The 60,953-nt window shown below is 45.1% G+C and overlaps 2 protein-coding genes across 2 annotated transcripts; both read right to left on the bottom strand.

Moving 5' to 3' along the window:
* Positions 1-6,139: 6,139 nt before the first annotated feature.
* Mrps6 (mitochondrial ribosomal protein S6) lies at positions 6,140-56,967 on the bottom strand. The gene is made up of 4 exons (XM_055614844.1): positions 56,958-56,967; positions 55,740-56,092; positions 14,187-14,326; positions 6,140-6,606 (listed from the first exon to the last, which is right to left on the bottom strand). The coding sequence occupies exons 1-4, from the start codon at positions 56,965-56,967 to the stop codon at positions 6,414-6,416; spliced, it is 696 nt and encodes a 231-aa protein (XP_055470819.1). The 3' UTR covers positions 6,140-6,413.
* On the bottom strand, positions 27,431-55,818 carry Slc5a3 (solute carrier family 5 member 3). Its single transcript, XM_055614825.1, has 2 exons — positions 55,740-55,818; positions 27,431-38,022 (listed from the first exon to the last, which is right to left on the bottom strand). The coding sequence occupies exon 2, from the start codon at positions 37,685-37,687 to the stop codon at positions 35,537-35,539; it is 2,151 nt and encodes a 716-aa protein (XP_055470800.1). The 5' UTR covers positions 37,688-38,022; positions 55,740-55,818; the 3' UTR covers positions 27,431-35,536.
* Positions 56,968-60,953: the final 3,986 nt, after the last annotated feature.

Here is a 60,953-nt window from a genome sequence, read left to right as displayed (position 1 = left end):
TAGATAGATAGATAGATAGATAGATAGATAGATAGATAGATAGATAGATAGAGATGGAGAGATGGAGAGATAGATATAGACTCATAGATGATAGATACATGGATAGATACACAAAGGCAGAGAATTACATATTATATATGTGATATATACTAAACAATATATTATATTGCATATTTTAATATATGTGTGCATATAATATACAATATATTGCATATATAATACATGAAATTATTTTATATATAATATTGTGTATATATAATAAATATAATATTGTATATATAATACATGAAATTATATATTGTTATATGTAATATAACATACCATATACAATATATATTATGGCTTCAATGTTTCTTAGAAGTAGAGTTTTAGGTGAAGACACTGATCAGTTGGGGGTGGGAGGACCATAAGAGTATCACTTACACCCCATTGGGCTCAAGATGACCCCAAAAATGATTGTCAGTTGGCAGGCTTTCACACAGCATGACACAGCAGGAGGAGTGCTGTTCTGGCCGTGCTCCCACACAGATGGCCATCAGCTCCCAGGCCAGTCCTGACTGAGAACACAGTCTGAGTGCCAGGACAGGTGGCTCAGAATGGATGCAGTGAATTTACACCTTCATCAAGAGATCATGGAATCAGATCATCAAGGAACTGTCTGGCCGACGGGCCTGGGAGCCCTCCCTACATCATAAGGGATGGATGGCATGTCCCATGAGCAGCCTTCCGTGGAATGACAGCCTCTATCCACCCTGCCTCCTGGCTCCTCATCCACTTAGGGTCATTCCTTCCCACTCTGCACATTGTGAGAATGGCTAACTGATCAGTGTCTTCATCTAAAATGTTTTATTTACAAAGAGATGTTTCTTAAGCCATAATTTCTGTTAGAAATAATCTAAATTGCCATCCCCTTAATTTAATTATCTCTTCTGCTGTGCTGAGAACCTCTTGGGATTCCACTAAGCCCAGAAAGAACATAACAAGGGCCCAGGGATGGTGACCTCACAAATCCAACCTACTATCTTTTTAATCACATTAGCACTCTCTAAGTCAAAGCTGGCGCTCCCACCACGTGTTTGTAATGCAGCGTAACTTGCTGGGATGACCCCTCAGATTGTTTCTTCATTGTTATCAAACATTTTCCTAATGTGATTTTTAGCATGTAGGCATTACTTTTTTTAAAGTCAGACACTGTTAGCAAAAGAAGAAAAATTTAAAAAACTATCCATCACCATCTTCTCCAGAAACATGAACTAGCACTCAGCATTTTAGACTTATGTCTTCAAGATCTTTAAGTACTGAAGATTTATTTCTGTAAGACCCTCCCCCCATACACAGGAAACCACATCCCGAGCTCCTGCCACTTAGAGAAGCCCTTCCCTTCACACACAGCATTTGTCAGTCACCCACTGCTAGGAACAAATTCACCACAGAAACAGCTCTCAGAACCAGCCCTTTAAGCAGTTGGGGCAGGTTTGAGAGGGGAAATTCAGCGGCTCCTCCAATGAGCACTCAAGAAAAGCAGCTTAGTCTGAGAACCCAACAACCAAGCCCTCCAGCGTGTGCTAACGTCCTACAGGACGTGGATTGCTATGAGGTTCTGCTGTGGTTGGAAAAGAAGATGCAGTTGGGCCTGCTGGTGGCAGTGGGGATGGCCGGTGGCGGTCAGTGGCAGCCATGGTGGGATGCTGCCTGTTTTGAAGGTGCGGCCACAGGCTTTAGTCAGAGGAGTAAATTGTAGATGCGAAGGAAAGCAAGGAGTCCGGGATGACTCTAAGACTGGGATCCTGGGAGGCATGGTGTCGCCTGGAACAGAGGGCAGGAGCTGAAACTGTGCAGAGGAACTCAGGATGCCTGCTAGGACTTAAAGGGACTATGCATGTAGGATGTAAAGAGGTTATGGGGAGCTCAGAGAATCCTAAGGAAAGACAAAAACAGGGTAAAGCTGGACAGTAGAAGATACTTAAATCCAGGGGCTGGGTAAAATCCTAAGAGTGAGAGAAACAGACTGAGAAAGAACACTCCAACACGAAGAGAAAGAAATAAGGAAGAATCAGCCAAGAAGCCCACAAAGGAGTCCATGGCCAGCAAGCAACCAAATCCTGTCAGCCCTACCTAACTCCTTTTCCCACCTGCCACACCAGGTTCCAATGCTAACCCCTCAGCAAAGCAGGCAGAGAGACAGACTCACAAGGGCTCCTGTTTTTCACGAGGACACCAAGCAGAGAGACCCTAAGAAACTGCCGCCGTCAAGAAGCAGGAGGAGGGTGGCAAAGCCAGGGCCCTGGAGCAGGTCTCCAACTGCAAGTTCTATGCTCATTTCATTACTGAATATTTTTTCAAAACGACCAAGAATCCTGCAAAATCACCATGGAAACACGAGACTGTCTCATCCCCTGGTGCAGAAGACGGGGCAGCGGGAGGCGGTTATGCGGCATCCACAGACGCAGTAAATCTCTCTGCTAGTCTCAGCACAAATGGCAGTGGTCCCAACCACACAAAGGAAGAATGCCTTGTACTTCTCAAAGGCTCCCACACATGCTCCGAGGGCACTCTGTTCGGCTGGGGGTCCGTGAGCAGGCACATCTAGTTCCTCATGGCCCCACTACCTCTGTGGACACCAGACAACCTCACCCCACCTCTGGTGGGTCCAGGGAATCATTTACTTCAAACAAACAAGCAGCCAGCACAGGGCTGCTCTGTCAGAAGGCACATCTTACACAGGCCAGTAAGCGCAGCCTCCCCTCCTGGCTATCCACCCCAGAGGGAGCCTGCACGCTAACTTCCCAGTCTCCAGGAGCAGTCCTTGGCTCCAGAGCTATCAGCTCCATCTCAGACCACACTCACCTACACTGTCCTGAGTGAAATGCCGGCTCTGTTCACACTTCCGGGGGCCGCTCCCAGAGAGCTTGGTGTGGATGCCAGTTACTGTCTTTATTACAGCCTGTGGTTTACAGAGCCAGGTTCTTCTGCTTCCTCTCTACCTGTGAGTGCCTGCAGGTCAGTAGCATGACCAATGCACCTCTGTATTCTGCATGGGTGTATAGAATTACACCCACGGAACAATGTGCAGAAAAGGAAGTTTGGTGGGAACTTAACAGAGTGCCAAGGAGCAAGCAAAAGGCCACCGGAAACTCATCTGCTCCCCTTGAAGGCCTGCGATGAAAGGAGGAAGGGCGCTGAAGGTGGAGAGCCCGGCTCCACAAGCACAGTGAGGGAGCCTGGGGCCTGAGTCTGGGTGTGGGACAGGAAGGGCCCAGGAGAGGAGGTCACCCACAGCGGGAGTCTGGGCTGCAGGCCACCTCCAAAAAGGTGTTAAAGTCAAAAATGGCCTTGGGAATCAAGACAGATGGGCTCTCAATCCCAACTCTTCCCATGTGGCTTTAGATGAGGTGATTGTCTCTGAACCTTGTCTTATACATGGTTGGGAGCCACCATATGACTGCTGGGAATTGAACTCAGAACCTCTGGAGGAGTAGCCAGTGCTCTTAACCTCTGTCCGGGCCATCTCTCCAGTCCAAACTTTGAGCCTTATACAAAGCACTGGAAGACTGGCTTCACCTTGATGAAGAGGGTAAAAGAACACTGAGCTCTGCTGGCCACAGACCTCAAATGGGCTGGGCCAGCGCCTGACTCTTAACACAGCTAGACCCAGAAGGAAAAGATGGCTTGGGCTTGAAGTATCCCCATGTCTATCAACATGGACCTCTGCTCATGCTCTTTGGAGGGCCTGCTGAAACAGATGTCCACCTGCACATGTGTTGTGGACATCTTCCCAAAGGCTTGCCTCAGAGAAGCTTCTCAGACCTCAGCTTCCACAGGTCACCCACCTTTCTAGGAGCACCTCGTGCCCTGGCTCTCCACAGGACTGAGCTACAGTCAGCAGTCATGGACCACTGACAAAACATTGTTATTACAAGGACTTGAGGTCTCCTCTCAGGATCTCTCCAAGTTGAGTCACAGGAGACGTGGGAGAAAGCAGAAGGGAAACTTTGGACACTTAAAAGTTGAGAAAGCAAGGAAGAAAAGCATCACTTACATAGGCCAGTCTAACCTTTAGATCTTACCTGTCAAGGACAAAGTCCTCTGCTAAGTCCAAGTCCAAGACCATGGGTTATGAAGGGCAATTTGGTTAAGCCAAGTCTATCAGTTAAGACAATCCTGTCCAAGGTAGACCAGGCAGCCAAGATTAGAAATCTATGAAGCTGCCCATTGGGAAGAAGTGAATCTTCAGGGAGCTATGGCTTTAAGTCTGTGCTCTCTGCCTTCCGCAGCTCAGGTCCCCAACATAACCCTCTTCAAGTTTTTCTCAAAATTCTCCAGACTTCCAGATCTAGGACCCTTTAGGTCTTATAATGCTCCCGTTCCTCCAATTCTGTTCTCCCAGGCAGGGCCTTGGGCATCTCGGCTGGCAGGCACATTTACCCTTCAGGCCTCACTCTCTCACACCTCTGTAGGTGCCATTAGGATTTTCCTATTTGGTACATTCTGTATACCTTGCCAGCTAATTATCAGCTCCAAGGAAGGCCCTTTGCTCACTGCTATGCTTTCAAGCCTTGGGGCATCACCATTCACTAAAGAAGTAGCGAACTTCCTCAGACTGCCATCAGCCAAGGAACGAAGACTGGACACTTAACTCTGGCATGTGCTCAAATACCAAGCATGCATGGGCAGAAGCTGCTGAGGGTGCACTGTGTCACCTCTCAGGACAGAGGGACAGTGACTTCACTTGTAAGGATCTAAAGGGGAAGTAACACACCGCACAGCTGTTCCACCTAACACTAAGTGTGTCACAGGGCTCTGACCTGGAGTGCCCAGTGATGTCAACTGTCATCTCAGGGCTGAGCAAGGGCAGAAAAGAAATCAGCAGTGCCACAGCTGGGCCATGAGAACAGATGCCAGCCCCTCAGCAGCAATTTACCCCAGACACTGGGTACCCCATTTAACAACGAGAGGCAAAGCCAACATCAATTCTGCAAGACAGTTAAGAGCCAAAGAATAGGAGTCCCCAGTTCAAGATCCCAGCTATCATGCAGAAAGTGGGTTCAAGGTCAAATCCATGCCAAGCTTATCCAAAAGCGTGGGTAAACAATGCTCTCTCGGAGGGCTGAGGAGGTTAGAGGTTAGCAGACAACAGCTCATGGCTTGCAACATGGGCTTCATAAATGGAGATGGTGAGGCCCAAGTAGAGGCACAGGGGATCTTGGGAACCCTGCCAACAGCCTGCAGTTCTAAGAAATTCATAACGAACAGGAAGTAGTACATTCCCCCAGATAATGTCTATTCTATCCCTTAAATTCTCAACCTCTTACTTAACCTATTGCTTTAACTTTTTTGGACTTCTTTTTATTTTGGGTGTACGGGTGTTTCGGCTGCATGTGCTGTGTGCCCACTAAGGACAGAAGGCATTGAACCCCCCGGGCCTAGAGTTACAGATGGTTGTGCGCTGCCACGTGGGTGCTGAGAACTGAATCTGGGTCCTCTGGAAGAGCATACTGCGCTCTTAAGCTCAGGGTCATCTCTCTGGCCCTGATCCTACTGCTCTTCAGAAGAACTTTCTGTAATTTTCGCTTGGAAGCTGAAGCAGGTGCGATCTGGGGCTGCAGGAGCGTTAAGTAACGGCTGGCCAGTGCAGCGACAGGCAGCTTTGCAGAGGGAGCGCTGCCCAGGGGCGCCGGCGGCTCTGTGGTAAGACAAGCAGACTGTCTACGGCAACACACAACGCAGTACCGCGCGCTCCCCACCTTCTCACCACAGCAGCTCCAACACCTGTGGTAATAACTAGCCCTCACCAGAGGCCGCCTGAAGTCTGGAGAGCTGCTCAGCTCACCAGCTCAGGGGAAAGCACATGTGTGCCTGGTGAACCCCATGGCACTGCCCTCTTCCAGGGCCTTCCAGGGCTGAGGGACAGTAGAGGAAAAGCCAACGGTGAGGAGGTGACAGGGCAACGTGGAAGCCCCCAAGCACTCACTTCCCTGTTCAAGGAGCATGCGGCGGGATGAAAGAAAAGCACGGACTCTGCAGCCCGTCCGGCAGGTAGTCCAGCCCCAAACTTCAGAGTGCTCGTACCACAGTGGGAGCTCCTGGCTTTGGGGGTGCAAGGTGCTGGGGCAGGGGTAGAGGCACACTCCAGTCAGGGTTGGTGAAGCCGTGTTTATTACTCCGCTCTCTGTTTTCCACATAGGTTTGCCAAACAACTGAGGGCAAATGACAAATATTTTGCTCTTAAAAATGCTGCAGTGGTGTGATCACCCCCACAGACACATCCTACAATGCTGATGAACTCACACCCACGATAAGAGGGCAGGTATGGTGAGCAGTTCCCACCTCTGGCAGCAAAAGGTCATAGGCCAGAGCATCCTACCCAGGGTGCACTTAGAATTAAATAAAAGGCCAAAATCTGGTGACTCTTCTCACTTATTTCTCCTCTTTGTTGAATACAGTTTTTCATCAAGTGGGACTGGGACTATGCCGTCACACTCTTTCACTTCCTGAGTCAGAGGGTGTTTCACAATATTTGGTCTAATCACTTCAGTGTCTCGCCCCAAGTGTTCCAGGATGTTTTCCACAGCACTTGTTGGGGCATAAAAATCCACCAAGAAATACCTGCAACAAGAGAGAAATGGATGAGTTCCTGCATCTGAATCCAAACATTCCTGCTTTGGTCAGTGGTGCAACTTTTACTCTTTGCCGGGAGATCACTATCCCACACTTCTGCTCAGCTTCAAGTGCAGCGGGCACAACCAGTCTCCTTCCAGACGGCATTTCTCATTGCATCCCTGTAAAAAGTAGCCTGAACCACCTGTATGGCATCTAAAGGCTGTGAACCAGGCACACGGAAATAACACAAAGTAGCTGTGAGATTGTATACTTAGAATGCTCTACCCCACCAACACGGATGGATCGGAAACCATCTGCTGGTTCTTCTTGTGGAAACACTGGTTAGGTGGTCTTCAGTAACATAAGCAAGTAAGTTAACAAAATCTCATGGCAGTTCCTGAGACAAACTTCCAGAAAAGTGGGCATGGAGAGGACTTTCTAAAAATCCTATAACTAACATTTCACCAAGTGACAGAAATCTGTATACCCCCCATCCCAAAACAAGGAGCCACGTGTACCAGATACCTCCTCATTCAGACCTTGAAGAGAAGGGTTGACTGTACCTTAGTTTCCAAAATGCCTTCATACCTCTTCAACATCTTGTGAAGATGGAGGGCAGTAGAAACCTGTGTGTATCCGTTGAGTAAATGGAAGAAGAGGACACGAAGCTGCATGTTGGTCTGGGCCTAGCATCATTTTCTAGAGCGTTGTTTCCTATACATCACTTCTTTCAATCCAATGTGAAGAATAACAGATTCAGGCTATCCTCAGCTCACCCTTCTACCATGCAGCCACTGTGAGGACCAGACACATCAGGTCTTTTGACTCCCAGATACATGAAGCCTCTGACAACTTTGGAACTAAAAAAATGTTACAGAATTATAGGCTGTGATAGACAGGAAATATGGGCCAACCCCTTCACTGTAGGAAAGGACAACCAGAAAGATCTACTGCAGGCCATAGTGTAAGCTGGAGGGCAGGCTCTAGACTGCAGCTCACGGATATGTCATCTCTCACCAGCATCACTGGCCCTCTGGAGGCTTCTTGATGATAAAGCAACGACTTGGAGGTCTTTAAAATGGGCTGTGGTTTGGCTTCCAGGAGGCCCCATCGATACCAAACCCTATGACCTTTACCCTTTAATTCACCTTCACCAGTCTTCCAATCCTTTGGCAACCAAACCCAAACAAGAGCTCTGGCCAAACTGCAAGTGGGTTTGTGGCCACATCCACAGCGTGTGACTGTCATTTCAAGCTTATCACTTTGCTGATCTGTGCCTCAGGCTGACTTGGGCAAAGAGTGTTTCTACTCCCCTGGCTCATTACACCATGGAAATTTCCACGAAAAGGAAAACACCCAACAGAGAAGGGGAAAGTAGCTCAGAGATGGGCAGATATACTGTATTCACTTCTCCTTGAAAGCCGAACCTCCTCCTCCTCTTCCTCCCTAGGAACCAAGCTAACCTTCTTCTACCATGAAGGAGCCAAGCAGAGGTCTAGGGCATACCCAACCTGTGTGCCTGAATGGCCAGCCTGTCCACATGACTCCCACACAGAAACGGAGCTGCATGGTTCCTGGTTGCTTCCACTCAGTGTTTTTTTTTTTTTCCTTAACAATTTATCTAAGCAACTATAAACAAATGTGTATTGCAGATAAACCTCAGAAGGCTGAAGCAATCAGGCACACAAGGCTTCTTCAGCCTTCTAGAACAGTCGTTTGGCAACTGATATAAAAAAGTCACCAAGGTTTGGCGTTAGAAGTTCAGGCTTCTACAACTTCCGTAAGACTCCCACTCCTGTCAGGCTACAGCAATCCACACCCAGCTGTGGGCCATAGACAACAGAGCACTGAGAAAGACACTCTCTGTCTCTCTCTCTCTCTCTCTCTTTCTCTCTCAGTCCCTCTCTCACACAGCTGTCACAGCTGTGTCGCCTACACAGAGCTGTGTGGACAGTTTCTGAGGCCAGCATGTTGTCTTTTTCCTGACAGCCTATGAAGACAGAGCGCTGACACGTGCGCTGAGAAGAGAGCTCTGGAGACTGTCATCAGCTCCCACACACTACTACAGGCTCCACAGCCAGAGCCACAGAAGGTGAGCAGAATGAGGCTAAAAGAGAAACGGAGCCTTCAAGAAAATCAGACTGTGCCTTCACCCTGCTCTGAAGGGAAAGATAAGGACTGCAGCGCCACAATGGCACAACCGTGTCGGTGTGCTGTACTCACCAACTTAGGCAGAAGCAAAGCACCAAATAGGTCTCTTATCTCCACCCATCTCACCATGAGTTTCTCACTCAAGTAGAATGATTCAGAACTATGACTCCTCTGTGCCGACAGGCCTAGAAGAAGACATTCTAATAAAATAATAAAATACTCCAGTTTGTTAGTTTCCATTCCCTATTTTTATCTTAATCAGTAATTGAACCAGTAAGTAGAGAGATCATTTTGGAGAAATCAGTGCAATAATCTAAAATCTAATTACACTACATTTTCAATCACGTGCTGCACACACAGGAGAAAACACCACACACCAGGTTGTAAGCAGCCCTATGGCAGCCTTGACCGCAGAACCCAGCAGTGTTTACATTGAAAGGTCTGCTTCCTGCGTGTGCTTCTAATTACGGAACCTTCTCATCTGCAGGGCTGACATCTGCTCTCCCCAAGTATCTCCCTTCTCTACAGAGATGCATATCAACACCACAGAAGTGGAAGTGAGGCGCTTGCTGCTGCCAAGCCAGGAGAGGTGGGGCCAAAGCAGGTTGAGGACACTAAAGCACACCTCATTACAGATGCAACATTCAGAAGCCAGACAGCAGTGAGCTGGCGGCTTACAGCACTTTACCACCACAGAACTCCACGGCATGGACCAGGGCCCCGGTCATCTGAAAGGAACAGAGAAATGGCTCCGCAGGACAGGCCATGCCCCAACTTGGAATACCGCTCCCACGCTGGCTCCCTGCATAGCAATGCTCTCCCAGGGAACCAGTTTCCAGCTCCGCCTCTCCTCGAAGGCTAGCCCTAGCCCTACAACAGCATGAGGTCAAAAGTCTGAGCAAGGCTACAGCACTGCCCACGGCTGAGGCCCCAGCCCCATGACTATAGGTGTTAGGCAGAAAGGCTTCCTGGTAGTGTTCTTGGAGATGAGGGCTGCATTCTTTTCCAGTTCCACTTGTCTGAACCCACAAGAAGAGCTTGCTTAAACTAGAGTGATATTGTTTGTCACTGTCCCTCAGACACCCTCCCCTTCCCAAAGGCAGACAGTGGAATTTTCCAGAGTGCTCAGTGGCTCCCAGTGGGTGGGGGAGTTTGGGAGGGGTGAGGCTCTGCAACCCCAGAGCATCTTGGAACCCTCTGCAGACAAGAAGCGATTTGTGTGATGTTTGGTCCTAGACTGCCTTGGTTAAACCTTTCTGATCTCAGTTTTCACAAGAGAGCGGACTATTCACCTTAATGCCAAAGGCTGTCCACACACAAACCCTGCTTCCTTTTCTATCTGGTGGCTCTCAAGCCTTTTAACAACAAGTAATTCTAGAAATTGTGGGGATGTGTCGCTTGAAAGAAACCTTCAAGAGAACAGTATCCCTTACCCCAAACAAGCTGTAAAGTACCTACACACAAAAATGGGGCCAGGGCACCGGCCTTGACTTGATGCCGGCAAGAAAAGAACACGGAAATGTTAACCAACAGGAAAGCTACAGAGGAGAATCAATCTCCTCTAGAGAGGGCTCCAGCGCTCTCCGAGTAAGCATGCTAGAGACACATTCAGAGAGCAAGTCAGTAAAATTCCACTGATTCCCCACACAGCTGGCTATTTTGATCACTCCTCTTAGCCGTAAATAGAAGGTGCCTTGCACATACCCAGGGGAGCTTTGCCATAAGTACCTACCCAAATTTAAAGACAGCACTCCATTCACAACTAATTAAAGGACATGGAAGCGAGTCCAGCCTCCTGGTCCTCACAGGCCACCCGAGGCTCACAAGCTCAGCCCTGAGAGCTCACCCATCTTCTACAGTTGCCCCTGCAGCTTAGAGGTCACTCTTCACCCAGCCCCATCTAGTGGAAAGAGCTTCACCGGGTGTGGAGCCTGCGAGTGAGACTGGCCACCTGTCTGCAGTGGAACACCGCTGGGCGTCAGGAAGACACTTGCCCTCTTTTAGCAAGGGTCCACTGCAGTGTGACAGCAAGGGATACCTACACAGGCCTCCAGGTGAGCATGTGAAGGCACAAGGAGAGGCCATTCCGTAGGCCTGAAAAGGACAAGAGCAAACCCAGAGCAAAGGGTGATTGTAGGCTTGGCTATGTCCAGCAGCTCCAAGCTGTACTGATGGCCTCTAGGCCCTGCCCAGTGGCAACAGGTGGTAACTGAAGCCCAGGCTTCCACTGGGAAAGCTGATCCAGGAGACCCGGAGTTCCCAACTCCTCCCACGGGGCCCAGGCAGTGGAGGGATCTGTTCCACCCTGCTGTTCCCAAGATCATGCCCTGGCAGCCAGCTGACTTGGGACATGGCTGCCTTAGAAAAATCATACAGACAAAAGCTACAGGTGTCTGAGACCTTGTCTTCATCCCTGATAAGAGTAGCCAGACCAGGCTCCAACTGCAGCCAGGTGGAACACACCAGAACATTTTTCACAAAGACGGTCCTCAGCTGAGCATGAACACCCCCCCCCGATGCCAGCCCCCCCAGACGGTGAGTGAGTAGCTGTGGACTGGTCTGGGAATTTCACCATCAAGCTGCTGCAGTGAGCAAACAAGTCCCCAGGAACGGATCAGCAGGCAATCTCTGTAATACACCTGCTTCTCAGGTAGGGTCTGACCAAGTTAGTATTTGGAATGATGACATTTTTGATTTTTGGCATAAACTGGTTATAAACTTGGCATTATGAATAAATAATAACATCAAAACATTTCTGAAGCATACCCCCACTCTGGGGAGACAGTCCAGCTAACCTGAGCAGTGAAAGCTTTCCCCACGTGAGCAGGCTACACCCACTGTCTTCTTTCAGCCTGCTTGGCCTCCATGCAGCCAGGGCCCAATATGGGGAAGTAGGCTAGAGCGTGGCTGTGGCAGGGACACCAGCACCCATGGCAAGCCAAGAGTCAGAATCACCTAAGACCTGCGGATGCCGACTCCTAGAACACATGCTCACAGCTCCGTATGAGACAGCTGCGTATGGGTTCTCAGGGGGCATCGAGCCAATCAACGAGCTAAACACACTGACTCATGCATATGGCATCAGCACCTTTCCCAATTACGAGTGCGTGTCACAACCTCCAGGGCTGCCGAAATGAACCAAAGCTTCAGATGCTAAACCAGCATCCAATAAGCCACCCTTGGCCATTTTCAAACAGTGCACTGTCTGTGGTGTGCCATGGGTGCAGCGCCTTCTTGATTACCCACATCACACATGAGCAGTCTGTCAAACGGAGAAAATGACGACTACAAAGAAGGCAGGCATCTAGAAGCCTTTACTCAGGCAATTCTACATGTACTAGCCCTCACACACTCGTTTACCAAAAGCCACTGTGGAACACATTCATGACTGCAGAGAAATAAAACATCATGGTTGGGCCAGGAAGATGGCTCAGGAGTGGAAGGCCTTGCACGCAACCTTCACTGCCAGAGTTCAATTCCTAGATCCACAAGTGGCAAGAGAGAGCCAACTCTCAAGAGCTAGCCTTTGACCTCTACACATGTGGCCTACAGGCCTGCACATTTACACACACACACACACACACACACACACGCACACACGCACACACGCACACACATCATGCTCACACAAAACGATGAGCACCCCTTACTGAAGGGCTTTTCAGCATTTATATGGCAATGTCTCTAGAGAGATGGGTCACATAAGACGCCCCACATGCAACTGATGTCACACACAGTTTGTTTGCTTCAGCATTCCTGTAAATTGGTATCCAGACATAGCATTTTGAAAACAGCCTCAAACAGATAAATGCTGGTGATGACTTTTCTCAGCAGCACAAGTCTAAAACCTGAATGCCGCCGCCTGACAACACAAGACACCCACTTCTATGCTCACACACAAACACATACCTAGTACGCTTCCAATATGGCGGCCTTCGAATACCAATGGCCGATGTTGGGGTTGGCTGGTGCTATGTATTTTAATTACTGGCCCCCAAGATCCTGTCCCTGCTCAGAAGAGCACATTCTCACACACACCTGTCTTTGTTGTGTAAACCTTGCTTCCCCTAATTTAAAGCTGATTGGTTGATTAAAAATTCTGAAGCTTGGGACCTGGCAGAAGAAAGGGGGAAGGAGATGGGGATTTGCAGGCTGGGGTTGAAGAACCACCCGGAGAAAAGGAAGACAGGACAGGAGAAGAAGGTAAGGGCCAGGCGCCGTGGGTTAGCGTGGGGAAGGAGCAGGGCTGGATCATCGTGGATGGAGGACGTGGAGAACATTAATTATTTTGGACCATGGGCGGGAGGTAGCTCCAGACTGGGGCTGGGAGGAAAAGTTAGTTTAGAGGGTTATTATCTGCAATGCTCCACGTAAAGGCTATTTTATAAAGTACAACAGCTATGTCTGTGTTTTTAATTGATTGATAGTGGGTTAGGAAATAGCACCGTAATAATTATAGCCTAATAATAAACATTTACTAGGCCACACCACTTAAATTTACACAAGGGGCACAAAGAACGGAAGTGAGACCCTTGGTGAGGACTGTGCACCTGGCCAGGACCCTGAGGGCAGGGCAGGCACTGACAGCGTGCTGGCAGGAGCATATGCTCCATCCGCAGAGAGCAGCAGTACGTGCCACTCGCTCCTGCTTCCCGTGGACGCCTGCAGCCAGGAGAGTTCAATCAGCCGCTCTCAAAGGGGAGGCTTGCTCAGGCGAGGAGGAGCAGCGGCCAGGCAGCTGGCTAGGGGAGACGTTCACGTTAAAGACATGCCAGCGAAAAACAACTCCTGTTGACAGGCAGGGGCACTCAGACTGGATGCCCCACCACCCCGAATGGACGAGGACAGACCCATGTTCAGCGCCTTTCCTGTAAGAGGAGTTAACTGACCCCGCACAGGCTGCAGGCAAAGACCTCCTGACAGGCAAAGCCACAGCAGTTCGTGACTAAGTTTTAAAACTAGAACTGAAGAATGTGCACCTAGACTGACACACATGCACACATATGCACACGCACGCACCCTCCACCCTCATTGTTATTGCGACTGTGGAAGAAGCCCAGCACTGGCACTTCCTGTTTCCTAGCAACGCCGGGCAATCTGGCGAGGCCCTCTCCAGAAGCCAAACACAAAACAAAGTGAGGCCATGAGGATGTCTGCAGCATGTGCCACATTCCCAAGGAGGGTTTAAAGGCAGCTCTAGCCGAGACCCCTGCACACCTGACCCAGCGCACGGCTGCACATTCTCCCTCCATTCCCAACACAACTCAGATATGAGACTTGGAGTCAGCGCCGGGGCTGCCGGGGAGATGCTGTTGTTCTGCTCTGTCCTGCCTGCACTGCTTTTGTATGTTATACCTGAAGGACACCCAACACACTGGGACCGATGGGCATGGTGACACCTTTCCTATGCCTGCAGCCAGCCCTGGAGAACTTACCCGCCTCTTCTGTGCTTCTGATTGTGGCTGGTGATCCTGTAAGGAAGCGCTCGCTCGCCCAGGTTTTCCAGGTCCCTCACTATGGCTCCTCGCTCCATCAGGAATTCGATGGTACGCTTCAAAGCAGCAGCAGTGTCTGGCTGTTTTTTATTTTCATTTTTAAAGAGAAGAAATAAAAAAAAAAATCACAATCAATATGAAAACTGAATGATTACGTCCATACTGCTGGAGACCGCCAGGTAGAAGCAAGTGAAACTGGCTGTAGCTAACTCAGATAAAATGAATTACAGCAAAAGGCTTTTAAGATAGAAGACAGCTCACAGATACACAGGACAAAGAGTTCAGGGGCCAACGCAGCTCCATTGAACCGGGGGGCAGGAACTAACAAATGGCTAGGCCCAATCCGTGCCAGTCACTGGCAGGGCACCTGAGCACTGTACCAACCACAGCCAGGTGGGAAAGGGGCTGAATCCCAAAAGAAAACTGGGAGATCAGAACCAGAAGGCAAAGGTAAGATCCAAGCTGTACCCTCCATGGCGCTTAAGATCTAACAGAGTTTTACAGAGAACAGGTAAGGAGACCAGACGGCACAAAAGGACAGTGGCACAGACAAACGTACTCATATGTGCCCTTGTGTAGGTGGGTGCAGAGCCCAGGGCCTGCAGTAACCTCTGCTCTCACCTTCCGCAATCCTCCCCAAGTACACAAGCACAGATGAGAGTACACACACACCACACGTGCACACACCACTGCACACACCATACGACACAAAGAAATATCCTTTTTAAAAAAGGAATTCATCAAGCCGGGTGTGGTGACACGCCTATGATCCCAGCACTCAGGGAACCAGAGGCAGGCGGATCTCTGTGAGTTTGAGGCCAGCCTGGTCTACAAAGTGAGTCCAGGACAGCCAAGCTACACTGAGAAACCCTGTCTCAGAAAACCAGATAACTAGCTAGCTAGCTAGCTAGCTAGGGATGGATGGATGGATGGATGGATGGATGGATGGATGGATGGATGGAATTTTATCATATCTGTCAAAAAAAAAAGAACGTGAGAATGGCTGCCTCACATCTAACATGAAGGCAGCTTAAAACAAACACATTCTTTCACTTTGTGTGGAACTCAAGGCATGAACTGCGTGACTGGACTTACTTGTTTGGCTGTGATTTCAAATTAGTCAGTAGTTTAAAGAAAGGCGGAGGCTGGCGAGGCGGCTCAGTGGCTAAGGGAACTCAGAACCCAACCTGAGCTCAATCTCCGGGACCCACATGGTAGACACAAAGAGCTGACTCACATGAGTTACCCTCTGACCTCTGCATGCACACTGTGGAAAGGGAGCCCACACTCATACACACTAAACACGTAATTTTTGTAAAGAGACTACAAGAGAAATAAACGATTTTTGGTTACTAAGGTTGTTCAGTATTTTTCATACACTTTATCTCAACATAAAGCAGCCTCCCCAAGGATGGGGCCCTTAAAACTTTGCTTTGTCGAATTAAGTTTTATGGGCATGCAGCCAGCTCACGAATTTGAAGTGTTTGTGGCTGTTTGTGCTTAAAGCAAATTTGTAGTTACAACAGAGAGCAGAGGGCCCCAGACCTGACCATTATTATGTAGCCAATCTCTGTTCTGCACTCTCAAGGGTTGAGGAAGCCGCAGGGCCTCGGTCCACTCACCCTAAATGCACAACTCCCAGCCTGTGACTAGTGTCCTGTGGACTCCCAGCGACACCTGTATGAGCAGATATGTGTGGCTCAGTGGTTCTGCTACACAGCGCTAGGTCACCCAACAATTCAGTGTTTCACAGTTCTCCCGACACGCTCAACTGGTGAGCTGGTGCTGTCTCTGACTTTTAGTTTGTTTTTGTTTTGTTGGAGACAGGATCTTACTCTGTAGCCCAGGCTAGACTAGAACGCACAGGTAGTTCTAGCCTCAAGTTTATGGTAGTCCTCCTGCTTCAGCCTCCCAATGCTGGGATTACAAAAATAAGCCACCATGCCTAGAAAGCACGCTAAATTTTAATCTTTCACAGTTGATTTGCATATACTTTGTAATAGGAAATGATAGAACTGTTATCTATTTTTCGTATCCTGCACATTTTTTTCTCATTCCCCATAGTTGTGAGCCTTAACTGATGGCTAAGATGCTGAACACTTTTTGAAACGTTTTCTGGCCATTTGTATTTGTACCTTTGAAAACTGCTCAGTTTACTGGGTCATTTGCTGATAACAGCTGGGGGTAGTGTTTTCATCTCTGCAGCTCTCCATACAATCTAGACATTAGCCCACCTGACTCAGCTGGTGGAGACGGTCTCCCGTTCTGCAGGCTGAATCTGTACCATGCTTAGGGCTCCCATTCCTTTTAATTTCATGTGATCACATTTGCCAACTCCTGAGCTCTTAAGTCTTTTTTTCTGGAAAGTTCTTGCCTGTGTCTACATTCTGAAGCACCTGTCCTTAATATCCCCTTAGCAATTCATTGGTGGTTTATATTATAGTCTTTTATCCACTTTGGGTTTTTTGGTTTGGTTTGTTTTTGTTTTTGTTTTTTGTGCAAGATTAAAGACAGGGATCTGATTTCATTCTTCTGCATGCTGGATAATCAGTTTTCCCAAGTAAAAATTTTGTGAAGAAGCTTCCATTTTCCCAGTATATGTTTTTTTTAACATCTGTGTCAAGAATTAGGTTGCTGTAATTGTGTTGGCTTATTTCTGGGTTCTCTTCCAATTGTTTTGGGTCTATTCAAATCTGTTTTTCTGCCTGTAACATACTGTCTTTGTCACTATAGCTCTGTAGTATAATTTTAGCAAAAGTATACTTTCTGCTTAGGATTGATTTGGCTAGAGATGGTCTTGTATTTGCCATATGGATTTCAGGTTGTTTTTGTTTGTTTTTTCCCTCCCAGTTGCAAGAGTTCTTTTGATAGGGACTCCACTGAACCCACCGACCACTTTCAGTAACATCACCATTTTTTACCATGTTAATCCTGGTGATCCATGGGCATGAAAAAATCTACCATCTTCTACTGTTGCTTTCAATTTCTTTCTTTGGTGTCTTAAATTTTCTATCTATGTGGTTAGGCTTCTTCCTGTAGTTTTTGCTGTTATTGTTATGTATTAAGTTCTTTCCTACCAAGTTCTAATTGGCAAATAGAGAAGTATTGATTTTTGTGTGGATTCTGTATCCTGACACTTTCCTAAAGTACATTCCAGTCCCCAAAGCTTTCAGGTGGAACGCACACAGTGCCTTACATACAGGATCACGTCATGAACAAACAGGACAATGTGACTTCTGTCCTAAGTATCCTTGTAGCTTCCTGCTCTTTCCTAGTGCTCTAAGAAAGAGGGCAAGCACTTCAAAGAAAACCTGTCTCATTTCAATGGTAGGAAACACTTGGTTTTTCTCACGTCAGTGTAATGTTGACGTACACTCACTGCAGTCTTTATCATGAGATCATGCTCCTTCTGCCTGTTCGCTCTGAACTTCTGTCAAAACGTTGGTAACAGCCTTTTCTGCATCTTCACCATGATTACATGATGTCTGCTCTTAAGTTTGCTTCTACTGTGAATAAAACCCATAGATTCACGTATGTTGCACCTACAACCCTGGTAAAAAACCAGCTTGGTAGTGATGTGTTTTCTTTTTGAAGTGTTCTTGAATTCAGTTTGAAAACGTTAAGATTTTTACAGTTATATTTACCAGAGAAAATGGTCTGTAATTTTTCTCTTTGTTCTGTCCCTGTGCAGTGTTGGTAGCAGGGCAGAACTAGCTTCACAAAACGAGTTCCTTCCCTAGGTACTCTGCAGAACAGGCTGAGGATTATTACTGTCGGTCTTCCTTGAAAGTCTGACAAACAGTCCCATGGCGCTGGGAGAACATGTTTTCTGACCTGATGGACAAACTGTTCTGTAAATCCTGTTAAAAGCCTACGGTATGATTCCCGCTGACGTTCGCTGACTGAGTTTGGAAGACCTACATGAAGTTAACAGTGGAGCACCAAAGTCTCTTGTCACTATTGTAAAAGAACTTTAGTGTTTGTGTCAAGAAACTGGGAGCCCACGACTTAGCACACAGATACTTACAACTGTTCCCTCAGTAGTAATTTCTTTCTTGTCACGATTCTGCTACGAGACTAGCTATGCCAGCTTCTATTCAACCTCCATTTTCTGGGTAAGGTGACTTTTACCCTTTGACTCAGTTTCCTGGTATCTTTGCCAGTGAAGTGTTTGTTTGTTTGTTTGTTTGTTTGTTTTGTTTTTAAGGCAACAGTTTCTTTTTTTTTAAACCAAAGCATTAGGGTTTTTTGTTTGGTTGTTGTTGTTGTTGTTTACCCCCCAAGGCTAGGTTTCTGTGTAGCTCTGGCTGTCCTGGACTCACTTCGTAGTCCAGGCTGGCCTTGAACTCACAGAGATCCATCTTCCTCTGCCTCCTTGCTGGGGCTTGTTTTCTAATCCAGTTAGTCTACAACTTTTAACTGGTGAGTTCAGGCTATTTCCAATGTTCCACGAATTGCCCATGGCTGTTTTCTTCCTCCCCTGTTGGCTTACTGTGTCGGGTGTGATGCATCCCTTCCATTATGTTCATGCATTATGTTCCCTACTGCCATTTGGAAGGAAGCGGCTGACATCACAAACACACCGCTGTGATGGTAGTCCCAGTAAGTGCAACAGACGGAAAGGTAACGTCTGATTCAACCCTGCAAGATTCACAGTCCAGGCATACCAAATGGTCACTCTGCAAAACTCACACTCATTTACGGTATGCAGCAACAGCGCCCACCAACCTTCACAGAGTGAGTGAGGGGGAGGAGAGAGGTGTGTGTGCACATCTTGGCCATCAGCAATGGAGACAGCACAAACAGAATTTCTCAAGAGTGTGCAAATTCCCTGGTACTAGAAATCAAAGTCAAGCCTTTTGAAGTCGTCATTTTGAGGAAATCAGGAACAACCAAATATTATTTCTTCAGGCTCAAAATATTTACCTGGAAACATTGTTTTCTTTCCTCAGACAAGTATGTCCAAGATGCTCACTGTGAAATCCACCCCCGAGGGACAGGCGAGGGGAGTGAAGCAGGGTCCCACTCTCGAAGTGCTACCGAGGAGGAAACAATCACCAGCAAGTCGCCGATAAAGCTCTGACAGCACACACGTGAAGAGAAACAGCGGCGAAGGAGCCCAGAGGAGCATCCAGTCAGGGAAAGCAGACTTCAGTGTCAACGTGCTCACAGCAGGTCTGGATGGACAGTGGGCCAGGAGAGCAGCGAGACTGACCGAAGTGCAAATGTGGGTACATCGATGTGAAGTGTGTTTCAGACAGGCAGGAGCCACTAAGTTGTTCTCCACTTGTTGCAGTGTTCTGTCTATAGTTTCAGTTTTTTCAGAACTTACCTACGACCCCAGTAAAAATGGAAGATTTCTGGGGAGCCATCCGGCGGTGATCTGGCAGTGCTTATTAGCTTAAAAAGTTCATACGTAATATTCCATAACCACTTCAATAACATGCTCTACATAATCCATCATACCCACATACAAGAATTTAACTATAAAGAAGATTACCACAAAGTTCACAATACAGTGTACGAGTGAAACTGGTTTCTTCTGAATAACAGATGGGCTCAACAAATTATTTTCACTAAATTTGAAAAAGATGTTTTTATATAAGCATTACACTATGCTATTGATTTTTACTAGCTGACACGTTTTATTCATCCGTCCATTCATTTGCTCACTTGTTCATTCATTCATTCAGTACTGTGTGCACACTCGTGGGCACACGCATGCCACAGTCCCCATCCGGACAACCTGCAGGAACTGGCTCTTTCCTTCCACTGGAGATCCTTCCCCACTGTGCCTCCTCACCAGCCAATAAAATATTTCAATAATAAAGATACACTTAATAAAAAACATACATGCATTTTTTTTTCAAATTAAGTTCTATGTGCACACACAGGGAAAGAATGAAAAACGTCTACAGTATTTCCCAGCTAACAAAGGAGAGGACCTACACTTGTTTACTTTGACATTATGCTTTATTAACTACTGTTTTGGAATAAGCAATAAAAAGCTGTCACAGAAACAAGCTTTTGAAGACCAATGGACACGGAGTGATACTTAGGTATGGGTCAATGTGTCTCCACACGTGCATGCAATGTGCAGTTCTCAGATCTGAGCAGGTCCCATCCAACACCTAGACTGCCACTTCTCGGTGTTGGCTAATCTGAAATGGAGCTACATTTCTTAGTCACTCACTTCACCTCCTGCAGTCTGCACCCATTACCCACTTCTCCTGACCCTCTTGAGGACAGTCAGTCTGTTCTTTACCTCTGTGGGGCCAACTTACTCATCTTCTTCAAAAGTCAACAGGTGCTGTCTCATCCCCTCGTGCCTGCATCACCCTGTGCAAATGACAGGCGTTCACCCTTTTTATGGCCGAGTCTCTCACTGTGTGTGCATGCTCTCTATGACCCACTCAGGCTCTGATGGACTCACAGGAAGATGCTGTTCCCTGTCGAGAATAAACACTGCTGGAACGCTGGTTTCTGTTAAATACACTGATTTCATCCTTCAGACTCAGCCCACAAGTGGGCTTGCTGTATCACACAGCAGTTCTGCTTAGTGTTTGTGAACCTAGAGCATTTTCCTTAATGGCCACACCAGAACAAAACTTCTTTGGGAACAAGTTCAGTTCACTTTTTTGAGGGAGTGCACACAGGGGAATGGTAAGTGTAGTTTGTGAATTCTGTGAATCCTAGGTCTATCCCTGACAACGTAAACACTCACTGATCCCACCAGTCACACAGGTTTCCAGTAATAATCACCAGAGGCAGATAGACGGCTTCCGGGTTTCTCAGAGCCTTGCGGGCTTGTTGCTCTAAAACCTGTGGCTGTTACAACCATGGCTGTCTCTTGGGGAAGCAGAGGAACTGGACTCAGGAGGAGCTGGGGATCGCTAGCGTAGAATCAGATCAGAACAGAGAGCTATAACCAACACCACAAGTGTGTCCATGATACTGTGATCAGCGAAGCCAAGGTAGTGAAGAAAACAATACTGGCTGGGCTGCTAGAAACGGGGGCTGGAGACCTAGGAAATAAATGAAAATGTGCTCCTTGGGATGTATGATAAAAATTAAAAGAATGTAAGAGAATGGAATGGAAAAAAAAGAGGAACAAAGTCCGCTAATAGGCCAGAGGCTAACAAGGTCCACACAGGTCACTGTCACACCAAAACCAGGGCCTAGGGATAGAGCTGGTGAGCTTCATCCTGTCAGTGAGTGGGCAGGGAATGGCTCACTCTGCAAATAGCCAGACAACTGCAAAGCAGTTTCAGCAACAAGGTAGGCAGGACACTATTAAATCTTAAACTAGACTTAGCTATCCAAGAGGCCTGAAGCTGGTCCATGCTGACAACCCCAGCACTATAGGATTCAAGTGGATGATTTAAAAAACTGACCCACAGAACAGGGAAGTTAGCTGCCAGTTGCTTGTCTGCACAGACTAATATTTACTCTGTAATATTCAACTGTGATGTGGGTTAGTCCTTTGGTCAACTTTTTTTTCTGGAGCCTCAAGTCCAAGATTATCATTCTGATATATTTTAAGAACCTAACATTTCTTTTACAATGAGTTGAGGGGAAGGCAGGCAGCATCACACCCCTCAACAGCTACCAACTGAGCTTCAGAAATAAAGGCACCTGTGCACCAGGTAACGACACACCTGTAACGCCAGCCCTTGGAAGAGGGAGCAAGAAGTCATCCCTGGCTACAAAGGGAATTTGAAGCCAGTCTGGGCTACAAAACACCCTGTGTGGAGTAAGGAGAAAAGACGTTTCCATCTCTCCCACATATGTCAATTCAAATTTCAACTGACACAGAGATTCAAAAGTCCTGGGCCTGAAGTGTTTTCTATCTCACCAGGTGCAAAGGTGAGACCTGCAGTCTACCAGGAACCTAGCTCCTCTGCGCCCTAGAAATAACTCGCTGCAGCTTTTAAGGAGCTCGAAGGCAAACCCTTTCCTTTCTTCACTTATCTCTGTGCTTGTCTACGGGGTGTGCAGGCATTTGTCAGCAATTTCGGAGTCAGTTTTCTCCTTCCACCTGTATGTGGCTTCCAAGGATCCCACTCAGGTCCCCCGGCTTGCACAGACAGCGGTTACCTTCTGAGCCATCCTGAAATCCCCAAAGAACTTTTCACTTTATTGTAATGAACTCACAAATGTAGACGCCATACTACCAGGTTAAGGTAGCCACTTAAACAAACACTTGCCTAGAGTCAAAGTCTCAATGAACTTCTACAGTCACAATGGTCATTATGAAGGATGGAGTTTCACTTGGGACTCTACCCTTTCACTATCAATTATATTTTTATTCACTTACCCGCTACAAAATGATAAAAAGCATTAAGAACTGAAACCAGAAAAACAATTAGTTTTATATTGTCTTTCATGATGCATGCCTGTCCTTCCTTATTACCTGTTACTTTCCCCTGTTCTCCTTTCTACATGCTATCCTGTGCCTACACTCTCCTTGGTCTCCTTTCTACGCCATACTGTACCCATACTTAGAGCTGTTTATATATATACATATATACACATGTATATACATCACAGACTAGGATCTGCAGGAGGGAGAACACAAACCTTTTGGAGGAGGTCTGGTTAGCCTCATCTAGACACAGAGATCTTCTCTAACTCTAATTTAAAGAGCAAATCTTTTTCTTGTGGTAATACTAGCCTCCCTGAAAGTGAAGTGAAGAACTACAGTCCCAATGGGTAGCTCCTACTTCCACCAGGAAACAAGACCAAAACTCTGTGTTTATTATTCTGAAACAATTCCAAACCCAAGACCTTCTTGCTGGGTCCATTTCTATCCTCCCCCCCTAACCCCCATCCCTTTCCAGATGAATAAAGGATGGGAAACAAAAAGACAGGCAGGAGTCCTGGTTACCATGGCAGCAAGTAAATGAATTGCCACAGCTCCCTAAATGGAAGATGAGAGCAGGGATTGGGTGGCGATTACCAAGGGGAAGTCTTGTTGATGGTGGTCTCTGTGACAATCTAGCCCCCACCTTTACTGGCTAGCTCAATCTCTTCACACACAGAGGACAGCTCCAAGTTCCAGGGATGCCATGGAAGGTTTGGATCAACAAAGGATTTTGACAGCATGGACAAAGGATTCATAAGGAAATTATAGTTAGGTCCTGTGCATCTTCTGCATGTCAGGACAAATGTTCAGAAAAATACCAATTAGATCACTGGCTTAAGAGAAATGTTCTTTCCCTTTTTTTTTTTTTTTTTAACCAAGATTACTGACTCAGAAACAGGCTTTGGTAAAGGACTCAGATTTCACATCTTGCTGAGGACAGAATATAAGAGCACCATCAACTGGACCATGGCAGCAGTGCTCAAGTTCAAGTGACGGAAGGAAGGTGCTTAATGGATTCTTCTACCATGAAAAGCAGGGCAAGGCAAAGTTTATAAAAGCACCACAGAATTAAAGGAATAAAATTGTCCCTGAGATTCAGCCATTTATGAGAAGTGTGCCTTTCTTCAGTAATCCCGTGAGTATTCCACTAGTATAATCCGACGGTGCCTTTTCCTAACCTAAACCTCTTCAAGCTCTCATCTTACCCTCACATCCCTGGACATGAGAAGTTGGGACACAGTATATGTTCAACACACACTGATGACTATGCAAGTCGAGGAGCCAAGAAGTGAAACTTACTATTTGATAAGTAAGAAAACAAGTAAACTTACTATTTGATCCAAGAGAGGAAGAAACTAAATAGTCAGAAAATATAAGAAATAAGATCTTCACTGTGAAGAAGAAATCCTATTTTTTTGGAAGGCAGAAACGTACAACAAAGCAAAAATGCACATCCTTACTCAGAACCAGAGACAGAGTATAAGACCAGAAATAACCAAGGAACAGCTAGGATGGCAAAGAAAAGGACCCAGTTAGTTTCTGTGTCTTCAGACTTCTAGAGCATCTCAGGATGGGCTAAAGCAAACTTCACCACCACTCACTATCATTAGATGCTCAAATCCTAAAGCCTACAGGGAATTTGGAGCTACAAAAGTTCAAAGACTGAAAAGCTATGAAAAAAGAGTTCGTAAACCCCAGGTGCACAACGGCACAGGGAGCCTGCCACAGCGTAACAGTGAGACCTCCCCTGGAACTGGAGGGGAGCAAGTCAAGAATGGCAGCATCTGTACCTGCTGCACTCCACACGCACACTCACGTGCGCACACACACACGCAGGCACACGCGCTGCACCTTTATCCCTGGGAAACATTAGCAGATCTAGGGAACAAAACCCAAGTCAGAGATTGCTGAAAAAGGAGCCACACCTGCCTAGATGTCTAGAAATGGAAACATGGAGGTGGTAAAGGACCTGCACACGGTGCTTAGCCCGTGCCATCGATCCCAGAACTTAGCTGGGATCCGCCCTACTCCACAGGCCCGTCTTCAAAACAGATGGCTTCAGATCTAAAATTCCTCTCCTGAGCTGTGCATCTGCCAGGGACAAATGTATCCCCAAGCTGCACGGGCGAGGAATAGATACACAGAGTGGGAGCCCTGGAGGTGACTGACACTCATGGCGAGAGGCTGACCACAGGAGGGCTCTGTCCTGCTCCGGCTCCTTGCTGTCTGAGGTCTAGCTGTTCTAACCCAACAAGGCCCTCCACACGCTGGACGGGGAGGAAGCAAGAGAGATGCTAATCCCATGCCCTTGGCCTTCCCAGTTACTTCAACCACAAGGCAGACGAACCTCTGCTCTTCACAAGTCTGTCTCTGTAATGGTGACACCGTATACACCTTATTTTGTTATAGTGACAGAGAACAAATAAAGACAATGTCCCAAAGAATGGACTACATTACACCACATTTAAGGCTTATGAATACATTTATTTTAGTAGAGGATGAAAAAAATACTACAGAGATAGAACTTTGAGTAAAAAGCAGAGATCATGGGGTCCTTAGACAAGCTCCCCAGAACAAGGACTTTCTGGGAGTCAGCATTATTAGAGCTGGGAGAATGACAGTGTTCTGCTGCTTAAGAAAGGCTGGATGGATGGGTCTGCTTCTCAGTGAAAGCCAACTGTTTATTTAAAATCCATATTCCTAGCCCTTTAAAAGTCATCTTCAGACATGTACACATATATGCAAGGCACTGAACGGTAAGGGCCGCCCACCTGCTGCACATTCCAGCAGAAGGGGAAGGAGGCAATGTCCCCAGTGTTGTCTCTTATTCCATAAACAAGCATCCTTTTTGCAGCTTATTAATGCCATGTTCATGTGGAGTTGTTGTTGTTGACTGCTTTTTGCACTTGTATGGTTTCACAGATACTATTAAAAAACACTAAGTGTAATAGTGAAGCTGTGTGCACGAAGCAATGGGCCTTTAAAACATGTCAGAGGCACACGCTACATGGGAGTGAGCTGTGGTGCCACTGGCCTCAAGCTGAGTGCCAACACACATTTATTAAGCAGAAACAGGTAAAATAAAGATTATCAATTGACAAAAATAGGTTCACAGGAACCTGGCCAAGGAAAATTAGTATTTAGCACATCACATCAGTGTTCAAAAAAAAAGCAGAATCTAGTGGAAAACGATGCTCAGCACCCTACATCTGCGTTGTCTTGTGCACCATGCAGGTCAAGTGCCGAAATAAAATAAAATGCTTTGCTACGTAGGATTTGCTACCTCTGAAACATCAGGTCTTCATAGTTCTATATAAGCAGAATTGTAACCCCTCCCCTTTGCTTTTAGTAGTCAGCATTCCTATAGGGAAGAGAAGAAATGCACAACAGCTGTAAAATTTCAACCTTCAAAGGCTAAACTCAGGGGCAGACACCAAAACCTCTCTGGAGCTGTAGGAGTCAATGCTAGTATCGAGTCTCCAGAAAACCCACCACAGCAACTATGAAGAGGACTTGTTCAGCTTTATTGCAGCATCTCTCTCTCTCTCTCTCTCTCTCTCTCTCTCTCACAGATACACCGAAAAGAATGGGAGCCAATAGGTGATACCTTACATATCAAAGGGTGCAATGTGCCATTCTCTACCGCAATGAGCATCTCAGAGCATTTCCTACCAAATGCCTGGGCCAACGGGGATAGAGAAAGAACAAGATGAACTTAGTACACTCTCGTGCACTAGAAATAAGTACTTCAAACCCTGGTGAAACCATGTCAAAAAGAACATAAAAACTTCCCAGAAGATCCCAGCAGCTCATCAGGAAACATATATACAAACAAACAAACAAACAAACAAAAAACAAAGAGTGGTGGCCTATGATGTACTGAACAAATTAATCCAGAGTGCACACTGATTAGGAAAGTTGCCATTTTGTGCTGTCAGTTACAACTTAAACAAAAATTGTAAGTGGATGCTCAAACTAGAAGTCTCCAGTTTGATGGAGAATAAATAGTAAGCGCTTTCATAGCCTCAAATTACTGCTTACGAACTACTTACCAAAAGAAAAACGCAGCTCGACAGTGCAGCTATGAAGATACACACCTTGCCCAAGTGTCAAAATGAATTTCAGCCATAACTGGACAACACAACAGACCACGAGGTGCTGAGAACATGCTACTATTACACCGTATTCCCAATCCAAATGTAGAGTAGACTAGATCCAATAATCAGGAGGTAAACGATCAAACTGTGAGGCATTCACAGCATCCTGACCTCAAACATGGAGGTGGGAACAAGGAATCTATCTGTCCCAGATTGAGGGAAAGAAGAGGCACAAAGCTAAATGCAACACCTGACTTCTCAAAGATTCCTAAAGTCTTTGGACTGAAAAACACTCAATGTTACTTTCTAGATATTTATAATTGTGATTAACAGTCCTTGCCTTAAGAAGGCGCCCAAGAACTTAGTGTGCTGTGAGCAAATGGTTCTCTAGAAAGAGTAAGATATGTCTGCAAGCAGGTGACAATGTTAACTTCCGGCCAACTTGGGTGACAACAATTCCTACACTCTCTTATCTCCCTGTAACCTGCCTATAACTTGAAGTGATTTTGAAATCATGAGGGAAATTCCAAGAACTTTCTTATTTACTCCATGTTTTACATATGCTCACAATGGTTAACGGGACAATGCCAATATAAGGGTTTCTGATAGCACCCAAGAGCCAAGTCAGCAAGAACTTAAGTATGACTTCTACAACCGAGACACAGAACACTCAAGTTTGGCGACAGACATTCACACTGAAAGAGCCACAGAAGTGTAAATTTTTCATTTTATTCAAAGTTGGTACTGAAGTTCTAACATTTCCATAAAAGAATTACTACACTTCAGTTACAGGACAAAATACCACAGAAAGGAACGTACTTTTGCAAGAAATGTATTTTATCTTAAATTTTCAAATACTTCTGAAGGCTAATGCAGCAGCTGGCAAAAATAACACAAGTACACAAAGAACAGAGTGTTTTGTAGTCAGCAATGAAAACTGACCGCTCTTTAGCAGATTTGTTTGTTTTTATTTTTCATTTTTAAACGACAGTAACACTTAACACAGTAAACCAAGATCATACATGTGTACAATTTTAAAAATCAGTTGTATACAGTATAGGCAAGTTAGAATTGTCACCAATAGCTAACAATGTTAAATCTACAGTTTTAATTGTTTTCCTTTCAAGATGGAAGTAACCTGGCTTACACCAATTTCTACTTTCTTTGAAACTAAAGCCTTACACAATTGAAATGGACCTGATTAGTCGAATTTGAAAAGAAAAGAGGCTGAAGACAACAGAGAGTAAACTTGAAATAATTAAACACTAACCTATTACAAATTAATGTTCATCACCTCCACTATAACCAGATTTGGCCTACAGTTAAACCAGACTAAAATGATACATGTACGTAATACTACACAGCCTGGTGTAGTGACTGGTCTCTTAGCCAGAAATGTGAACAAAGCTCTCACAGGCAGTACACCAGGGGAAATAGCTCTCAACACAGACATCTTTTAAATGCATTAATACTTACATATCAAAATTACTTAGATAAAAGCAGCAGTATTCTGCTGACATTTGGCTTAAAAATGAAAGAATGAATGAAGCAATTTCACAGGATATTATTAGAAAAGGAATTGTTTTCTTCTTGAAGAAGACTACTAACTTTTGCACAGCAACTATTTTTGATATTCATCTTGTCAAAAAAGAGGGTGGAAAAAAAAGCAGAAAAGCCTAACAGTTCATATGGTGATTACCAACAATTCTAGATGAAGAAAGGCATCCCAGCGAGGGACAGGTGAGCCCCTGCTGGGTCTGAACTGTGCAGGCTTCACAGACTGAAGCAAGAATGGCAAGGACAGCAGAGGAATGGTTCCATACCATCATGGGACACCAATGTAGTATGTACATTAAAAATAAAATAAAATAAAGCTTTTACATCTTAATAAGCCCACAGAGAAGTCCATGAGCAAAAGACTTGGTGATCTGTTTGCCACTCAAAGTCTGAGATCTCACAGTGAAATTAGGAAATTATACATATTTACACTGCTATGACTACTTTTTACTTAGTCTAATTAAAGCAATTTTCCATGAAATTATAAATGAAAAACATTTCTGCAAAGAAATTTTAAAAAGCACTTCATAAGGTTGTAATAAACTCTTACAGATACAGAATATAGGTCTAAAACGCTAACTGTTCTACACTATCACATACTGCTAAGCCAAGGACATTCCTCACACACTGCTCCCCTCACCCCACCCCACCCGACCACCTCAAGGTCACCTGTTAAGACCCTGCTCTAGGTAGGTACACATGCCTAGCTTTTTGCTGGAGGGAGAAATTTCTCCATCAGTGTTCAAGTGAACTCTACTGAGACATATCACATGCCAAAACTTATTTTTGACGTAACAACTAGTCTATACCATCTATTATCTTTGTTAGAGGTTACCAAGCCTCTCCCTAGAAGAAAAGTATCCAAAAAGGGGAGGCACTCCCTTTTCTGAGAGCTGTATGTATCTTAAGATGTGGCCAGAACTCAAGAAGGCCCATTTCCACTACCGTTAAACACGGGACTATTTGGAGGTAAAGAAAGCAAGAGGGGAAAGGCAATGCTAAGTGAGGAGAAATGGTACCTTCATTTCTGTGTGCACACCCACAGCCTTCCATTCTCCTAGACTTGAGGAGCTAACGGAACAGATTAAAAAATTCTTAGTGCCACTGTGAACAGCAATGTCATGTCGGATCTGTCCAGAAATAGCTTGATTTCTGACCACACAGAGCCAACTCTCTACTAAAAAGTACAGTCAAGCACATAAACAAAGGTAACGTCACCTCAAACAAAATATATAAAAACCAACGTAGTATCTGCACTTGTTTAATGTGAATTTTTAGAGCACTGCTAAAAGTAACATTTCTTCTAGATAAGATTTTTAACTGTTCAAATGACTACAGCTTACAAGGCTGTCGGCTGCTCTGCCCACCAGAAAACTGACTGTCCCTGTTTTAGCTTCAGACTGTGGGTCTGTGTCCAGACCTCATTTTTCCCTAGTAACCCCCAAACGTTACTTTCCTCATCAAGGCAACACAGAGTGAGATCACCAAGGACTCAGCTGTGACAGCGGGCACACTGCCTAGGCTTTCAGTGCTGTGGTCTTCCTTACAATTCTGGGACACAGACTTGGTGGGCTGCTGACTGGCACTTGTGGGCTAGTGAGACTGCTATTAGATTTTGTGCTTTTTACAAGGAGACACACACTTGTGAACAGTTTTGTGCTTTCTATGGACCTTTACCTCTCCTCATACATGGAAATGTAAACTGTTGTTATGTGTTCTCAGATGTCCCTAACAAACCTATATTGGAACATTCTACAGTTAAAATATACTTGGAATTAAAATGTAACTTTAAATTCTTAATTACAGATATAAAAGCAAATATAGATGAATAAATAACATTAAACTACAATATAGATATTAAACTACCATCTTTCCTTGAACCAAATGACTAGGCATGAAAGTGTATAAATGTGTACTTTCTATTAGCTTTCGTCACTAGTTAGTTACAATAAAAGTTTAAAAACAACAGAGAAAGTTTACTGCTCAAAAAGGGACAGGTGCAAACTAGCATATCAATACTGGCAAGCAGAAGGCACCAACCCAAACTCAAATCTCAAAATTTGATGATGCTGTGGAAACTGTGTACCAGCATCTGCCATTTGAAGATTTCAATAGGCCCAATTTATTTCCAATTTAAACACACACACACACACACACACACACACACACACACACACACACTACTAATGACACTCATGACCTAAGAAGCCTGGGTGGTACTGATAAACTGGACATTAAACTTGTGTATGCTGTTTGCGAACAATGCCTGGGAGTGAAGGGTTGGGGGAGGGGCTCCTCAGCACTGCCGGCAGAAGAGGCAGCGCATCTTCAGCGCAGCTAGACACACCACAAAGGAGTAAAGTGCACAAGATGAGCAATGACACACGGCACATCTTTTCCTTTGTTTCTGGGCAAAAGGCTACCAGCCAACAGCTGCTGTTTAGCAGAACAGTGAGTGGCTTACACTCAAACGAAACCTTTCCTTTTATGAGGGAGTGGAGACAGACATATGAATGGCATTGCTCTCACGGCACCGCTAAAAGCTCAGTCAGTAGTAAAGCCTCATTTCCACTCAAATGAAACACATGTCTAAGAGTGGGACTGGGCACTAACAACATTCTTACCCAGAACCTCAGCTCATTTCTCTCCCAGAAGTCAAGGCAGCTGAGCAGCTATAGTATTCAAGACAGTGTGACAGGAACATAGCAAATTAAGAGATGGTCTTGGTGAGAATTGTCTCAGCCTTGATCACTGCTTTTGCACCAGCCTTGTACCTAGTGGTACAAGCATTTCTCTTTATATCAATGAAATCAAACTTATACCTTCATGGCAAAAAAGCAGTCCTTCTGCATTACATGTCACCGTCATCTCACAGAGAATTCTATGAAAACTCACTATTGACTGTTTCCTGACCTTAAGAATACTGAAACACTAGTGCCTTTATTATTAACCAATATAAATCTGAGAGACTTATTCTGAAAGCGTTTATTCTTATTAGTATTTGTAGCTACTGCAAGTTTAGTATGTTTAAGCCTAACTGTAACTTAATGGACCGTTATCTGGTTTTAAGTTCTCAATACTGGGGCAAAACAAGACTTCTGTACATCAGAACAGTATGAAATCAACCAAGTGCTAAGCAGGAAACGGGAACGTGCTGAAATAAAGAGCAGGTGACACAGGAAGAAGCAGTGTGAGGCAGGCCACCCACAGCACTGCTTGTGCACTCTGCTTGGGCGATGAGAAATCCTACAGGTAATGAAGCCTAAAAGCAGGACTTTTACTAACATATCACTGTTAGACGCCAGCCACTTTAGCCTCCACTGTGCTAACAAGTTTATTCTTCGCGCTTAACATTCATTAAGCTAGCAGATGCCAGGTTAGGCCTTACTTCCTGGAGACAGGCTAACCCTAGCTAACAGCCCAGATGCTTCAAGTTCTAGAATTCAATGAATGTCACTTTACGCCTCTACAGATGTTAATTTTTTAAAAAATTTCACATTCAAGAGTGTTCTGCCTCCATGTCTGTCTGTGTGAGGGGGTCAGATACCCTGGAACTGGAATTACAGACAGTTGTGAACAGCCACGTGAGGGCTGGGAATTAAACTCAGGTCCTTTGGAAGAGCAGTACTCTTAACCACTAAACCATCTCTGCAGCCCTGCCTGTACAGAATTTAAGCTAATGTTTGTTCTTTACCAATCTGTTCATATCTGTATTACATAGGTATTTGTCAACATCTTGAAAGTTTATTTTCATTATTGCTTCCTAAAAATTCTGTACAGCAACAGGCTCTGCAGACACATAACCCAACAGGAATGACGTCGTGCATGCCTGGGGAGGGGAGGTATCACCCCGGGAAGCCTGTGTGGCCCCTTTCCAATCAGTGAAGATGCGATGGGGAACAGAGCAAACTTGGTACTGCGCTATCAGTCAAATGAGCGGCTGCAAGACCTAATCTTTAATGGATAATGACAAAGCTTATTTATTTGCTGGACACTAAGACTCATGCATAGTTTACACTAAAAGAGATTCAGAGATGAGAAGACCACGCACCTCGACCAGAGAAAGAATCCTGGTGTAGGAATTAAAAAACTCTTAATTATCCTGGACAAGACTTTTAACATCACGCTCAGAGAACTGGTAAGTGCACTGATGTGTTCTGATAATTTCTTATGGTGACATCCCTAAGAGATGTGGACACACTACCCTGGCCAGCCTCTTTGTGCAAGATAATGGATCCTTTGAGCTAGTGAAAAGGAAGCCCTGGAAATAAGATCCATTGAATTTGAGCCAGAGACAGGTGCTATCACTTGATGAGTCTCTGAAAACAACAGTGGTCACTTCCTAGAAAGAACAGGTGGAGGGGCGATCGGCCCCACGGCTTCTTCTTGGGATGGCCGGACCCAACCTTCAGAAATGAAAGGAAAACCTGACATCCTGCAGAAGAGCCATCAAACCATTCTCCAGGCCACCGGCAAAAGCCCCTCCAGAGCCAGAAAAGAACTGCCTGGGAAGGCAAAACGTCTAAAATCTTGGCTATCACTCACAGAGGATAACTAGTTCTCACCTACTTGTGTAGACCACTAGCCTCACCTACCTCATTAAAGCCACTAATTTGGTCAGTGTCAATCTTGGTCAATTCTGACCCTTCACTTGAACAAACACGAAAGTAGACATGTAGATGTTTACAGACCCATGCCATCTTTTAGGACTCTATGCATGGAAGGCATGAACATTTGCCAGCCTAAAAGAATCACGTATCACTCCAGGAACAATCATTCCAATGACCTATAGACTACTGACTGGTCCCCCGAAATGATGCTGCCATCACCAATTCGCATACTTATTCAAGCACATTATCTATTACTGGGAAGCCATAAGGAAGACAAGCTTTAGGGACTTCAGACTACATAAAGTGATGTTTACACTGGGTATGTTAAGCCATTCATTATTTATAAACATTAGTACTCTAAACTTGAACTACTGCTATTCACACAGACACATGGTGTATCTTCTATATCCCACTATAAGACAACAAAAAGAAGGTAAGAGGACTCTAGCATTTCAAATCATTAGGACTCAACATTAAATAAAAGTGAAAAATTCACATAAATACCTCTTTGCTTATGCTATAAATATGAAGATTAGGAAGGCCACTCAGCCAATGTACCAGTTTTTGCAAAATTGCATAGGAATGTATTCAAAGGAAATATTAATTCTTACAACTTAATATAAATTTGGACAACCCAAGATTCTGTTAGTTTCTCAAAGCCTGAAAGGTTATCTCAGAAGGATTCTTTAAGAGAAGACTGCCATAAACCATGGACAGTCATTCAAACACACGTGGGCAAACTCTGAGTGCAGATGTGGAGAACTGACTTCTGGTCTTTCCATTCAGGAACAGCATGGTCCCTACCTACTTGTCCCTAGATTATAAACCTCAAAGTAGAAACTGGGAAAAAAAAAATTGTACAAGGCACTCTAAGATCTTCAGAAATGCATGCCAGTCATACAGAGATTACTTCTTTCATTTACAGACTCAGTCCATCAGGAAATGTCCAGAAGCAGGAAGACTTGAGTACCTGAAGATCCCTAAAACCAGGTGTTGGACTCATCAAGCCCATCATTTGCAAACAAGTTGATGCATTAAAAAAACAAAACAAAACAACAACAACAACAAAAAAAAACCCTATCAGGACTGAGTTTTAGTTGAAAATCTATAAAATGATCTATAAAAGTACTAATTCTCCTTAGTTACAAGGCTTAATAAAACTCATGCAATTTTAAAAGTTATTTTAAAAGTTGTTGGCTTAAAGAAAGTAGGTACAGAACTAGCTTTCTTCCTCTCTAATGGAGGACAGGCAGTGTTGGCCACAAGACTACAGACACCATCCTTGGAGCTGTTCTCTAAGCTTCTGCACCATCCTCACTAAGGAGAAAAGGCCATAAAAACATCCCTACCCACGCATGTTGCAACTGGATGCCAAGTCAAGACAAGGTTAGTATCATGAGGCCTGCAATGTCCTCCACAACATACTACTAAACCCAGATGTTCCTGCTCATGGCAACCTATGGACATGCTGGCCATCCTGTGAAATAGCAAGAGTGCAGTTTTCTGTGACTGACAGCTAGTTTGTAATGGAACCCACCCATGCACTAACTGACTGCAACAGCATAGATGTATATACACAGCATTTCTTCAAGAAAGACAAAAACCAGGAAAAGAACTTACAAAGAATACAGTAAGCTCTCAGAATTAGACCCTTCCTCTAAAAACTTAACATCAGTGTATCACAAGCTAATCAAGTGCCAAAGCCAGCACACAAGCGGTGTCAATTCTCCTTCATGACACAGGACATTTTCTTATAACTGGATCCATTTGGGAAGGCATCTGGCTAATTAACAAGGGATGTTACAAAATGACAACAGAAAGCAGATAGAAAATGATTCATTATCTAGTTAGCATTAAGACTATCAAGCACTGCATGGTAGCTGTTAATACTCAAACTATATTTTAAAACTTTATTTGATCAATAAAGGTAGGGACAATTACCTATATTCACTTCCCCCTCCCCACTAAAAACAAAAATATAGACAGACTTGGTAGCCTTTTGAGTATGGTTCAGTGTAAGTAGGAAAAAATGAAGGAAACTGGAACAAAGTCTTCCCCACACTAACATTCCACATACAAGAACAAAAGACCTTCGGGAGAACATTCTTCCTTTCTTTTGGCAAGCAGAATCCATAGATTCATGCTAACAAAACCAACCAAGCAAACAAAGTTGTCCTGAAGTAATTACTACACAACACATTAGACTTTCAGGACACAACTAATCATACAGTCTCTACAAGTTCTTTTTTTTTTTTTTTTTTTTTTATTCATAGCAGGGATTAGAGACAAAAATCTTACAAATGAGCACATCTACCTCAGCGTAAGGTCTACCGAGACTTGGCAATGTAGACAAGACACTTTACTTGTGAAGTCCTAACATACGCTCTGCTCTAAGTGATCTATGAGAATAATTGGTCTCTCCTTACTTTGGTATGGAAAACTCTAAAACCGAATTTTTGCGCAATTCAGTCTGCTCTGTTTCATTTAAGTTGAAGATTTACTTTCATCCATCTCTGGGAAAATAGTCTTGCAAATAGATGATTTCCTGCTAAATAGAATTTGGCTAAAACCTTCAGCGTAAACAATCCTGAGAGATGCAACAGTTACATTTGTTTTCAAAGACCAGTATTTTCCTTTAAGCGTCTCACCATATCCTCAAGTTCATAAGGAGAAATAAACAAACATGAAAATTCCAAGAGAACACACAGCAAAAAGTCCAATATTTAGTATCACTTTCACTTGTGGAGTCTCTTCTAACATCTGTAAACAAACAGCTTCCTCATCCATCAAGTCTCTGAGACTCCTCTTGCTAAGGCTTTTACTTTTAAAGCCACAAAACCAGTCTATGAACTTCCAATACCGACTTCCACTTTCTGCTTCCTTCTCTCTTTCCTTCTCACCCATGAGTGCTGCCTGCCCATTGGAGTAGGCATCCACCGGCGTCTCTGCCTCCGAGTGACCCATGGAAGCCACTGGGTTGGGCTCTTCTCTGCAAGTCAGCAGATTGACGTCTTCAGGCTGAAGCTCCTTAACGCTGTCTTCAGACTTCCCGTTGGGAATGGCGTGGTCGATGACTTCGCTGTTCTCGTCACATCGCAGAATGCTCTTCTCCTGCATTTTATACGGTTCTTTCTGGGAGCAGCTCTCCTTTGTCATCAGGGTCTTCTTTGACCAGAAGGTGGTGGTACGAATCTGATCCTTCGTGGGAGGTGGTGTGAGAAGACTAACAATTACAGTAATGAGTCCTGTGATCCAAAACAGTGCTGTAGCCACATACATGTAATGGACGTCTTTGATGAAGCCTGGCCTGCTGTCTGGCTGGTCACACTCAGGAGCACGGTAGGTGAAGGCCAGAATCAAACGGGCAGCTCCAAGAACAAAGCCTGCCATTCCACCATAGAAAGCCCCTTGCTCATTGCAGCGCTTCCAGAAAATTGCCAGAAGGAAGAGGGCCGCCACCGGAGGGGTCAGGTAGTCCGCCACCTCCTGGATGTAAAGGTACATCTGGCCTCCTTGCATCTCCACAATAATCGGCACCCACGCTATGCTGATGACGACCATAAAGGCCACAAATATCCTGCCCACAATCATCAGTTCCCGGGAGCTTGCACTCTTGCGGACAAGTTTGTACACATCGAGGGTAAATATGGTACTGGCACTGTTAAAGATGGAGTCCAAGTCACTCATCAGAGCTGCGATCATCACTGCCATCATCAAGCCCCGGAGGCCCACAGGAACCAACATCATCACCAGGCGTGGGTAAGCAATATTGGAGCAGCCGGCTCTGCTGCCACACACTTGCATGCAGTGCTCTGGGTTGATGCAAGCTATATCATCAACAAACAGAATCCTGGAAATCATTCCTGGCACGACTATGATAAACATTGGTAGAAGCTTCAAGAAGCCCGCCATTAGAGTGGAGCCCTTGGCATGAGCAATGTTTTTGGCTGCCAGAACCCTCTGCACAATGACCTGGTCAGCACACCAGTACCACACTGAGGCTGGGGTCTGCCCAAGAACGAATCCAGGCCATGGAACGTCTTCGTCTTTCGGACCTCGCAACATTTTTAGGGCATTCGGCTTCGGGTGGACGTTACAGGAATTTGTGCTGGAAAGGTTGTGTGTCAGCAGAATAGAAGTAACATTGGGCGAGGCCAACATGTACCTTCTCTTAACCTCCTCAAACCCTCCGACCTTCATCATGCTAATAACCATAAGCGTGAGCGCCCCAACGATCATGAGCAGAGCCTGCAGCGTGTCTGTGTAGATCACCGCAACAAGGCCTCCGGTGACAGTCAGCAGGGCAGTCATGCCAATGAGCAGGATGACAGACACATAGAGGTTCCAGCCCAAGGACTCCTGGATAAAGAGTGCGCCTGAATACAGATCCACCGAGAGTTTGGTGAAGATATAGAGAAGCAGAGACAGGGCTGCAAAATAGACCTGAATCCTATGGCCACCGAATCTCTTGGACAAGTATTCAGGCATGGTATATACCCCTGACCGAATGTAAATAGGGATGAAAACCCATCCCAGAAGCTGCAGGAGCAGTAAGGCATTGAATTCCCATGCGGCCACTGCAAATCCACTTGCTGCTCCAGATCCTGCCAGCCCAATGAAGTGTTCACTCCCAATATTGCTCACAAACAGAGAGGCACCAATTGCCACCCAGGTCATAGAGCGCCCGGCCAGGAAGTATCCACTCACAGTGCTTCTATTAGATTTCCACATGGCAAAAAAACCAATGCACATGACCAGGATAAAATACAGGGCCACTATGGCAATGTCTGCTGTCTCCAGTACAGCCCTCATTCTGGCAATTTGTGAATAAAGTGTCCGAATGACAGAAGTGTCCAGCTTTTATTTACTTATTAGTAACCCCAGTCAAGTCTGTAAACCATACGTGAACTGGACTACACAGAGCAACACAGCAGTTCAAAGTCTTTGTCCTTTGGTTTGCTGTCTTGATGGTGGTGGCTGTGATAAACTTGGAAGGAGACAGTTTAAATTTCCTCCGCTTCTCAATTGGATTGAGAACTTAGCTTGTCCTCTTAATCCACTCTCCACAAGACCATCAGCATTTACTCAGGTGCTGGAGGAGAAATTCTGAGTTGCAGCTAAGTCTAGTGAAGCCTACTGTACCAACCCTGCAAGGCAGCAAAGACAAAAGACAAAGATTGAATTAGAGGAGGGTCTCATCAAGTGATGAGGAAACTTTCAATAGAGCAAACACGGCGCAACATTTGTCATAAACAGAAAAACACGTTTATAATACACTTTTAAAACTACAGCAAAGCACAATCTATACCATCACAGAGGATAGCAATAGCAGCCATTGTTTTGAGCTAAAAACAAAAGAATCATCAGTTGCCTCACTTCTCCAGTAGCAACTGCCACCATGATATAATCCTTGCTGGCTTGCTGCGGCAGTCTCAGCTCAGAACAGGATCAAGCTCTTAAAGCACCCTACGGGGTCAAGGAGACACTGAATCTTACAAACAAGTAAAACAGATCTTCAAATCCTATCAATTCCTGCAGTACTGGGGTTGGGAAGCTAACACTGGGCAAGATCACTATGCATGTCTTAGGTGCTAGCACTACCAGAGAAGATAAATGTTCCTACAGTAAAGGTACAGTCATACGGAAACCTAGAATCAATAATAGCTGGTGAGAACAAGAAAACCTATACAAAAAAGCTACAACACACAACGTCCCAAGCTTAAACAGCCCTCAACACGCTCTTCTGCTGGGGAGGTGATAGAGGAGAAAACTTCAGAAGTAACAATTTCTTTCCCTTCCTTCTTCCTTTGTTCGGACAGTAATTCTAAACAAAACAAAACAAAAACCTAAGACAAAGCATTCAAGATTTTATTTTATAAAATATTTCCAATACTGTTAATAAAAAATGCATGAAAAACAAAGAGATTTTCTGAAAGAAGTAATAATTTGATTATCCTGTCTTCCAAACACGAACAAAACAGTTGTCAACTGTTAAACCATCTTCAATAAATCCATCTGACATTTTTCAGTTCTGGATTAAGATGATCAGTCTGTAAAACACATTTAAATGTAACTGAAATCAAATGTATAAACCTGATGGTTCCTCCATTAGTAAACAAACAAATCCTAAATCTTCAGTTATTTATAAAAGCAGCTTTTAGATCCATAAAAATACTATTATTAAAAAAAATATTGCCATATGTTAACATGTAAGTGATTTTGCTTACTATGGAAGAAACCTCAAGATAAATCGTTTTCCGTGCTTGAAAAAGCTGTTGCTTCTGATAAACCTAGGCATTTTCTTTTTAAAAATCAACAGTAAAGTTAAGAGGCATAAATAAGGCCATCTTTCCTCAAGGCTGCTTAAGATAAAACTGTCCTTTTAACAACATGAGCACACTCTCACCAGAAAAGAGAGTGACTTCCTGAGGACCAGAACCTACCACATCCTGTCAGGCCTAATCCACACTGTTCCCCACAGATTGCCACATCATCACCTCCAGCCTTCTTTAAGTAGAAAGCACACAGTCATTACACTGACATAAAAGAACTGCAAATAAAACCACATTAAAACCCCACCTGAAAGTCGTATCAGTGACAAGGTACTGAAAGGCAAAAACAAACAAAAAAGACCGTAAGTACAAATTTATATCTTTACTTCATACTTGCCAAATCCTGATGACGATGACTGCTTTCCTAATTCTCCAAATCTTTCAAGTTAAAAAAAAAAAAAAAAAAAAAAAACTTCCAAATTATTTAAGAACAACTCTCCAACAATTAAGTGAGCGCTGAGACAACTAATAATCCTATTCATTTAGAAGGACACCTTTAAATGTTTGAACAGAAAGAGCGGCCCTCAGTCACGGTGAGAGGAGGTCAGCTGTGAGAGCTGCACTCAGTGGACGCCCTGCGACTCCAGAACTAGTGCACCCTGGGGACTTGGTCCCCTACAGTGGTAAAGCCTTGCTGGTTCCAAGGACCTTCATGTAAAGCTCTTGGTAGAAGTACCAAGGGCTGAGAAAACATTCAGAGCCTTTGTTTGAAAAAAGGAGTTTCTGACTACTGCTGATGTGTTCAGAGACAGTACTCAAAAGCCAAGTAGACATTCCCTGTTTTTTTTCCTAGGAATGAGTGCTGGCACCAGTGCTTTCCTGTCAAATGTGACTTCCTCTGTGCAGCTTCCCCATCTAAGTTACAGCCTGCTTTCTGTGGAAGGCTTCACCTGGCTGAAATCCCCATACAAGTCCCGCGTCCCAACTGCCTTAGATCTGCCTTCATAGGAAATAGCAGAGTGGCTAACTCTGAGCTCAGAGCTGTCCACGGCTGGGCACGGGGACACCTGTAACCCCTGCACTCAGGAGACTGAGGCAAAGGACCGCTTCAATAGCAGGCCAGCCTGGGCTGCTGTCAGAACGCACGTCTGACTATTTCCTGCCTCTATGTCCTTCCGAAGCCACTGCTGACAGCAGCCTCTCATTAGCCTGTAGGTGTATTTTCAGAGTCTTCCAACTTAAAGTACATATAGAAGTTAAAATTTCATAAAGAACCTAAAACAGAAAACAGTTAACCAAACCAGGTCAATTCAGATCGTAGGAAGATATAAATACTAAAGTACAATGACGGCACACCTCAAATTTCAGTCATGAGCACAAGTGACCAAAGCCTTGATCTCAGTCTTTCAAGCAGACTTTTCACATTTCTTTAAGGAGGGATCCTAAATAAAATGTGATCAGTTTTGTGTATTTTTTTTTTACATTCCAAGAAGCGAGCAGTTCTTCAACAAAAGCACCATGAACAAGGTCCAGAGTCCTTTATTTTAGGGAGAATGTACACAGACATACATCCAAGTAACGTGCAACATTTTAAATTGTTTCCTTAACATAACTTTTTTTTTAAGAAAAATAATTATTTCCACAACAAGAAATTTGGAGCATACAGAAATGGTCCCCAGTATTCATGAGCTGATTCCGGCCAACTTCAAGCAAAAAGGTGCTCTCAATAGTAGGCCTTACTCCCACTAAAATCATGGGTAATATATTTCACACTAAATCTGAATGCATATTTGTTGGTCATGCAGTTAAATGAATTAAACCCACAAAGAAGAGAAATATGCATGGTGCTGAGTCTGACAAGAAAGAGAAGAAAAGGCGAGACCCAACTTAAATCAACTACTAACTCCTTCAGGTGTTAAAAAAACAAACATGAGGACAAAAACAGAGCTGGTTAAATGACCAAATCTCATTTTTACTGTCTAGGGTGACCATTTTATTTATCTACCAAACCATGAAATTATTTGTAACAATCTATATAATGTCCAGGATGCCACCTATCTAAAAAGAAAAGCCACATGTCATGAAAACCAAACAGGGAACAACAACAAAAAGTCACTGAGCTCAGTTAGGGTTCCCATCACAGTTTCACGATACAAAGTTCAGATCAGTGGTTGTCAACCTGTGGGTCGCAACCCCTTTGGCTGGAGGAGGGGCGGTCAAACAATCCTTTCAGGTGCCGCCTGAGACCACCTGCATATCAGATATCTACATGACAATTCGTAACATAGCAAAGTTAGTTATGAAGTGGCAATGGCGTAATTCTGTGGCTGGGTCACCACATGAGGAACTGCATTAAAGGGTCACAGCATTAGGAAGGTCGAGAGCCACTGGCCTAGATTATGTTGCCCCTAAAAGTGACCAACTGCACTTTCCTTAGCTCAGTAAGTTCACACTCAAGGCATAACGTGCACGGGGCTGCAGAGCTGTCAGTAGTGGCCTGGCAAGCCAAGCCTGCTTAGTGCAGAAATGAAAAATACTCTCAGTGAAGGGCCCTAAGACCTCCCAAGAACACACCTGAGTCTTCCTTTTTCTCCACCCCAAAGCAACAGACAACACAGGTTAACACCAGATTGCACTCAGTAAAGTGGGATCTAGGTTACCAGAACAGAGTTGCAGGTCCTACACCTGCAGGAAATAGTGAAATAGTGACTCTGAAGACCTATCCCTTTCTAATTGCAACAATGTATCTCTGTGAACTTACTGCGAACATCAAGAAATGAATACTGGACCTCTGCATACAACAGGTTGGCGCTCTGCTCAATCTCTTGCCTCCAACCTGAACACACAGGGGATGACGACACTGGCCCTCTCAAATTTAACTGTGTGCAGGGATTTTCGAATCATCACAAATGTTACTTACATTTACAGTAAATAAAGAGGAGTAAACAATGTATCCAATGTATCCAATTCACTTGTAAATGTCTAAAGAGGATCCCAGCCAGTTGCTCAAATATTAGTTCCAACTTTCATTTGAGGATATACTAAAGCTTACATTATCTTAGACTTTTTATATGCATTTTCACTTGAGTCAAAGTCTAGTAAGGAAAAAATGGAGTAATTAATGATCTTCAAAGTATTAAGTACTCACATTTTACTTTTAAAGAGGCAGAATGAAGATATGAACAGAGACACTTAAAAGCAAAATCAAGTTTTCTTAATCCAGCTGACATGATGTCAGCTAATCATGGCATAATTAAAGACAAAGCTGCAAGTGAGTTCAACTGCAATTTTAAAAGCACTACCTCAAATGAAAAAATTCTGAGTAGCCGAAAAATCCTCATGGCAGACACACAGCACATACAAACTGAAAACACTGCAAAGGACACGTGGCAAAATCCAACTCAACTATTTGAATGTGATCATATGTGAGTGAAAACATGGGAAAATGGTACTAAAAACAAAAAGATTGAGGGACATGTTAGTTCAGTGTTAGCTTGTGGCCTGACATGCACAAGAACCTCTGTGATCCCAGTCAAGACTTGCTCTTCTCTGCCTTCCTACCCTCTGTGCCCTCCTACCCTCTTTTCCTCCTACAACACCATCGGACAGCTATCACAGGCACAGTCTGTGCACCTGGCCACCGCCTCGAGCAGGTGCTGCATGTCTTACATGAGTGATTCATTCACAAGCACTGCAGTGAGGCTGCTGAACTTTGGATCTCCCGCACAATCACCAAACGGCAAGACTGGCTTTGTTAAGCAGTATGAGAGGGCAGATTCGAAGGGTCAAAAAAGAATAGAGTACTTTCTTCCCTCAATTTCAAGCAGGAACAAGTAAGTGTGTGTAGAATGACAGGTCAGTGAGACAAAGTGAGGGAGCGTTAGTAGGTCATGCACGCAGCAATGTAACACTATCTGGGGATGTCACCTGCTCCTACCCTCCCCACCAACTACTTCCCTTACTGTACTAACTCTAACTCAGAATATGTTCCCCATTTTATGTGTTTGTGTTGCTTTCTGTTTGTTTCTTCTCTGTTGATTGTTCGCACACACTCTGAAGGCAGGCAACAATTCCCTAAGCTTAAGCCATACAATTGTAAGCCCAAGCCTGCTGTTGCTGACAACTTGATGAAGAACTTTACCTTCTCCATCTCCTTCTCCAACAGACCTGAGTTGCTTCATTGACTATAACAGGCCTAACCCTGAGCCTCGCACACACTAGGCAAAGTAGCCCAGATGAAACAGGTCCCTGCATCAGCATTGGCCATATGCCAGGCAGTGCTGTTCCAGAACATGGAGCAGTTCCTCCAGTCTCCACAAAAGCCAAGCAGTAGGGGCAATTATCCCTAATTTACAGGTAAAATACTGAGGAGCCAGGGATGAAGCTTGGTGTTACTACAGTAATTAATTCCCTAGCCTGTTCAGGGCCCTGGGTTTGATTCCCAATAATACTAAAAAGAAACAAAAACTGAGGAGTGTCAAGAATCACTGAAGTACAGGAAACCCCTCCGTGCAAATACAGAAGTGTATCCTTTTCTAGTGTTCTTCAAGAAGATACACACAGAGACAGAAGAGAAATACATGCACATGAAGAAAATTCAACTGCCTGAGGCAAGAAATAAGTGTAAAACGGAGGGAAAGAACCCAACACTTACAAGCCTTTTCCACCCACATTACTGCACTGCAGCAGTGACAATCCAAGCTGAGACCTGAAGAACAGCGGACGGTGAACTTCAAAATAAACGGATGTCTGCACTCACTCGCAGGGGAGTCTTGGTCTCTTTAGAAACTGTCATGTTATGTCAACAGGCTTTTGTTTTAATCCCAAGTGTGAGATATGGAGCTGTTTTTAGTTTGTCCATGGCTGATACTTGCCTCATATAGATCGGAAAGCTGCGTGGTCTCTGGCAGCTACAGATAGTTTAACTCCAAGGACTCTGAGAGGGTATAAATACCAAAGCCAAGAGAGACTCCAGAGGGAACACTCTGAGAGAGAAAGAGACAGAGAGGGAGAGGGAAAAAGAACACACTTCAGAGAACACTTCCAGGGATGCTCCAAGAAGGAAGATGGCTGCTGCTGGGTTTGCCATCTGCTGGTTAGCTGGACTGCTGGATATCCTGGCCCTGGCGACTGAGATGGGTACTCTCCCAAAGAATTGGCAGTCCCTAACCAGCCAGAAATAATCAAAGAGAACTCTGGCCCCACTCCCCGCTAACCTTCATTCTCTCCTACCTAGTGTTGGGGTGCTGGGAGATATTAGCAGGGATATGGGGTGAAGAGAAGTAGAGACTTAAGAAACTAAAATAAAAAGTTTTAGATGGGTGTTATACCTTCACTGATAATCCCTCTTATTGCTACAAGATAGTCACGTGATCTTTTAACAGACTGCTCTATCACAGTAACAATGTCAACCTCAAATAACTCAAATTCCTACCTACCACCTTCAAGAAAATAGCCCGACTCCAACTCAAAACACTGCGGAAACAATGGATGCACTTATTATTAACAGCATCCTGAGACCAACAAGAAAGTATAACCTGTGAAACTTGCTTGAATTCAGATTGGAATAGACAATAGTAAAGAGACAACACCAGATGTTAAGGTAGCAGGAAGTTGCAGAGCCTGTTTCTAAAGAGGTACATAGCAAATGTTTAATGTACACATAAAAATGTATACAGTGGTATACTCAACTTTGCTTTTAAAGTCCTCCAGCAGTAACTGACTCAAATACTACAGTCAATAGATAGCTGCTAAAGACTAAAATGTCCAGTTTCAAGTCTGTCACTCCATAATCACTCATTACAAAAGAAAAAGAGGTACCATTTTCCATGGAGTCATCTAACAAAACCAGCTAACTGCTTAACATCCCCCAACAGAGGACTCACTGGCACTGTGACTGACACCCTGACGGCCCTGTGGCCATCCCTAAGGTTTCTAATCTACCTCTGACCGTAAGAAAGAACTACAGAAAAACCTGAATGAGGCAAACATCTGCAAAGCACCACTGCTATTCTTGGAGACACCTGTAGAACTGCCCAAGGAAACCCATCAATACCTAAAAGCATGATCCTTGATTTAATTCTGATTATTTTAAACTAAAATTAAATAAATTTCAGCAAAAGCTGAAGGTAACATGAACCTTGCACGCCATGCTTGAACTGCCTTGAGAAGCTCTTCTTCCTGACCGTATATCAAGATGAGCATCGCTAGGCCACACAGAGGTGTGATTCCTAACAACTAGTGATGAGGAAGAAAACCATGCTGCAGACTGTCACACTCTTCTTCTAACAGTTAAAAAAGCATTTTTGTTTGGTTTTTCGAGACACGGTTTCTCTCTGTAACAGCCCTGGCTGTCCTGAACTCCCTTTGTAGACCAGGCTGGCCTCGAACTCACAGAGATCGGTCTGCCTCTGCTTCCTAAGTGCTGGGATTAGAGGCATGCACCACCACCTGGCAATAGTTGAAAATTTCAAGGGTTAAAGAAAATATAAAATATACTTCAAAACAGGCAATTGTGCTAGAGAGACTGAGCTGAGAGAGGACACTAACGTATGCCTGAACCCCCTCACCTATAAACTGTGGGGATGCACACCCCAAGGCGACACCAGAGAGACTAGGTTAAACAACTATGGGGATCCTACAGCTCGTGAGAAGCAAGAAGCCCTAGGTTCAATCTCCAGGGCTGTCTAAAGCAGGTATGGTGGCCCACGCTACCATCCTAACACTTGAGGACCCAGGAGAATGAGTTCAAAGTCATTCCTGAGTTTGGGAATACCTGAAATACATGACAGCCTGTCTCAACTGTTGAAAGGATTATGTACAAACAACTACATCACAACCTTCTTATGCTCTGGTTCACGACCTCAGGTCACCTACTTAAGTTTCCACCTCGCCTGCACACACTAACTATATTGGAACTTAGCACACTCTGTTCCTCTTTCCATTCGTATTTCTTTGTATTGTGTGCTAGTACGTCTCCTGCTAGAACCTGAACCCTGAACACCATGAACACAGACTGTGATTATCAACCACTGCACCCCTGAAATGCACGGTAGCACTGGCACCTAATGGGTCCCCAAAATAGATGTAAACTACTTTCCTCAACACCGAAGATAATTACAAGGTATACTCTTAGACGCAATCATCAAAGACAGGACTCCCCACTTCAGACTGCCAGAGTCCTGGAACTAATAAGCTGTGTGATACTAGACACCCTTTTTTTCACCTGTGCTGCATAAATCACACAAATCTTCGAGATGCTGAAGAATCCAGAGTGAAGGAAAAGCACAAACTCAGTGCATGTCCACACCCACAGCCTCTGCCTCAGTAAGGAGGTGATAGCTACCACTAAGGCTAACAACCACATGGCTTAACGCAGTGAAACTCAACCAGGTCAACACTACAGTTCACCTTCCACCTGTGTGTGTGTGTGGCGTGTTCAACCTACTCAGTTTGTGTTTTATGTGCCTCGAACAGATACTACGTGGCTTCTCTTTCCCCACGTGATGATGCAGGCACTAGAACCACCAGCATCTTCCTGGAAGGCCGGTCTAAATAACTCTTTAAGAAACCAATCCTCCTCTAAAGATGGGTCAGCTGTGTCATCATTTCCCCTAAGGTAAAGAGAAATGTTTTTTCAAGAAGCAAAACTAAGACTAGAAACAGAATAATTTAACAGTATCTAGAGGAGATATTAAAAGTATGTCCTGAATGAAGCCTAAAATCAACACAAACAAGCATGGTGTCACAAACGATGGATGCAGCGAGGCTTCCCTCTTCTCTTTCAGGTAAGACACTAGAAGGGCTTATCCAGAAAAGCTTCAGAACTGCTTTCCTTTGAATATCAGAAGACATGAGATCTTGGAATCTCTAGAAGTGACTTCAGTGATTTCATCCTAATCAGATAAAACATTTAACAAAAAAAAACATATTAGGAGAAATTCTCAAGTTTTCTTCATTCTTTCTCATACAGACTCATTTAAAACAAACCAAAAACCCAAATAATATAAATAAAAACTTACTTGGTCTACACATGAAAACAGTATTCTTGTGAGACCAGAAGAGCTCCAAGTCCTCAGGCTTGGGCTGTCCCTGCCAGAACCTTCATGACTTACCGTTTTGAGATCACAAACTCCATACAGACGCTTTCTCCTGACAGCTAACAAAACAGAAGGCAAGCAGTACACCAACAAAAGAAATAGACACAATCAAAACAACCCAGACTAGCTCATCTACCTAACAAGATCAGGCCATTTAAAAGGCAAACAGAGGAACAGAGTATTCCTATGCTGAAAACACCAGGCAAGCGGCCTATACTCAAAGTTAGCTTTTCACTCACCAACTGAAAACCAGTAGCTGACGGATGTTTACATCTGTAACGCACTTATCAGAGACGTTAGGCATTTCTGTACTTGAAACAAGAACTGCATATTCCTGATGGGAACCTCTTCCCAGACACTTCAACACAGGGCCCTGCCTGCTTCCTCACAAGGACAACGCTCTCACGCTGGGCCACACACAGGAGTCTGGCCCCCATGTCTGCACTTGATAAAATAAAAGAATTTAACGGACAGAAGAGGTGTCGAGAAGAACATTTTTACAAAGTGAAATCTAAACAAAGTAAAAAACCAGACTCGTGCTCACGGGAGGAAAGCAGCCAAGTGCCACGTTCTGAAGACTGAGGGCTCCAGGAGACACTTGATGTTTTTACTTCCAATTTCCTTTAAGGTCTTACCTAAGCCCCAACCTCTGGGGTATTCAAAAAGTGGGCAGAGTCCCATAACAGGGACAATGAGTCACAGAAGAAATAATCAGGCAAAGGAAAGCCAAGCATGTCAACTGAAACACTGACCAGAAGACATGGTCACAAAAACCTGCATCTGAGGTTTCGCATTTGCAATGTGATGTCAGGTATCTGGAGCAGGAGTAAAGAAGGGAGAAAGACAAAAAGAAAAGATTAGTTGTGGTACTAACATGGTTTCTACTCTACAGAAATACGAAGCCTAGCCGCAAATGAAAACTTGTCTCCATCCTGCCTTGACTAAGAAAGCACCTCTCTGTTCTTCCTAACGCTAGACCCTGAGGATCACAGGCTAGTAACTATGACCATCTTCCTAATATGCACATCCTGCCAAAGACGTCATTTCCAGACAAAGCATCGCTGCCTAGAAGTACTACTTCTAACTCCTAAGAAATTAATAATGTAAGTGCAAATCAAGCAGACCTGATGAGCAACGAGGGCTTATGCATGTAACACCAGTACTCAGGAGGCTGAGGCAGGAGAAAACAACAAGAATTAGACGTCAGCCTGGGTTCTGAGCCAGTCTGGTTAACACAGATGAAACTACACCTGGAGAGGGAGGTAAAAAAGACAGAGGGCAAACAGAAGGAAAGCGAAGTGCACTTAAAATAATCCAACAATCGGGAAGATAGGAAGTGTAGATGTCGTCTCTCGCCGTTCACACTGTCAGGCTATATTTAAGTTATATGCAACTCCAATGCTTCTACGTGTACACTTTAGCCTAAATAGCCTCACATAATCCAACAATCTGAAACCAGGAAATGCTGGAGTAGGGGGTAGTTTTGGGTTTTTTTTTTTTGTTTGTTTTTTTGAGACAGGGTTTCTCTGCATAGCCTTAGCAATCCTGAAACTCACTCAGTAGACCAGGCTGGCCACAACTCACAGAAATTTGTCTTCTGAGTGCTGGAATGAAAGGTGTGCTCACCACTGACGTTAAGAGAGAACATGCTTGATGTTTACTGAGTAGTTATTAGTCCTATTATAAGCCAATGACAAAAAAGGTGAACTTTGTCTAAATATATGCTCAAAGAAGTTTAAAACAGCAACTTAAATCCAATTATCTAAGTCAGAAATTACAAAATGAGAGCTCTAGCTAATCTAGACGCAGCTCATTTGACTGGTGCCAAGATTTATACAATCTCATTTCCGATACGCCTGATTTCTACAAGGAAACGAGAAGACAGGTGAACCCAGGCTCACATGTGCAGTGACCAGGACCAACATCACTAGCTCAGACACTACCAAGACAGCAATTCAGTGTCAGATGCTGATGCCAGAAGCAGAGCAAGTTTACCTCAGGAAGCATCAGTAGAGGGAGAGTGAGGGAGAGCACAGTCAACCATTCTGGAGGCATGCTGCATACCCACTTTCCACACTCATTAGAGAGGAGAAACTGGGGAGCCTAACATGGTTACAAATTGCAGGAAGCGTATGCTGGGACCTAAAACAAGTTCTGTCTGCCTCTAGAGAACCTTCTAGGTCTCCCTGCTGCCAGTTTTTACTGATTCTACTGTAGCAACAAGTATCTTTATTTGGAACCCTATGCTCCTCTGTTCACTTAGAGCATAAGGTCAGAGCACGCACTGCAGCAGGTCTCCTCAAACTCGGCCACCACGTCTCATCAGAAACCATCCCCACACACCTTTGGCATGTTTGTCAACCTCAGCCTGGGACCAAAGCCCTGGGAAAGCGGAGATGATACTGAATGTCCCTCTGCCCGAGCTGGGCCTCTTTTGTCTGCAAGTGCAGCACCTACGACTTCCTGCCAGCTGCATTAGAGCAGAAGGCTTTTACAGACCCGACCAGTTACTGGTCCTCCGAGGTGCTCCGGGAGCACTTCATCCTACTCCAGCCACTCACCTCGTATCGAGTCATTCCAGAGTCAGAATAAAGTTTGCCTTTATTTTTGTCAGCTTCTATGATATGCAAATTACTATAAAAACAAGATGTTCTGCCATCAAATCCTCTTGAAATCAGTGAAACTCTTTCTTGGGGGCAGCATGTAACACACACAGTCCCAGGAAAGCATACTGACCTGACAGCAAACCTGCTGGCACAGAAGGTCACCGTGTTGTGTCCTGTCAAAAACTACTCTAAAGAAATAGCAGTAATCCTCCAAGGCAGGTAGTGAACACCTCTTATGGACAGAGCACAGGAAAAGACAAAAATTAAACACACCTGACCCCAAAAAACTATAGTCTAGCACAGAAGGTAAGCCACGTTAAACAATTAGCTATTAGTACAAAGTAGAAAGTAAACACAGGGATGATAAAAAAAAACAACAACAACAGCGGACACAACAGGAATACTACTGTCTACATCATCAACAGTGCAGGTCCTTGACACCTGTTTAAGGCAACAGGTGAGCTGAAGTGTACCTGAAGGTCTTCATGGAAGTGCTGTGGTAATACAGAAAGGGAAGAAATTCCACACAGAGGAGCAAGGTGATAGACATGAATATGAAGAAAATAAAAGAGAACAGCAGACATGGGAGCCACTTGTCACTCAATATGTGGAATGGAGAACACAGGAAATTAAGTGGTCATGTTAGAATTATACCAGAGACCACCATGATGCCACATTTAACTCTATCTTCTGAGAAAACAGTGTGCCCTAATTCAGCAAACGTTCACAAGGTTTGTTAAGGCATTTCAAGAACCAGCATCTTTGCATTGCAATAAACGTGAGTACTAGCTGTTCTCCCCAGTGACACAGCAGAAGAAACCACTGAGAACCTGCAGGAATCCAAGAATGCCCACCTAAGGCAGAAAGCATTTGGGACTGAGACTTCAGGAATAGAAAGTTCTAGTCCAGGGCATTAGCAGGTGATTTTGAGTTTTGAACCACGCTGAGTATGCAATGAAAAGGTGGTATCTAAGCCGTCTACAACAGCAGAGAGAAAAGCCAGTTTGGGGCCTGACTCAGAAACCACACCTCAGCTAGATATCAAAGGTGTCATACTGTAAAAAGAGGGAAGGAGGGAAGAAGAAAAACCAGGAAATAGCACCATAAACAGCCGGAGAAGCATTGAGCTTACTGTCTACCCTGCAAAGGACTAGATGATAAACTGACTACTTCAACACAACCTCACTGACAGACTGTGATGTCTGGGCTTTTCATATTTCCACAGAGCCATAAAATATTGCTCATTTTTTCAACTATTAAATGTTAAAAAAAATACCTTTTCTTAGAATACTGTCCATAAAAAAGGTTAAGCGGCAAGTGAGCCAGTTTGCCAGACTCTACTTCTAGAATAACTAAGAATTTAAAAAGATGGACTGCCCAGCAGTGTTTCTTTTATGCAAATTAACAACTTACTGGGCATTTGTTTGCTTAATTCCTTAAATCTGATATCCCTATGAAAGATAATTACATGTGTTAACAAACCTGATGGCTCAACAATATGCCTTTCTTAAATAAATTCTAAGGAGATATTCTTTTCTTTTGAGTATATAAACTCATGAGATTATGAGCAAATTCTAGCAGAAAGCCACTAAATCAGCTAGAAGTCAGACTGAGCTCAAATGCCATGACTTCCACACATGCAAATAACTGGACACATTCTCCCCTCTGTTCACCCCAACATCTGTATCCCAGATGTCATCAGCTGAGGATGACAAGCACAACACTAGCACTATGTGGGAAGGACTGCTTTACAAACCATCTCACCTGCTTCTGAACATTTTAGGGTGATCTTACAGTGAAGGGATGTAGTGGAAGCCTAGAGTTCTAACTCCAGGTAAGCATTAGTAAGGAGTGTGAGTCCAGCTGGGGCAGAAGGTGGACCTCTGATAGGGAAGGACTTCTTACCCCCAGGCCAGGCCTTGTTCCTTAGCTGTAGCTCAGGGGCAGGACAGGACAGACGCCTTCTTCTGTCACCTGTCGCTGCAGCAAGCTGCAACCAAGAGGACTTTAATGCCAAGGCAAAGGACCACATTGTTCACAAAGCAATTTTAAAGTTAGCGTCAAGCACAGGGCAAGAGTGATTATTAAAGATACAGCTAAGCTGTTATGGTCAGGCCCAAAGGACACAGAACAGACTGACACGGTCACCTGACAGCTGGACACATCCACTTGAACTTCTGGACCCAGAAATCTCAACATGTCCTACTTATCAAAAGCTGTCAAGCCGGCCCCATCCGTGAGTCCTGAAAGGCTGCCGTTTGCAGGTCTACTTCCAGAATACCCTAGCTTGGACACTAGAACATCACAAAACCTTACCTGAGTGAAAAAAACAGTAAGAAACTCTTCAGATCCTAACTTTTAGAAAACTCACTGCCTTCTGCATCTTACAAAGGTCATCATCATCACAGTCTTCTGAATCTAACTCCACAGCACATCATAAAACTCTTAACTTGAAAACTACTTTGGTGAGTTACTATGAATGATAATCTGCTTTTCATTAAAACTGAAAACAAAGAGACATAACTTAATGTCTTACTGAGCTAGCTACCTACTTTCACTCCCACTTGTAGTGTTTCTGTTGCTTTTCTGAAACAGGTTCTTATGAATTCCAGGCAGGCCTCACACTCATTATACAGGCAAGAATGACACTGTACTCCTGATCCTCCGGCCCCACTACCCAGGTGTTTCAATTATAAACCTGTACCGCCACCTGTGATGCCTACTGTTAAAAATCCCTATATACAAAAGGACATATAAATGCTATCTTATGGTACACCAATCATTTAGTGATTAAGCTAGTAACTATTTAAACCATCCTCATATTAGCAATTCTTGAGTAACGATGACATGATTTAAAAAAAAAAAAGTCCTTCCCCATGGCTGTCACAAATCCATCCCAACTGTGATCAACTGCCTGACCAAAAGGATAAGATCTAACAAAGTATTCTGAACTATGTAACCAAAGAATATTTACCTACCGCACAGATTCCTCTTCTAAAATGTCTTCTTCTACACCCATTCCAGGTATTAAAAAACAAAAACAACCTATAAAGTCCTCTAGGGCTGGGGTGTAGCTCTGTCAGTGTGTCCAGTAGCTCTCTTCCCAGACTAATGAGAGGCAACTAAAGTTGGCAGTCTTGGTACTCACGGGCCCCAAATCCACCTGGAAGTTCCTCAGCGAGTGGAGGTGGATAGCAGGACACACTCACCATCCCATTGGCAGTCCTTGTGAGAAGAAGCTGCTGGGATCTGCAGCCTGGTGCTCCCTCTGTAGCTGTGTCCTTCCTGCTTTCTCTCCTGAAGCTACTGGAAGCCTGGGGTAGGAGGGCTTCCAAAGCCTGGGTCCACAACTCTTGTATGAAGACAACCTAAGCTTCTCTAAGCATCACCTTTCGGACAACCTGCCAGCCCCCGCAAAGCCCAGCTTCACATTTACTGTGTCAGAAGTTAGCCACATTTTTATCTTTTTTATTTTCTTTTTAATGCTACAGAATAAAAACTACAACTTTGTAATACATTAAAATTCAAGTACACCAATCTTGAGGACTCTGGTCTGCATGTAGACACACACAAGCCTGGAAATGCAATAAGACAAAGGCATGTGATGATCCACTGCATCTACAGAGGTCCTGGCACGAGAACTCTCAGGGAATCTGCTGCAAAGCCACTGTGGGCCTCAACACGTATCTTTAAACGTAAACTGTGAAAGCTCAATTGCAGTCAGTCAAGCTTGAGGTGAAAGGCAGTAAGGTTTAAGAGTCACAACTGGGAAGATGAGACTGTTTCGTAGGCATAGGAGAAACAACAGTACAATACCGGGAGACCAATGTCTGGTTTTCTGCTACAAAGCTTTACTTAGCTTACTCTCACACAAAACGCTTGGAGGAGAGAAAGAAGGGAAAATACTGTCACCTTAAAGGCCTCACTGTCACGTACCCAACATGCAACTGAGAACTGAGAGTTCAGAAAGCTTCCTGCTGCAGAAGCAAACTGTCCTGGGTTGGAACTGTGCTCTCCTAAATACCTGCTGCAGGGGTGCAAGTCACTGTGGCATTTCATAGGAAAACAAGGTGCTCTTTACATCCAACTGTATTGGATTACATCCAACTGAAATCCACTGGAATTCCACTTTCTAAAGCTGAAAGCAAACAAGCTGTCTAGACTCCGCATGTCTTCCTTCCTTGTCTACAACCTTCTAAAAGTTAGAACAAAAAAAAAAGTTTGACTTGGATCCAGGATCTCAACACAACTTTCACACTACGTTTAAGGGCTGCCTTTGGTGCCTTCTCTACCCCATCACCCCTCTTACCTAGGGAGTGTTTGAACACCTCCCTGAGGGTGCTACCCTCAGAACTGGTTAATCAAACTGCTCTCTGACTTCTGACTTGGAGGGAAACAGATCCATATAGTGGTAAAATACATTTAAGCCAATATACTGGCAGCCATGGTAAGCGAGAGCCTTTCATTCAAAGGATTAGAAAGCTCACCTGCTACCTTACACCTTGTCTAAGACAAGATGCAAAGGGAATTTTAGTGGTCACCCTTTCAGTTTCTATTATCCCCTAAAAAGTTATTAAGGGAGGCTGGAACTATTTCCACCTAACCATCTGCATTCCCCACCCACCCAGCTCCACCCGTTACTGATATATTCTTGTAACTGTAAAATCCAAACAGGAAGGAGGGTAAAGCACACAAGCAAAAGGTGAAAGAAACATCGCAAAGTTCTCCCGGAGGAAGGCAGGGAGTAATTAAACCTGGGGACACAAGAGAATGCTGGCCAGCCCTCTGGACCATCAGGTGGCTCTGGTGTCCTTTCCCTGCCAAGCCTGTACAAGGCACACTTAATGATGCCCTTGTGCTATGCGATTGTTTGTTGTTCAACAGAGCCTAGCCAGCCCATGATGCCTGGCTTAAGTTTATTCAAACTGAAGTTACTCCTTGAAACTGACCCAAAGCCCACATGCCCGGGGCTGAAGAAAGCTGCTTTCAAGGTTCAGACCAGGTACAACTGCTTTTGTTTTGTTTTAAATTATTCCTGCTGGGAAGGGGGGGGGGGGCGTAAAAGCACACTACGTTACCGAATTCTCTCAGAAGAATGGGGATTTCAGCGACGACTGAGGAGTGCCTGACTCAGAACAGAGGACGAGGGTGGCCGCCTCCGCCGCTGCCGACCCCAGTCCGTGGCCCGCCGGCTGCCGGTGGCTTATCATCCCTCCAAACCTGAAAGTCCCTACCGCAAGACCAATCAAGAGCTGGGGGAGGACAGGTCTTCGGAAGGCACAAGCAAGGCCACAACTTGGATGAATGAAACTGGGCTAAGGGTACCCGGAACAGTATTTTCGCTGAAGTCAGAAAAAGAGAGGTCAAAAGAATTTTTTTTTTTTTTAATGTGACAGCGGTGACCAGTGCGTGGGGTACACAGCCGGCACCAACAGGCTTTGGAGGAAGGCTGTACTGATCGCGGACGCCGAGGGCAGGCGACTGGGACGAGCGGCCGGCGGAGACGACGAGCAGCTTCTCGACGCGTGGGCGCAGAGCGGAGCCGGCCTGGGTTCTCGCGCGTGTGTCCTCCCGCGGTCCTTCCACCGGACTCCGGAGGGCCGGGGGTCCGAGGCCCGCCCCGCCCCCTGGCCCTCCGCGTGCTCGGCACACCCCCCTCCCGCGATCGCGCACACGCGCGGGCACACACCTCCCCAGCCCCCCGCGCGCACGCGGCCGCGCCGAGCGCCCGACCCACGCGCGACCCCTCCCTGCGCTCCCGGCCTCCCGCGGACCGCGCGAGGGGACCCCGGTGTGCAGCTGGCCGGGCGCGCGGGGCTGGGAGGCCTAGGGACGGCGGGGCGGGGCGGGCCAGCGCGGGAACACGGTCTGAGGGAAGGTCACTTACCCGCCGCATGGCTTTCAGAATCAAAGCCAACTCGTAGCGGGGCATTGCCCGGGATCGCGGCGGCGCCGAGGCGGAGCGAGGCGAGCCGGGGATGGGGTGAGGGGCGCGGAGGGCGGGGATGCGGGGACGCCGCGGAGGACCAGCGGCGGGCAGCTCCCGGGCGGGGAAAGCACGCTGCGACCGCGCGAGGCCGGGCTTAAAGGCTCCGGCGGCTGCGCAGACGGCCCGCCCCGCCCACCGCGGCCCGCCCCGCCCACCGGCACCTCCGCCCCGCCCCTCGCCCGCGGGCCACCCGCCCCCGCGCCCCCGCGGACGCCTCCCTGCCCTCCAGGGCCGCCACTGGGTCCGCGAACCTGCGGCGCGCGAACGCGGTCCCGAGCAGCCCGTGGGAGGCCCTCTCCTCGCTCAACACGCACCCGCACCCCGCCTCCTCCGCGCCTACCAACCTTGGTGCCTGGAACCCAGTGGAACTTTCCAGGCCTTCCCCCCACCCTCCCACCCCGGGCGCTAGGCGAGCGTGTGCGCGTGCGCCGCGGTGCAATGCGCTGCGGTCTGGCTGGTGTGCACCCCTCTCCGGCGTCTCTAGGGAGGAAGGCGGGGTGCACCGAGCCGCAAAGAAACAAACCTGGGACCCAAGGGCTGTTAGGTGGGCATTTGCTGTGTGCGCTTGGCCTGACCCAAAAGCAGGCTAGCGCTTCGACTCTCCCCAATCATTCCTTCAATCTTGCTTTCAGGTAAAGGACCCTGAGTGTTCCCGAGAACACGGGAGTGAGGAGAGGCGTCTTAGAGGGTCCAGCGCGCCACAGCACAGACGGGTGTGTGCACACGCAGAACGAGCTCAGGACTCGCCCTCCCTTCTGCCGCTAGAGTAAGGTGCTCCTGAAGGGAGCCATCCCTCTGCAGTGCTGTCCTCGGCTCCCACCCCCGCTGAAAGGGTCTCAAAGTGAACTGTTCTTGTAACTTTAAAGTGCTCTAGTAACTGGCAGTAATTTAGTGAGGGCTTTTTGTCTGTCAGGCATCACACCGAGCCAAGTCTCCGACTCTCACACTAGCTCTGTGAAGCAAACCACATTCACCCTATGTTAGGTATTAGCTAATATAAACATGCAAGGATAATTTAATTAGTTCAAGGTCGTACACCAGCATGTAGAGACAGAATGAGTGTCCGAAAAGTAGGCTCATCGCCAGCGCTTCTGGACCTCACCCGGGCCCTCTTACTCAGTGGCATTAGGCGTCCTGGTAAAGCACAAATGGAGACTATCGTTGTCACCACAGACCATTTAGAGTTTCCTGCAACCAATCTCCACAAAAAGTGATGGCTTTTGAATACAAACTGTGGCACCTGGGTCCTTTACATTTTCCCCTCTTAGATTTGTACGGAACCCTCACCCTTCGATCCAAATCACTACGTAGCATCAGCCACGCTCCTGGTTTTTGTTTGTGTTTTTCTTAAAGAAGTTTCTAGACTTTCAGAAGTGAATTCCAGATCTTGCAACCGTCCTTCCTGTTATCATTTCATGGCCCAGTTCAGGGAAGAGAAGATAGGCGCCCCACATGCCTGAGCCAAGCCAAATGCCAAGCATCCCCCTGACCTAACTGGCATGGGACTCTCCTCTTGGAAGCACCCCGGGTTCTCCCTGATGCCCAGGGAGAGGTGGAGTCCTGATTCTCTAGCTAAACAAGGGGGGGGGGGAGATTAGCCTGACTGCACAACGCCTCAGGGTGCAGATCACCCCACAACCCTCCCAAGCTGTTGGCCACCCACAGACCCATCCCATTTGTGAAAAGGAAAAGGAAGCTGGCTACCATAATCCCCCCTTACTGTCAATTTCTTAAATAAGTGGTTGTGGTTAGCTTTTTTCTTAAAATTATGAGAGATCCTGATGCAAATTTGGCATCTCCAACTAAAACTGTAAATTGAACTTTATCAAAATAATTTCAAACTGTATATATTATGTATAGTAAGCATATAGAATCATAAGCCATTTCTACAATATTTAATATGTTGCTCTTGGAGAACTCCCCCTTCCAGTGGACTGGGGGAAGGGGATGAGGGGAAGAGGGAGGGAGGGTGGAACTGGAGGAGTTGAAGGAGGGGACTTCAATCGGGAAATATAATGAATAAATTGTGAAAAAAAATTTAAAAATAAATATATCTTTCAAGATCTTGAAAATAGTCTAATGCAGTAGATATGTAAGGTTTTTATTAGCCAGAGATTTTGGTAATTTTCAAGTTATTTTGAAGAGTAATAAAAAAAAGAGAGAATAAAAACAAGTTGAAATCCAGTGTACTCTGGGTCAGTTTAATTGCCTTTGCCATCTCGTTTTCTATTACTATATAATGAGAGATTTGACCTTGAACTTTTCATCATAATTCCCAAAGATAGCTAGCTGAATTTTATTTTTATTATTATCACCAGACCTAACATGTTGAGCATCCACTGTGAGCCGGAAAGCACTGTAAGTGCTTTGCATGTACCGATACTCATTTCAGAACGTAGGGATAAGAAAATGAGGCGTAATAGATCTTCATCACTTGCCCCAAACCAGAAAGAACTCTGGACTTACGTGCTTAGCCCCAGCCAGTTTGACCAGCAGTACTCCGTGTGACTCAGTCTCCCTGCCAGCAACTCTGCTAAACTCTCTTCTCCCTAAAGGCTTGTTCCTTCCCCTCAGACCATTGCAGGTCTGTTTTCAGTTTTCTTAACCCTGTTGCCCTCTCAACTTGTCATTCTTTTTTTTTTTTCAACCACATTTCTCCAACAATATTCAAATCTTCGTTGGTGTCTGCCCAAACTATCACTACAGGGTCTCCTTGTATCCTTTCCAGGGGCTGTTTCCCAGCCATCTCTATCAGGATCCTTGCTGCCATTTTTGTTTTGTTTTGTTTTTGTTTTTGTTTTTGTTTTTCAACACAGGGTTTCTCTGTGTAGCCTTAGCTGTCCTGGAACTCACTCTGTAGACCAGGCTGGCCTCAAACTCACAGAAATCCGCCTGCTTCTGCCTCCCTGAATGCAGGGACTAAAGGCTTGTGCCACCACCACCTGGCTTCTTCCTGCCATCTTACTAGTCTCTCCCAAGTCTCTTTTTCCTCCCTGTCCCTGAGGGTGGCTTCTCTCCAGCAGAGGCAGACAGACAGTATCCTGGTAGCCATGATAAAAGTCATGAGAGGCCATACTGTGAGTTCCTGTAATTCAAGAGCATTGGAATTTGGCTGGAAAGAACTTTGAGTTGATCTCCCTGCCAGGACCCCGAGTCTACTGTGGGTGGGCAGTGGAAAGTGAAAAAAACAAAAACAAAAACAAACAACTAGTGAGTGCCCTGTCTGTAGATTTAAAAAATCTGATAAGGAAACAAGGTAAATTGTCCCAAGTTGGACAGCCCTGGGCTGGCATAACTTAAAGGAAAACAAGACAACTTTGCTTACAAGCCTTTGTTGCCTTCTGTGGGCTCCGGGCTTTGACTTGGCTGTTGTCGGTGGATTACTCTAAAGGGTGCAGGACCCCTGTATTCTAAATGATGCATTCTGAACATTACTGAGAAGAGGTAAGCCATATGCAAGTTGTTGTGCGTGTAAACCCTGCTGTGTCTAAATGTGGCCCCCAGCATGTGAAGAACGACGGGCAAGGGTGGCAGATCAGTTAAGAATGTTTGCTGCTCCCAAAGGCCCAAATGCGATTGCCAGCACCTATGTCACAATTCCCTGTAACAGCAGTTTCAGGGGGTTGGGTGCCCTCTTCAGGACTCTGGAAGCACATGCACGCGCGCGCGCACGCACACAATTAATAATAAAAAGAAAGTGGAGAAATAAAGTTTCAGTTAACGGACAAATGACTGTGCTGGGACTCAAACATGTTCTAATCTGCTGACCATGGTGCTCCACCACCTGTCACCTACCGCTCATGAAAACCAGCTTCTGTTAATGGCAAGGTATGTGCACATTCTGGAATATCACCTCCCTGAGCACTGGGACTGCCCCACAGCCCTCTGCTCCCACAACCTAAACCTGTAAGGCCTGGGGTGCCTGCTTGGCGTGCCTTCCCGGCATGTCCGTCTGTGGCTCACGGTGCATTTGTCAGTCAGTGTTAGGCCACAGCGCTTCATACTTAAACTATTTAACCTGTGACCCCTCCTGGTCATTTCTAAACTGCTACATGCAACCTTCATGTGCCCTTCCACACCCTCTTGGCCATATCACTCGCCTCAGTTTCTCTTTCTTCTCAGTAAATATGGGCTAATCATTACATGTCTCCATCATTTCACGTGTGCTATCAGTGACCCCAATAGCAGAATGAGATGCTGTATGAAACATATGTTTTCAGGGCAGGTATTTGGAGAGCTCTTTAAACATTTTTCTTTTTCACTTTTTATCTGCCAATTTCCAAATTAGCAATTTTGGCAAGTGCATTTTGAGGGAGAAGGACATCAAATTGGCCCCTGCTACAACAACAACAAAGATAAGGTCTTTGAAGTATCATTTTCCTAACCTCACCATCTCCTAGTTAAAAGACATATTGCAGGATATTTGATCACACTATAAACCCGGAGATTATATACTGAAAAAACCTGTTTCTAATTGTGGTGTGGCTCAGCCCTAACACACACCTTTAATCTAAGTGGTTTCTGTAAAAAAGATTCAATAAAGTTAACACTAGGTCAAGAATTAGAGCAAGCAACCAATTGACAGGAAGTGAACATGAAAACAAACAAACAAAACAGAGTGAGAGGAAGTCCAGAGGACTGATAGAGAAGCCAAGGAAGTAGAAAGGAGGGACATTCCATTTGAAAAGTATTTAAGACACCTTGGAGAGGGAGAAAGGACTTTTTCCTTCTAGGATATCTGAAGAGTAGGAAGGTCGGCTGGGTGCTTTCTCTGCCTCTCTGAGCTAGCAGGCTTTTACCCCAGCATCTGGCTCCTGGGTCTTCTTGGGTGAAATCCAACAATTGGGATTTTGAGTAAAAACGACAGAGAGGTGGCTCAACAGTTAAGAGCATATACTGCTGGTACAGAGGACCCAAGTTCCGTTTCCAGCAGGTATGTGTCAGGCTGTGGCTCACCACGGGAATCCAACACTGGGTCCTTCATGAATAAGTGTATGTGTGTGTGTGTGTGTGTGTGTGTGCGCGCGCGCGAGCATGTGCCTGTGTATGTGACTTTTAAAACTGATAAAAAAAACAAATATTTTTTTTTATCCTTAAAAACGTTATGGAATG

The sequence above is a fragment of the Psammomys obesus genome, unplaced genomic scaffold, assembly GCF_907164565.1.
Source record: "Psammomys obesus unplaced genomic scaffold, mPsaObe1.curated_primary_1811, whole genome shotgun sequence".
Classification (NCBI taxonomy): Eukaryota; Metazoa; Chordata; class Mammalia; order Rodentia; family Muridae; genus Psammomys; species Psammomys obesus.
Note: the sequence above shows the minus strand (reverse complement) of the source record. Positions and strands in the feature narration are given on the sequence as shown.

What these genes read in the sequence shown, in the direction of transcription:
- Slc5a3 (XM_055614825.1), bottom strand. Translation starts at nt 37,687, where the DNA reads ATGAGGGCTGTACTGGAGACAGCAGACATTGCCATAGTGGCCCTGTAT.
- Mrps6 (XM_055614844.1), bottom strand. An exon ending in TTCTGAAAGCCATGCGGCGG is followed by an intron (nt 14,327 to 55,739) that starts GTAAGTGACCTT and finishes AATAAAAAACAG; the next exon opens with CCAGACACTGCTGCTGCTTT. An exon ending in CAGAAGCACAGAAGAGGCGG is followed by an intron (nt 6,607 to 14,186) that starts GTAAGTTCTCCA and finishes CTCTTGTTGCAG; the next exon opens with GTATTTCTTGGTGGATTTTT.